Source organism: Zingiber officinale, chromosome 1A (assembly GCF_018446385.1).
Source record: "Zingiber officinale cultivar Zhangliang chromosome 1A, Zo_v1.1, whole genome shotgun sequence".
Lineage (NCBI taxonomy): Eukaryota > Viridiplantae > Streptophyta > Magnoliopsida > Zingiberales > Zingiberaceae > Zingiber > Zingiber officinale.
In genome coordinates this window covers 169398016-169470104 of record NC_055987.1, presented here as the reverse complement: position 1 = coordinate 169470104, position 72089 = coordinate 169398016, and the positions used below count along the sequence as shown (strand labels likewise).

Here is a 72089-nt window from a genome sequence, read left to right as displayed (position 1 = left end):
AGCTCTGTCTAGGAAGATATGGCTTCGACCTGGTGTATTTGGTTTAGTGGAACTAAGTAAAGCTACCCTCTGCCAATCCTAGCTAGTTAAACCAAAGTTTTGTAATTAAGTCCAGTGGATAGGATTATTTAGAAAACCTCGAAGGCATGATTACTCTAATGATGTCTAAGTGACTTACCATAACCCAAAAGTTTATCCAAAGAATGTCTATTTGTTGAACCCAAAGCTAAACTTGAATCTAACATAAAGTTAAACCAAACCCTGAAATTCAATTTAACTCATCTCATAAAATCATAGGATCCCTCTTGTTTGAAAATTTAGACTGGTGAGATGAATAAGGATAATTTAAAAGTAAGTTAATAATTAAACTAAAATCAAAATAATTAATTCATTAATATTTTGTGAAAATAAGTATAAAGATATTGCTTGTGTTTGAAAATCTTAGATTAAGGGGAGGATATTTATTCGGATAATTTTTAAATTTTAGGAAAATTTATGTACTTATATTTTCTAAAAATTTCCTATTTCGTTAGTTTTCTAAAAATTTATTGTAACACCCCACCCTCCTCACTACTAGCCTGTGAGGGCAGAGCGCTACTGGACTACTAATTTTTCTTAACTAGGGTTGTTCACATGTAAAGATCAATACATAAACTCTCTAAACATGCAATTAACTAGCAGCGGAAAATTAAATGACTAATCTACACATCTAAACTACATATCAATCTCAAATGACATGGAATATAAGGTACAATCTCAAATGTCTAAATACAAAATATCTTAATAAAATCTTTAACTAAATCCCAAGGCTTCTATAGTCCAGGCATCACACATCCATCCGCACCTCCTTGTCGCCTTCCTTTATCTGCAGTAAGAGGAAATGCAAACTATAAGCGAATGCTTAGTAAGAGCTATCTAACTCACAAAACTCGAATATGCATGTAACTGGAAGAAATATAAAACTGAATGTTCAGAAAGAAATACTACTCATGCTCATCTAATAGCAACAGAAACATACTGAAAAGCAAATCTATACAATCATGCTAGCATAAAGAAATAACTTGCTGAATTTTTAAACTTATGTGAAGCTTATTTCTTTTGTTTAAAAACTTATACTTTAATACTTCAAAATAATAATCAACTTCTCTTGGGCCCAGGCATAGTATCATCTTATGCGCGTTCCCTAATAGGTTGGGGTAGCGAGCCACCAATCCTAAAAGAGCAGACCTTGGTCTACCAGTGCCAAGACCTTGGAATTGAACACCTGGATTTGTTTAACGACAACCTTGGAAGTCGGGTACTAGCCTCTTCAAAGTAAAATATCTTATTATCTTAATTATTTCTTCTTTAAATGCCTTGGCATTTTAACAAGCACCTTGTGTGCCAAAATCCCTAAAGTCTTGACTTTGGGATCTACTTAAGGCCTTGGCCTTTTTCTTTCTTTTCTTTATCTTGCTTATACTTGTTAATACCTCTATTAAAAAGATATCTCAAACAAAACTGCACTAAAATGCTTATTAACTCTGCACTGAAATGCTTAATAGAATTGCATGGAAATACTTAATAAAACTGTACTGAATTGCTTATTGAAACTGCACTAAAACTAAATCTGCATACAAGCTTAATCAAATCTGCCTACAAACTTAATCAAAATTCTGCACTATAAACTTAATCAAAGTTCTGCACTATAAGCTTAATCAAAATTCTGCACTATAAGCTTAATCAAATCTACCTACAAACTTAATCAAAATTCTGCACTATAAGCTTAATCAAAATTCTGGACTTAAGCTTAATCAAATCTGCACTATAACCTTAATTAAATCTGCCTACAAACTTAATCAAAATCTGCTCTACTTAATAAAAATCTACACTGCTCTACTTAATAAAAATCTGTACTTCTCTTCTTAATAAAAATCTAGATGCTACATTCAAGCTAAACAACTTTCGGCTGAATTCTCCTAAGACTAGGTTGTTCATGTCCGGTTAATTGCAAAAGAAACCAAAATCTGCAAGTCTAAATAAACTGTTGGAAGATCTAACTAAATACAAACTAAGGCTGTCCATAACTGTAAATTTAACCATATTATACATCTCATCTAAACTGTCAATTTATCATAAGTAAGCAATATATCCTTTTTAGAACTTCAAACTATGCATCAACATTGAAATTATCCTAAGGAAACAATGGACCACAACTACTCATCACATGCATTTCTCCATTTCCTTCAGTTCTATCCAAAGAAACCTGTAAAACTCCATATAAACTGATCATGCCCATTAAGATCCCAAACAAGAAGATCTACATCAAAAAGATTCCGAATTTCTACTACAAAGCCTGAAGAAACCAAACCACTATTCTTAAACTAATTGTTCATGCTATTAAACCACACGACTGAATCCTCTTTAAGCATGCTACAATAGAACACAAGGGAGCAAGCAAATCCTCTTTAAGCATGTTACAACAGAACTATAAAGCAACAAGCAAATCTCGACACAAATGCATTCTGAAACCTCAATCCACGGCGGAAAACTTCAAAGCTCCGTTCCTTACAACATACTTCGGAAAAACAAGAAACTAATAAGAAGAACAACTCCATAGCTACTCTTACCGCAGGTGAAGAGCAACTTACCTTGCTTCTTGGACTCACAACCGAACAAGAAGGGCTTCTAGGACCTTGGCCAGCCGCCGGAGATGATGTCCTAACTCCCTTTTGTTTTTTGTCTGAGCTCCGCCGTCGCACGCAGAAGAGAATGAGAGAATGGTTTAGGTCACGGGAAAACAGAGCATCAACTTATCCCTTTTTATAACTTAATATTTCTGTTAACTCCTTAAATAAATTTTTCTATCTTTTCTAAAAAGATTTGTCCGTTTGGATTCTTGGTCCGCCGGATTTGCCGAAACCTCAAGTCGCGGGTTTGATTCCGCAGCCGCCCCTTTTATTCCCATTTATTTTCTGTTTCCTATTAACTATTACTTAAATAAATTTCATTCCCCTTTTTAATCGGCAACGTTCGTTGGGACACTTGGTCAGCCGCGCTTTGCTAAATCTTGACCGGGTTAGAGGTCGCGGGTTCGATTCCTCAGCCGCCCCTTTTTATTTCAATTTATTTCCTATTCCTCAACTACTGCTTAAACAAATTTTTGCTCCTTCTTTAATCAGCAATGCCCGCTGGTACACATGGTCAGCCGGATTCACTTAAGAGTTGGCTTAGCCGAAGGTCTCCAGTTCGAATCTCGGCTTGGACATTATTTTTGTCGAAACTTCTTTCGTTTAGTAAAAATAACAAACGACCTCCAAAAATTGCATAACAATACTCTAAAAATTTCTAAAAATTTCTAGAATTTTTCTAAAGCATTTCTAAATATTTTTACGTACTATTAGGACTCGTAATGAGGAATTTTGGGTCGTTACATTTATTTTGTCCTTAGTCTAGATCAAATCCCTAGAAAGCATTATCCTATAGATCTAGGAATTGAGCATCTCACAAATATACTAGATTACCCTGATTGTGTATGTATAAACATAGAATGGTGTGAGATGCATAGGTATTTTTACCTGGATTTCAGATGCTTATATCAGTGCATCAACATAAGTTTGGGCAAAAAATACAATAAAATATTAATCAAATCAAGTAGTCTTTTTTCAGTAAATATCTAATTAGATATAAATAATTGGTTTGACCAACCAGGTAAACACTGCTATCTTCTAATAGTTAGGTCGTAATTAAGGGTTAGACAGTTAAGGACTAGTGATAGATAAATAGTTTTAACTAAGTTTTTATTACTAGTACTCTTCTTAAATTTTTATCTCAATTAAGTCTTCTAACCTATGTTAACTTAATCTTTGACTTAATTACTAACTTAAATTAATCTTCAATTAATTAATTAATAAAATTAACTCAAAATAACCTTTAAATTTGAATTAATTAATCCTCAAGTTAATCAATTTAATTAACCATTAATCAAATTCATACTTTTTGTTAAATCAATCTTTAATTAACTTCTTAAGCTAATTAATCATCAAAATTAATCTACATTAATTAACTTAAGTTTCAACTTAATTTACAACTTGAAATTAACTTATAACTTACATAACTTATTTAATTTAATCAATTTTATAAATCTACTTAATTCTTAACCTAAATTAAAGAATTGACTTAACCTAATTATCTCTTAACTTATTTAACAAATTAATTAATCTATTAAAACTGTCAATTAAAATCCTTAACCTTAACAACTAAATTAACCATTTTAACTTAATCATCTTCTTTACTTAATTTTCCAAGTTCACCCAATAAAAATTAATTAAACAATTTAACTTAAATCAATTTGTCACTTAAATTAATCTTTAACTTAATAAATTTTAAATTAAATATATTCTTAAACTTAACCCCTAACTAATTAATTTAAAATATTATATATATAAATATATATATAATAAATAACGACGAATGGGAGCCTAAAACTAGGGGCACCCACCCCTGGTATATGGATCCGAGCACCCGGATGAGGGTCTAGGCACCTCGCACCGCGCCCGGAACGCCCTATAAAAAGGGGAGGGGGTAGGGGTCCCCCAACCTTTGCCCCTCATCCTTTTATTCTTTTGCAAAAAGCCCCTCATCGAGTTTTATGAGCAAAAGCAAGAAAAGGGAAAAAAAATTTTCCTAAAACTTTCTTACTTCGATTATCAAGCCGTGCGTTACGGATCAACCGTTGTCGTCAGTTCTTTTATAAATATTCCTGATGCCTCGGTAAATTATTTTTAACCTTAAATTTTAATTTATTTATTTATTTTTGCTTAGAATTTCATTTTTAGGTTGTTATTTGTTAATTAGGAAATGATCTCATTCTGGTGCTGGCCCCTCGACAGCTAGTACAGGCCCTAGGTTCTCCACTAATGCACTTAGTATTGGTACTCCAAGGTAGTTTTGAAGTGATCAAGCAAGCTAGGTTAGGTCATGTTGTGTTTAACCCTATGTTTAAGTGTGCAGGAATTTAGAAGTAAAGGAAGTCGAGCAAAAGACGCAGTTAGCGAGAAGGATGGCATGGGAGAAAGTATATGGGCTCGGTGCGTCTGAGGGACGAAGTGCTGCGGAAGAGTACACTGGCAGATGAGAAGGGAGCGTGCAGTGTTTTCGAGGGATGAGAAGCCGAAGCGGAAGATTGCTTAAGGAGCAAAAGACGCAGCTGTCCGGGACGAAAAGTTATGAAAGGTGAGCCTTAATCCAGATGGCCGAAATCACCCAAGCGAGCGTAGTCGGAGCGGAAGACCCAGACCGAGGCGAGCGGAACCGAAGAAGGAGGCCCAGACCAAAAGTTAGCAAAAGGCAAACTTCCCCTGCCTGGGGCGCCCCGAACCAAGTCAGGGTGCCCGGAGCAGTCCGAGGCACCTAGAACCTGAATTTTATCTAGATTGACGTGGCATTTTACCGTTACATCGGGGATAGATTTTTATCCTATTTTAGGTGCCTGGAACCCTTCCAGGTGCCCCAAGTAGGGATATATAAATAGACATGACCCCATAAGTTAACAACAACAAAAAAAAAAAAAAACAACAACACTTGTACTCGTTCAGTTTTCTATTTAGCTTTCTGTTTCTATGCGTTCATTGCTATAAAGAGGCTTCTCCACCTGAAGGAGAAATTAGTGTGATTTCATCTTTCTTGGATTAACAACCTCCCCTGTTGTAACCAAGTAAATTCTCGTTGCCTCTTTCCTTTTAGTTTCTTTATTATACTTATGCAAGTGTTAGATTTATAAAGCTATAAATCCGAGAAAGGTTTTCATTTGCTTGATTTGTGTAGAGGCTATTCACCCCCCCCCTAGCCAGCCGCCAAGGGTCCTAACAATTAGTATTAGAGCCAGAATGCTTCAAAAGAACTAACCGTCGAATGAAGCACACCAAAGTTCGAAAAGGAGTTCGCGAGCTGGAAAAAGTGAATAGAGGTATTTTTCAAAATAAACTTTGATTTATTGTTAATAATGAAATTTGGTTTTGAAGCACCTGAGGGTAAGGAAAAGTATCAATGGATAAAAAAGAAACAAGCTGACTTCGTGGCAAACGACAAAGCAGAATTTCATCTGTTGAGCATCCTACTGCCACAAGAAGTCAACCAGATTGGAGCTTACGAGTCTGCCAAGCAGCTCTGAGAAAAATTCTGGGAACTTCACGAAGAAACCTCGGAGGTGAAACTTGCGAGACGAGACTTACTTCGCAACTAGATCAGTAAACTCAGATTAGAAGAAGATGAAACCATAGCACATCTTCACTCGAGGATTAAGGAGCTCATCACCGGACTTTTTGAATCTCAGAGAAAAGGTAAGCAACTGAGATTTGCTAATATACACTCTTAATGCATTCCCTAGAAATACGAAATAGGCATCATTAGTAGATGCTTACTATATCTCTAAGGATTTAGAATCTGTTACCTTAGAAGAGTTATTTTCAACTTTTGAAATCCATGAAATGAGATGTGCAGATTTGAAGAAGGAACCGAAACACAATGTTGCGTTTAAGGCAATGATGGACGAACAAGATTCAGAATCCTCTCTCAATAATGAAGAAACGACAAACATGGTAAGGCGATTTAAAAATTTCTTTAAATCTAGAAAAACTAACCATCTACAGGGTAGAAAGAAAAGAAAAATCAAATGCTACCACTGCAATGAAGAAGGGAACGTTAAAGACAACTGCCCTAAGTTGAAGAACAAGGACAAGGGCAAGAACAAGAAGCCTGCCCAATCTAACAAATACAAGACGCTAAAGGCGACGTGGGACGAAACGTCGTCTGAATCTGAAATTGAGGCTTTCTCCGGACTTGCGTTAATGGCAAATCATCAAGAAAACGAATACGAAGCAAACTCGTCCGAAATGAGCATCAAGAGCATCGATGAAGGGGGAGCTACATCGGAAGAAAGTAGCAGTTCAGGGGGAGCTATGGATAACAAGATTGACAAGGTAAGTCAGGTACAATCTCTGTCTCCTAATAAACTATTTAAGTTTGTTAAATTATTATCAAAAGATTATTGTAAGCTAGAAAAAGAAACCCAAGAGTTAAAATTAATTCCAGCTAAATCTTGTCCATTATAAGAATTTGACAAAATAAAATTAGAAAATGACAAATTGAAAATAGAAATGAAATACTTTAAAAATTATGCATGTTCGTATAATCAAAACAATAAGAGATATAATAATTTGAAGTGGTATTTTAATTACCATAAGAGAAAAATTAGGAAAATTTCTCAGAAATAATTCTTAAAAGATTTTTAATTAATCCAGTGGGAAAGAATCTATATTGGGTTCCAAAATCTTTGTGTAAATTAAACTTTAATTAGACTTAGGGCTTTCAACAAGTAGATTAAATGTTTGATTTCCTTAAGAGGTTTTGTCTAGAAAGTTATTGTTGCTCCAATAACCAAGAAGGTCTAGTGCCTCGCCACAGCCTGGAAGTCAATTAATGAAATAAAATATTTAATTGATGAACTGATAAAGCAATTAATTGTAATTAATGCTTTAAAGAGTCGCTCAAACATTTTGTTTTAACTTAGAATTTTTTTGCAAAATTTAAAGTTTCTAAAATTATTTATATTGTAATTTTTTTAAGAGATATCAAAATTATTTTCATTTAATTCAAAGTTTTCAAAAACTTAATAAGTTTTTCAAAATTATTAGAAAATCTGAGTCTATTTTAACTAAAAATTTAAAGTTTCTTTTAAAACTAACTTTCTTATTTTTTTGAAAAGTTACCCTCAGACTTTTGAGGTACCCCATTTTTTATGTGATCAAAGGGGGAGAAAGGAAGATTAAGTCTAGGGTGAGGTAGTTTAAACTTTTTTAACTTTTTTAATTTTTGTACTTTAATTGCAAATCCTTTGCTTTTACTTTATGTTGATTTACCCTAACTTAACTTGTGTTGTTCACATCAAAAAGGGGAAGATTGTTGGTACACCAAGGTAGTTTTGATGTGATCAAACAAGTTAGGTTAGGTCATGTTGTGTTTAACCCTGTGTCTAAGTGTGCAGGAACTTAGGAGCACAAGAAGTTGAGAACAAGACACAACTACCGAGAAGGATGGCACGAGAGAGAGCCGATGGGCTCGGTGCGTTTAAGGGACAAAGTACTATAGAAGAATACATCGACAGACAAGAAGAGAACGTGCGGTGTTTTCAAGGGATGAGAAGCCGAAGTGAAAGATTGCTCGAGGAGCAAAAGATGTAGCTATCGGAGGGATGAAAAGCTGTGAAAGAGTACGTTAGCGGACGAGAAGGAAGCATGCGGCGATTCCGAGGGACGAGAAGCTGGAGCGGAAGCTTGCTCGAGGAGAAGGCTGGAAGTTGGGTTCGGGTGAGCCCTATTTTGGATGGCCAAAATCACCCAAGCGAGTAGAGCCAGAGCGGAAAACCTGGACCGAGGCGAGCGGAACCGAAGAAGGAGGCCAGGACCAAAAGTTAGCAAAAGGCTGACTTCTGCTGCCTGGGACGCCCGGACCAGTCCAGGGCGCCCAGAGCAGGTCAGCACGCTCGGACCAGTACAGGGCGCTCGGACTAGTCCACGGTGCCCGAAACCATTCCGGGCGCCCGGAACTCGATTTTTATCCAGATCGACGTGACATTTAACCGTTGCATCGTGGATAGATTTCTATCCCATTCTAGGCACCTGGAACCCTTCCAGACACCCTGAGAAGGGCTATATAAACAACCCTGCTCCCAGAAGCTAACAACAACAAGAAAAAGAGAAACAACAGTTGTACTTGTTCAGTTTTCTGTTTAGCTTTTTGTTTTTGTATGTTCATTGCTGTAAAGAGGCTTCTCCGCCTGAAGGAGAAATTAGTGCGACTTCATCTGTCTTGAATTAACAACCTCCCTAGTTGTAACCAAGTAAATTCTCGATGCCTCTTTCCTTTTAGTTTCTTTATTATACTTATGCAAGTGTTAGATTTATAAAGTTGTAAATCCGAGAAAGGTTTTCGTTTGCTTGATTTGTGCAGGGACTATTCACCCCTCCTCTAGTCGGCCGCCAAGGGTCCTAACACTTAGGGTTAGATTTTCCTCTACCATTTATGTTCCTATACCTTCTAGACTTTTGGATAGACAATTTTTCATGCGATCATGCATTCCTACTGTAGAAATTATTGATTATTACACCTTGCATCGATTAGTTTATTGTTCCAGTTCAATTAACATAGGCCTGTGCGCTGAGCTATATAACAACCTAGTTAGCGTCGATGATTTTACCTACACTACTAGGATTTTCGGTACATATATGACCTTATCTCCCACTATTATTCGTGACTTTTTGGGATTGCATCCATCCGCATGTCCCTTGCAGTGCTACCCTCCTCAGGATCGACCATTTGGTGATCCCTACTCACATATCACACTTGATACGATCTATTCATATTTTTTTGGGGCTCAGCGTGTATCAACTATAACCCTATTTAGATCAATTACCCTTAGAGTCCAGGACTATGTCCTCTATCGAGCCCTAGTTACATGCATTTTCCCCTGACCACTCGTGACATAGCAATGATGCATCCTTTTCATTCCTTTCTCCTTTATGCATTATGTCATAGATTTGATATAGACATTAGTTTGAATATATTTCAGACCATCCTCTATTCGGCTAGTATTACCACTAGTTGGCGAGTCAACGTGCCTTATTGCCATATTTTGATTGCATACATTGCCTCATTGGACGTTGATGTCATCGTAGGTGATGTTAGAGTCCTAAATGAGTTTGACATGGTAGGTCCTAGTAACTGCTCCTTAGGGGGTGTGCATATAGATGATGAGGGTGTCTTGTCCTGGAGGAGAGTGGCCCAGCACTAGCCCGATCCAGCTGCCTTGCCCCAACCTAATCCTGAGCCCTAGGATTAGCCTGATACAGCTCTAGACGAGGAGGCAGAGCTAGATGCATATGTTGCTGATCTCTTTAGGGCACTGACACCTCCAGTCCCTCGTACATTAGATGACCAAGTTACCGGACTTGAGGCTGCCATGACGAGTCTTCGACAGGACATCTCTGATCTTTGATGGGACATGTCCAGTTCTTGAGAGGAGAACCAGACTCATCATACTGAGTTGATGGACTTCTTGCACTCCTAGGGTTCCAGCCCATCTTCCTCGACTTTGTAGTAGTATAGTCCTTGATTGTTTTTTTTCTTATACTTATTGACTTGATGTGACTTTACTTTCATTTCAGTTACTAGTACTTCATTTTTCTTTAGCCAATTCCACTTTATTGATTTGACTTGCTATTTCTTATTACATAATGATTGATCTCACTATGTTATCAGACTAAGGGGGAGAATTTGTTAGAACTCCAAGGTTATTTTGATGTGATCAAACAAGTTAAATTACGTTCTATTGGTTTTGATCCCTGTGTTTAAGTGTGCAGGAGCTTAGGAGCACAGGAAGTCGAGCGGAAGACGTGGCTAGTGAAAAAGATGGCACAGGAGAGAGCCAACGGGCTCAATGCGTCTGAAGGATGAGGTACCGTGGAAGAGTACACAGGTGGACGAGAAGAACGTATGCGATGTTCGAGGGACGAGAAGCCAGAGAGGAAGTTTGCTCGAGGAGAATGCTGAAATTAGGTTCGCGTGAGCCTTATTTTGGTTGGTTGAAATCACCCAAGCGAGCGGAGTCTAAGTGTAAGATCAAGACCGAGGTGAGCTGCACCGGAGCAGAAGGCTCGAATTGAAAAAGTCGGGTGCCTAGACTCCGGGCGCCCGGAGCCCAACTTTTATCATCATCGATGTGGACGTTGACCGTTGCGTCGGGGATAGAAATCTATCCCACTCTAGGTGCCTGGAACCTTTACAGGCGCCCCGACCAAGGCTATAAATATAGCCTTGGTCTAAAAGCTTAATAACTTGTGTGCTTCACTTTGTTAGTTTAGCTTCATCTTTTTGTACTTTCACTGCTGTAAGAGGCTTCTCCGCCTGAAGGAGATACTTAGTACAATTCATTTTCTCGGATTAACAACCTCCTCAGTTGTAACCAAGTAAAAACTGGGAGCCTCGTCTTTTAGTTTATTTCTTTATTTTATTTTATGCAAGTGTTCCTTTAAGTTTGAGAATGATTTGTTTTTTATTTTGCGCAGGGCTATTCAACCCCCCTTCTAGCCGGCCAACGAGTCCCGACAAGTGGTATCAAAGTTAGGACACTTCAAGAGGACTAACCGTCAATCGAAGCACCAAATCAATGGCCGAACTGAGCATATATCCACTGAAGTTCGAGAGGGAGTTCACTAGCTAGAAAAAATGAATGTAGGTATTCTTTAAAATTGACTTTGAATTACTATTAATAATGAAGTTTGGTTTTGTAGCACCTGAGGGTAAGGAAGAATACCAGTGGACGAAGAAGGAGCAAGCCGACTACGTGGCAAATGGAAAAGTAGAATTCCATCTGCTGAGTGTCCTTCTGTCACAAGAAGTCAACCAAATCGACACCTACAACTCAACAAAGGAGCTTTGGGAGAAGTTCCTTGAGCTACACGAAGGGACGCCCGAAGCCAAGCTCACGAGATGGGACTTACTTCGCAACCAGCTCACCAACCTACAATTTGAAGAAGATGAAATGATTGCGCAACTTCACTCGAGGATCAAGGAGCTCATCACCGAACTTTCAAATCTCAGAGAAAAGGTAAGAAACCGTGATTTGCTAAGGTATGCTCTTAATGCCTTCCCTAGAAATACAAAATGGGCATTACTAGTAGATGTCTTCTATATCTCTAAGGACTTAGAATCTATTACCTTAGAAGAATTATTTTCAACTTTTGAAGTGCATGAGTCGAGATGTGCAGGTATGAAGGAGCTGAAGCACAACATCACCTTCAAGCCAACGAGAGACGAACATGAGTCAGAATCCTCTCTCGACGATGAGGAAATGGTAATGATGGTAAGACATTTTAAAAAATTATTTAAATCAAGAAAAGCTAACCATCCGCAAGGTAGAAAGAAAAGGATAATCAGATGCTACCACTGCAACAAAGAAGAGCACATTAAGGACAACTGCCCTAAGCTAAGGAACAAGGATAAGGATAAAGGAAAGAAGCCTGTCCAAATGAACAAGTATAAGACTTTAAAGGCGACATGGGATGAAATGTCATCCAAATCTAAAGTTGAGGCTTTCTTCGGGCTTGCATTGATGGCAAGTCATCAAGATGAATACGAAGAAAGCTCTTCCAAAATGAGCATCGAAAGCATCGATGAAGGGGGAGCAACATGAAAAGAAAGTAACAGTTAAGGGGGAGCCACGGACAAGGAAATCGATAAGATAAGTCAGATACGATCTCTTCCTCCCGATAAAATATTTATATTCATAAAATTATTATCTAAAGATTGTTTTAAATTAGAAAAATAAATTAAAGAATTAAAAGTAATTCTAGCAAAATCTTGTCCATTAGAAAATTTTGATAAATTAAATCTAGAAAATGATCATTTACAAAAAGAAATAAAAAACTTGAAAAATCATACATGCAAATATAGTACAAGTTTTAGAAGATATAATTTGAACTGGTACCTTAAATATCACAAAGGACAAATTAAGAAAATTTTAAAGAAATATGTTCCTAAAAAATATTTAATTAATCTAGTTGACTGGAACCTATATTGGGTTCCAAAGTCTTATTTAGCTTAAACTTTAATTTGACTTAGCGCTTTCAGCGAGAAAATTAGACGTTTAATTTTCTTATGTGATTTTGTCTAGAAGTGGTTGATGATCCAATAACTAAGAAAGTTTAGTGCCTCGCCACAGCTTGGAAGCCAAATATTGAAATAAAATGTTTAACTGACTAACTGATAAAGTATTAAAATTGAAATTAGATAATGCTTTGAATAGTTATTCACTTTTTTTTTAGAAAATTCTAAATTTTTCTATGCAAAAATATTTTAACTTCTTATTTTTTTTAACTTAAAGTTTTTTCTTGTGTTTTACCAAAAACATGTTAAAAACTTAGAAAATTTTCCTTAGAATTTTTTTTTCTCTTAGAATTTTTTTTTCAAATTTACTTTACCAAACTTTCTACAAAAATTAATTCTTCAAAATTTGTTTAACTCAAGAAATTTTTTATTTTTTTACTTAGAAAATGTTTCTAAAATTATCATATTATTAGCGCTATCAAAATTGTTATCAATATTTTCAAAATCAGAGTTTACTTAGAAATTCTTTACTTGAAATTTTTTTTGGAAATTCAAAATTTTATAAAATATACCCTTAGATTTTTTCTGGTACCCCATTTTTTATGTGATCAAAGGGGGAGATGAAAAAGATTAAGTCTAGGGGGAGGTAACTTAAATTAAATTTCCTACTTTTTGTGCTTTATTGCAAAATTTACTTTTGCTTTAACTTTGTTTGTTTACCCTAGCTTAACTTGGGTTGCTTACAACAAAAAGGGGAAGATTGTTGGAACCCTAAGGTTGTTTTGATGTGATTAAACAAGTTAAGTTAGGTCATGTTGATTTTGATCCCTGTGTCTAAGTGTGCATGAGCTTCGGAGCACAGAAAGTCGATTGGAAGACGTGGCTAGTGAGAAGGATGACATGGGAGAGAGTTGATGGGGCTCGGTGCATCTGAGGGACGAGGTGCCGCAGAAGAGTACACCGGTGGATGAGAAGAATGTATGCGACGTTTGAGGGACGAGAAGCCGGAGTGGAAGTCTGCTCGAGGAGAAGGCCGAAATTGGGTCGGGTGAGCGTTATTTCGGTTGGCTGAAATCACCCAAGTGAGCGGAGTCGGAGCATAAGATTTGGATTGAGGCGAGCGACACCGGAGCAGAAGGCCTGAATCAAAAAAGTCAACAGGGTTGACTTTGAGGTTCCGGGCACCCGGAACCCAACTTTTATCATCATCGATGTGGGTGTTCACTGTTGCATCAGGGATAGAAATCTATCCCACTCCAGGCGCCTGAAACCCTTCCAGGTGCCTCGACCAAGGCTATAAATACATTCTTGGTCCAAAAGCTTAATAACAACAAGAAATTTGAGTTCCAACACTTCTGCGCTTCACTTTGTTAGTTTGGCTTCATCTTTTTGTACTTTCATTGCTGTAAGAGGCTTCTCCGCTTGAAGAAGATATTTAATGCGATTCATTTCTTTAGAGTAACAATCTCCCCAGTTGTAACCAAGTAAAAACTGTAAGCCTCATCTTTTAGTTTATTTCTTTATTTTATTTTATGCAAGTGTTCCTTTAAGTCTGAGAAAGGTTGGTTTTTGATTTTGTGCAGAGATATTCAACTCCCCTTCTAGTCGACCAACGGGTCCCAATAGAATTTACTTATATAAGTTAAAAATAATTTCTAAAAATGATTTCTCTAGGTTTTTTCTTTAAAACATCTATTTTTAAAAAATATTTTGAAAAATACTTTTAGAATATTTTGAAAAGTTATTCCACTTTGAATTTTATTTTTTTTAATTTTTTTTTGTAAAAACCTTTATTTCAACAATGCTCTTATATACATACCACCTCAGAAGTTTTACTTTAACTTCCTTTTACTTAAACATTTCTTTCCAAAATTTTTTACTTAGAAAACTTTGAATTTTTTAAAATCATTTTGACAAACAACTTTAAATTTTTTTTTGAAAAGTTATTACTTTTGAAAATCTTACTTGCAAATTTTTTAAAATATTTATTCCTCCTTCCAATTAAATCCTAATTATTTAAAGTAATTAGTGCTCAAAATTTCTTACATTGCCATAATTCTTTGAAACTTGCTTCAAGATCTCTACTTGCAATATTTTCCTACTTTTTATGCATTATGCCTTAATTTTTTTTATGTATGTCAAAGGGGGAGGATAGTGGGTTAAGTTAGGAAAATTGAACTCACTTTTAAAACACTTTATGCTTTATTACTTTATTATATTTTTTTCTCTAACTTTAACTCAGGTTTTCATTACATCAAAAAGGGGGAGATTATTGGTGCAAGTTGCACTAACAGTCTGGTTTTGATGTATGACAAATAGGTTAAAGTTTGATGGATTGTTTTTCAAACGCTTCTACCAAGTGTGCAGGAGTTGATTGGTCTGAAGGACCTGACGCTATGTTGAAATCCAACTAGGTCCGCGAGACCCGATAGCTAGTGTGAAGTCCAGATAGGTCCACGGGGCACGATATCTAGCGAAAAGTCGGTTGGGTCCGCCGGACCTAGCAAACTGTTTAACAAAATCTTTTTAAAGCTAAGTATTTCTTAAAATCATTTTTTAAGCTAAGTGTTTATCAAAATCATTGGTTCAAAATCATTTTTAAGCTAAGTGTTTATCAAAAATCTTTTTAAAAGCTAAGTTCTCTTTAATATCTTCTTAAAGCTAAGTGCTTATCAAAATCTTTATCTTAACTAACAATCTTTATGAAATTTTCTCCATATTCTGTAAGGCTAAAGTATTCATTTTTAATATATGTCAAAAGGGGAGAAAAGCTAGAAAATTCTAAAGTTAAGGAAAAGATTAAGTTAAGTGATTAAGGAGGAGCTATAACAAGTTGTTCTAACTATTGCATCTTTTTAATTGCACTTATGCACATTTATGCTACAAGTTGCATTTCTATTCTTTATGTTTTTTTTTACTTAACTTTGAATTTTGTTGTCATAATCAAAAAGGGGAAGATTGTTGGTGTGGGAAATATCAGATGATTGAACCTGGGTTTTGATAATGACAAAGGGTTCAAAGTTAAGGTTATTTGTTGTCTAACAAGTTTGAATGAGAATGTAGGAAAGTCCTAAGTGTTCTTAGGCAAAAGCCCTAACTGCGGTTAGGCATGTAGAAAACCCTAGGAGGTGGTAACCCTAAGTCTTAGGGGGTGGTAACCCTAGGCGGAAAGTCTTGACAGGTCGAGCACTTCAGGCAAAATCCTAGAGTCAGGGACTCTAGGTTGAAATCCTGGTGGTCGCGGACCAGGTGGAAGTCTGGACGGGTCATGGAGCAGACGTCCAGCATGAAGACCAGAAGCCTCGGGCGCTGAGAAAAAGTCTAGTCGGTCTAGAGGATCAGTCTAACAACAGGTAAACTATCCTGAGAGGAGTAGGCCAGGACGCCTTCCCTGGAGAGGGAACAGTAGGCTTCGGTTCGACCTAGGATTTCCAGAAAACAAATTCGTAGTCAGAACCAGACAGTCTGGAGACTATCAAAATAACTTATTATTTCATATTTTATTGTGCTAACTCTATTTTGCAAGATATGTTTGGTATTTTGGACTAACGGATCTTGCAGGGAGTGAAAAGGACTTAAAAGCCTCAGATGAACAATTCCTGAGGCGTCCTCCATGGAGCTTGGAGGCGCCTTGGGTGCCTTGGTCGAAAGCCTCATGCAGCAAGGTGTGAAGACGCCTTCCAAGGAGATGGAAGGCGCCTTAAATACTGGATGGAGGGTGCCCTCCGTGGAGCTTGAAGGCGCCTTAGGGTGGATAAGCTGCGCAGGCAGCGGAGCTTATCGGCACCACGGAAATGGGGATAGAACCTTGGCTGAAGGCGCCTCCTATGGAGGTTGGAGGTGCCCTCAATGGCTTACTTAAGCCTAGTTCGAGTAGAGGCAAATTAACAATCAAAGCTAGTAATCTTTCTTCTATGTGCTGCTAACAAAATGATCCGAGAAAGTCATAACACTACTCCGATGACCATAAGCTCTCAATTTCAAACATCATTGTTATCGGTATAATATTTGGTAGCACTTTAATTCTTGTACTCTTTTTGTAATATTTTGGACTATAGTGGATTGCCCAAAGTAAATATTCAACGAGTGTGGGCCTTGGAATAGGAGTCGTCACAGGCTCTGAACTAAGTAAAACCAACTTGTGTCATTATTTTCTTTAATTATTCTTATTCCGCTGCAATTTACTCGATTCTTTTAAAACAAACGAATTAGCCACGAGCACTATTTACCCCCCCCCCCCCCCAGCACTTTATGATCATACAGTTGCCCTTAGATTTTGATGCTTCTTCTGAACTGGTCTTTTGTCTTCTTTGCTCTTCAATTTAGGGCAGTTGTCTTTCACGTGTCCTTTTTCATTGCAGTGGTAGCATCTTATCTTTCTTTTTCTTCTTTAATTCTGCACTTGATTAAACTTGTTAGATTTAAGCAACTTTTTAAATCTACTTACCAGTAGTATTGTTTCATTGCCATCAAGAGAAGATTCAGAATCTCGTTTGTCTGATTTTGCCTTTAAGGCAATGTTATACATTTGCTCCTTCTTCTGACCTGCGCATCTCGTTTCATGGACTTCAAAAGTTAAAAATAATTCTTCTAAAGTAGTTGAATATAGATCTTTAGATATATAATAAGCATCTACTAATTATGTCCATTCAGTATTTCTAGGGAATGCGTTAAGAGCATACCTTAACGAATCTCGATTACTTACCTTTTTTCCGAGATTCGTGAGTCCAGTAATGAGCTCCTTGATCCTTGAGTGAAGGTGTGCAACGATTTCACCTTCTTCCAGTTTGATGTTGCTGATATGATTTCTGAGCATATCCCGTCTTGCGAGTTTTGCCTCCAAGGTTCGTTCATGTAGTTCCAAGAATTTCTCCCAGAGTTCCTTCACAGGCTCTAGGCTCTAATTCGGTTGACTTCTTGTGGCGGTAAGATGCTTAGCAAATGGAACTCTGCTTTGTCGTTTGCCACGAAATCGGCCTGCTCCTTTTTGGTCCAGTGGTGTTTTTCTTTGCCTTCAGGTGCCACAAAACCAAATTCCATTATTAAAATCAAATCAAAATTAGTTTTGAAAAATACCTCCTTCTTCTTTTTCCAGTTGGTGAAATCCCCCTTGAACTTCAGTGGGTAGATGCTTAATCCGGCCATCTTGTATACTTCATTCAGTGGTTAGTCCTCCTGAAGCAAACCTTGCTCTGATACCACTTGTTGGTCCCGATAGCGGCCGACTAGAAGGGGAGTTGATGTAACGACCCAATTTTCCCTATTTTGAGTTCTAAATGTCCTTAAAAATATTTGGAAATACTTTTAAAATATTCTAGAGATTTTTAGGAATTTTTAGAGTATTTTTATGTAATTTTTGGAGGTCGTTTGATATTTTTACTAAACGAAAGAAGTTTTGACAAAAAAATATCCGAGCCGAGGTTCGAGACCTTCGGCCGAACCCGATCTTAACCGAATCCAGCCAACCAACTGTTCTGCGACTTTTTCGTGAACATATAGAGAACAAAATTTATATAAGTAGTAGAAGTTAATAACAGGAAATAATAGGAAGAAAAGGGTTGCAACCGAGATTTGAACCCACGAGTCGAGCTTTAAGCAGAACGCAGCCAACCAAGTGTTCACGCGGCCATTGCTGAATAAGGAAAGAGCGACAAATATTTAAGGTATAGTATTTAATAAAAACCCTAGTTATAAGAAAAGGTTTAGGTTTTCTTTTTCCCAAACCCTAAATCCCGTTTTCCCTTCTCTCGAGTTCGACGGCGCTTCTCTTCTCGGGCGGAACCGCGGCAGAGAGCTAGGGTATTTCCGGCGGCCGGCGAGCACTCTTTTCCGAGAGGTCATCACACCATCGAGCTCCTCTCGTCAAGAAGGGACGCGGACACAAAGGAATCGCCGAGGTTTCAAGCTCCACCCAAAACCCTAGAACCATACCGTGGGTTGTAAGTGTAAGAACAAGTGTAAGTACTACTCACCTGCGGTAGGAGTGGTTTTCGGTTTTCGCTTCTCCTTGTTTTTGATTCGTGTAGTAAAGGTTGTTGTTTGGAACTTGCTGCTGTGTACTTCCAAGAAGGGAAATAAATAGTATGGGTTAAGCATGTGGTTTAGATCTCTTTAGTTTCAAATAGAGCAAAGGATTTTGTGTTTTGAATTAGCAACCATGAATCACAAAGGAAGAAAGTAGTAATTCAGTTTTTATTGGTTGCTGCCATGAACTCAATTCCGAATTTAAAGTGTTGTTTTATTTGTTTCCTTGCTTCAATTAATATGAACGGTGCATGTTTGCAATTATGGAAGTGCCTTAGTTTAGTCTATGTAGCCTTGTATTGTTCGGATTAATGTAGCTGGTAAGGTTCAGATTTGTTCTTGCTATGCTATCATGTTCTTCTATATCTTGTATAGTTCTGGATCTTGTATTGTTCGGATTAATGTAGCTGGTAAGGTTCAGATTTGTTCTTGCTATACTATCATGTTCTTCTATATCTTGTATAGTTCTGGATCTTGTATTGTTCGGATTAATGCAGCTGGTAAGGTTCAGATTTGTTCTTGCTATGCTATCATGTTCTTCTATATCTTGTATAGTTCTGGATTCTTATGATTGGTAAGTTAGGTGTGTTTTCTCAGTTTTATTTGCATTTCTGTAACCACGAACAGCTTTATTAGGGCTTAGAACAACCCCCCTGGAGCTTGTTGCAGTCCGGATTTTAATGGCTTTGTTTCCATGCTTCATATTTTCTGTACAGCTAGTGTATCATTGTTTTCTTACAGCATTAGGATAGCTTGAAGTTTAAAGGGCAGCAAGTATTTCATTGTTTCCTTGGTTCGGATTTTCATAGCATTTTCCTTGCTACTCAAAGGGCAAGAACAGCCCATTATTTAGTTAGAATTGACATTTTTCTTGCTACTCAAAAAGGTAAGAACAACCTTTATTTAAAGTATGTAGTGTTAGTTTCTTGGTTTTCTTGAACATGAACAGCTATTAAGCTTACCTTGTAGTTTGATTGCCTTTGCTTTATTTTATAGCATGCTTAGTTAGTTGCAATTCTCTACTTGTTAGATATACTTACAATGTTCTAGTAAGCTCTATTAAGGGATTATGAGAAGTTATGAGTAGAGAAAAGACCAAGGTCTAGTTAGAAAAGATAACAAGAAATTTAAAGTAAGAGGCTAGTACCCGACTTCCAAGGTTGTCGTTAAACAAATCCAGGTGACCAATTCCAAGGTCTTGGCCCTCATAAGACTGGAGGCTCGCTACCTCAGTCTCTATTAGAGAGCGCACATTTGGTACTAAGCCTGGCCCAAGAAAGAAAAGAAGAAAGTTAAATATTAATTTCAAGTATAAGGCTATAAGTAAATGAAACAAGTATCACCTGTATTTAGAACTAGTAAAGTTTAGCTCTTATAATTCTAAGCATACAGTATTGGTTTTCATTTGCTTTCCTTATGAGTTTATTGAGCATGATTAGCTTTATTTCCAGCATGCAGATTTATTCTTGTATATCATGAGTATACAGTTTATTTTTAGTACTTTGCTATTGGATAAGCATGTGTAGCTTTTCTTTTTGGCATTTCAATTTTAGCATCCTTTGTATCTTATGCACTTTCGAATTTTTGTGAGATAATTTAGTACTTACTAAGTGTTTCGCTTATAGATTTATTTTCCTCCTACTGCAGATAAAGAAAAAGCTAAAGTATAAAGAGGAAGGCGACAAGGAGGATGCGTGATGGATGGTGTGTGATGTTGAACTATGGAAGCCTCGGGACTTGGCTAAAAGTTGTTTAGAGTTCTTCTTTAATGTTATTAGAGAAGTTGAGATTGTTAAGGGTTGTTTCATTTTTCTTATGTTGCTAATTGAGTCTATTCCGCATTGTTAGTTTGGTTGTTTTCCCACTGTTGGAGCTTTATTCATTTGCTATTGCTAGAATAGTTTTCTTTAAGTTGTTGTGTCTTATTACTGCGTGGTTGTGAAATATATATACCAGCCGCATGTGGCTGATGGTTTATTTTGCATGTATTGATGATTATTATCACCGGTACAGGGGAGACTTTGTCGAAATTTTTCGGTAGGAACTTCTCCTGGGGCCGTGATAAATTTAAGTGTTGCTAATAATAGCATAAGTAACACTAGTAAGTAGAGTAATAGATAAGTAACGGTCGCCCTTAGAGAGTAGTAGTAGTAAGAAGGGTGGTCGTTACAGTTGAATAGCCCTGCAAAAATTTAGATGAACCTTCCTCGAACTTTATAGTGTAATTAAATCGAACACTTGCATAAACAAAGTAAATAAACTAAAAGGAAGAGGCACAATGAATTACTTGGTTACAATCAGGGAGGTTGTTAATCTAAAGAAGATAAAAGCTCAGTAAACACTTCTTTAGGTGGAGAAGCCTCTTACAGCAGTTGACGCACTCAATTATAGCTTAGAACTCAAGATGAATCAATCACAAGTGTTGTGCTCTATTTCTAGATCTAGGAGTCATTTTATAAACCCTAGAAAATCTTTTCCTCAGCTAGAAGGCGCCTTCCATAAGGCTGGAAGGCACCTCTAGCAAGGCGCCAGTGGATAAAAGTTTATCCACTACCAACGACAAAATCTGCCTACTTGAAGGCGCCTTCCATAAGGCTGAAAGGCGCCTTCCATGGTGGGTTGAAGGCGCCTTCAACCCTATTGAAGGTGCCTTCCCACTGAAAGGCGCGGAGGCACCTTTAACTCTAATGAAGGCACCTCCAGTAGCTCCACAACTCCTTTTTGACTCTTCTGTTGCTTCGTTTGCTTAGGTGATTTTGGTTAACCGAAATAGGGCTCACCCAAACCCATTTTCCAGCCTTCTCCTCGAGCAAGCTTCCACTCTGGCTTCTCATCCCTCGGACCGCTGCACGTGTCCTTCTCATCTGCCGGTGTACTCTTCCGTAGCACCTCGTCCCTCAGACGCACCAAGCCCATCGTCTCTCTCCCGTGTTGTCCTTCTCGTTAGTTGTGTCTTCCGCTCGACTTCCTGTGCTCCTAAGCTCTTGCACACTTAGACACAGGGTTAAACACCAATAGGACCTAACCTGACTTGGTTGATCATATCAAAACTACCACGGGGTACCAACACAAAGTCCTAGTGATTGTTACGCTAGAGGGGGGCGAATAACACTCGTGACTTTCAAGTTCATTTAAAACATAGCGGAATAAAGATATAAATGAAAAAACAAACAATGTTAACACGACCAAGATTTACTTGGTTCGGAGCCTGTGGCGACTCCCACTCCATGGCCTGCATGTAAGAGTGCTTTCAATGGACAATCACTAATCAATCATAAAGATTACAAGTACAATTTGAAATAATTATAAGTAATTAGAAAACTAAAAATACCGATCACTTGGTAGGATGACTTGTAGAGGCTTTATTGGAGCAACGTGCAAGTGCAGAAGTCGTTCTGAATGTCGTTGTCAAGCTCCTGGTCGAATGATGCTTATATAGGTTGTTTCGGGCACCTAGACCCCTCTAAGCGCATGGACCACGTGTCCCGGCCAATCGACGCTCCCCATGTAGGCTTATGGATGATTTTTTGGGTCCAGGCACCTAGACCGAGTCTGGGTGCCTGGACCGCCTGGACTGCCTGGATGCCCCCTACCTGCCTAAGGCGAGCCTGGTTTGGGCGCCCGGACCCCTTCTGACCTCCCGGACCAGCCTTTTTAGCCTCCCTTTTTTCTATAAAACAAAGTTTGTAACGCCCCGGCCCAGGCGGGCCCCACCTGGACCTAACCGAGAACGCCGCCAAAATTGAACCGGGGTATTACAATAACTTGGCTCTGATACCATCTGTAACACCCCGGCCTGGGCGACCCCCACCCGGATCGAACCGAGAATGCCACCAAAATTGCCCATCGAGTTGACGACTAGCTCCGCAGACCACTGGAGGTCCTTTCAGAATATTTTGTCCTCACTCGCACGCACCTTGGAAAACTTTCCAAGAGGTCACCCATCCTCAGATTTCTCCAAGCCAAGCATGTTTAACTTTGGAGTTCTTAAGTTTGGGCTTCCGAAAAGGAAGGTGCACCTTAGTGATATGGATAGTATCATCTAACCTTTTAAGCTATACTTAACCAGAATCTCAGAATCGGGGTATTACACCAGACTAGACATTTATCATATCTGATATGTGTACCTGGATCTTCTTATTTAAGCCATTTATTTTTGGTACATGTTTATTAGAGGCAGATATGGTCAGGATTTTCATGCTTAGTGTCATGCACCATCTCGCATGATTGCATGCTGAGCGATTGTCGGCTCCATTATTGTTGAGCACATCACCAGTTACATGGATCTACACACACAACCACTCATGGGTTAGTGGTTTTTATTCGGGCAGGGTGTGTTGCAGCAGATTGCTCTATCAGTGCTCTGCTGATCCACTCATGGATAGCGTGACGCAGCGTGGTAGCAGGACAAGGATTCCTCTTCTGGACTGGTTTAGGGAGATGAGAGCATTGAGCTCCCCCACTTATGATTTGGGGTAGGAGGATAGGTGTACTCCAATAACATCCTGTCCACCCGGTCACTTAAGAGCAGTGATGGCAGAGTGTACAGTTGTCACAACCCTACCCACTCAGTCTCACCATCGTGTGTGAGATGACTGACTGCGTCAGGGGTGACCAGTACATGTCATTTGCATCATATGCATGATTGCATTTATTAGTTATGTTTGCTGCATATTTGGTGGATGCATACAAAAGATATGATATTTTCGGTTTGATGACCTTATTATCCTGATAGGAGGCCCTGGTAAGTACAGCTTCTCCCATTCCTTTTAGTTTTGCATTTTCCATATTATTCCAAGAGACTATACACATAATTATTACTATTGGTTATTTCTTACTATGCATGTCAGCTTGGTATCTGCTGAGTGTTGGACTCACCCTGTTGATTATTACTATTTCAGGTCGATGCTGTCAGGAGGTTCCAGTCACTAGTCTCCTACCACTTGTCATGATGGGTTCACATATTTTGGGCTTTTTGGTTTACTTATTACATTTTATATACTTGTGACGTATAACTGTACTCGTGGATTTTTATCGAGTTTTGGTTTACTGCTTTTGTTTTCTGCTGTGTTGGATTTTTGTTGTGGGTTTAAGTTTTCCGTTGTATTAGTGGAGTAGGTTTTATTTAAATAAATTGCGTGGTTGTGTCAACCAGAGGCTGAGTTAATATAAAATGCGTGAATTGTTAGCTATTTTTATTGTTATTGTTCTGACCGTGTTGACCGAGATTTGTGTGGCCCTGAGGGCTTTGTAGTAAAGTTTCAGATTGTCACCGATACAGGGGAGATGCTGTCAAAATTTCTCAATAGGGACTCCCCCGGGACGTGACATTGGTTCTCGCTCTAACGCCCCCCCTTTGACTCTCTTTTTGGTGTACCTAGGGAGAAAAGTGATATCCGAAACTCCTTTTTGTCCTAATCTATCAGTCTCTTTGTCAATTCGAAGACTTCTCCCAGTCAATAATACAGCCACGTACCTAGCGTGTCATCTCCTTAACTTTCAAATAGGATCAGTAACGAAGGATAAATTGCAGACTTTTACTCACCTACTCATGCTGATGATCCCATTGTATGAATTGACTAACTAAATGGTGAGATGACTAACTAATTGTATGAAGGTACATTCCTCTTTTGAGGGAAGAAAATGAAAAGGTTGTATATGATTTCAAGAGGTGGCAAAAAAGCAAAATGTGGCAAAGGCGCCTCCGCCCGTTAGCCTCAGGACTAACAAGAAAAAAATAAATTATGATAACTAAGTGGTAAATAAAAGAAGGCGAAATATATATAGGTCGTATGGATTTACACTCCATCAATCCTCATGTAATAAATTAACAATTACTTACTGATTTGGCTAAGCTCGTGGCAAAAAAGCAAAATGAATGCGGTGAAGAAAGGCAAATTGATTCAGAGAGATTTATTTAAAAAAAAAAAAAATCCTGCGATTAAGCAAAAACCCTCGCGCTTTCGGTCATTTTTCAGGCCTCATTGTGTTGGCGGCGATGGCGATGCAGCGGGCGCTGAGGGCGTACCTGGAAGTGCTGCGGCTTGTGCGACACCTCCCTCCGGAGACCCGGCCTTACTACTGCAAGTACGCCCGCGAGAATTTCGTCAATTACCGCGACCTGGACGAGTCGGCCTCCCTCGACGAGCTGCTGCAGCGCGCCTACGCCCACAGCACCTGGGTCCTCGACAAGGTTTTCCTTCATCTTCAGTCGATTTAATCTGTCCTCTTCTTCGGCTCATCCTTTCCCCCCATGCTCTGTCTTTTAATTCACCCTTCCAGTACGCCGTGGATCAATTGGCCGCTAACAAGCTGAAGCAGATCTGCAGCAGTTGAGCAGATGAGCGGGCAGTCTCTTTGCCTTCCAGGTATTTGTTGTTATTCCCCACTCAGGATTATGCTATCCTTTTCGATCGCTTGTTACTGCCGCTGGTCGTGGAGTTGGTAGCTGTGCTGAATAATCTCTGTGAATTCTCTGATCGATTGTTTTGATTACTGGTTTTGTTCCTCTTCCTTAATGGATTCCTGTGTTGTGAAATGTGATACTTTTGTTGAGATAAATTAGAAAATTCGTCCAAATAGTAAAATTAACTGACATAAGTGAATTGATTTTTGTTTGATGATTCTTATGCTCATAAAGAAACTCATTTAGATATCCTATAGAACATGCTGGGTTATTTGATAATGAAGAAATAACAAGTTTACTGAACCAGTTTTTCCCCTGTCTGAGTGAAGCTTGTTCTTGAGCTTGTTTGTGAACATAAAAGAGACATGTTAATAAGCTTAAGCAAATCAAGCTTCACATTGGAAAGAATTGATCTGCCTAAATCTAGTGCTCAGGTTTTGGCTTCCAGCCGCATGCTAATATGATTCCAGTGACAAGAAGCATAAAAAATGAATAATTCTCCAGTATTTTATAATATTCCAGTTTATTTAGGGCTTAGATAGACCTGATTATAGGTTAATTAGGATTGAGAGCATTTAATCAGGAATTTTATAATTTAATACGGCTGTGTAAGTGTTGATGTAATGGCTTTTGGATTCAATTTAGGGTTAATTTAATGCTGGATAAGCTAGTTGAGGGCTAGTTTAGGTGGTTTCATTTAAGTCTTTCAAAAAAGGTAGATCCGCTATCTAAACGATCGCCCTAGTGTCGGCCCTACGGATATGGAGGCAAGTAAATGCAGCTAGTGTTAGATGCATGGTAGGGTAAATCTCAGTTCGTCAGATCCTGAGAATCGATCCCTGGCCATATGTCAGAGATGTCATGCGTCCACCATCTGCACTACACCTTGGGGCATTCGCTTAAGTCTTTCAAGATATTCTTTTGGTTCACCGAGAATGTAGCTTCGTCTTGGGGTTCATACACACCCTTCTCTATCACTTCCTCTTTATCTTGAGATCTGTAAAACCTTCATAATTTTTTACTTAGAAATTTTTTACTTGAAATTTTTTATCAATATTTCCAAAATTGTTATCAATATTTCCAAAATCAGAGTTTACTTAGAAATTTTTTACTTGAATTTTTTTTTGGAAATTCAGAATTTTATAAAAGATACTCTTAGATTTTTTTTGGTACCCCATTTTTTATGTGATCAAAGGGGGAGACGAAAAAGATTAAGTCTAGGGGGAGGTAGCTTAAAATTAAATTTCCTACTTTTTGTACTTTATTGTAAAATTTATTTTTGCTTTAACTTTATTTGTTTACCCTATCTTAACTTGGGTTGCTCACAACAAAAAGGGGGAGATTGTTGTAACCCTAAGGTTATTTTGATGTGATCAAACAAGTTAAGTTAGGTAATGTTGATTTTGATCCTTGTGTCTAAGTGTGCAGGAGCTTAGGAGTACAGAAAGTCGATCAGAAGACGCGGCTAGTGAGAAGGACGACACGGGAGAGAGCCGATGGACTTGGTGCATATGAGGGACGAGGTGTCGCAGAAGAGTACACCGATGGATGAGAAAAATATATTCGACGTTTGAGGGACGAGAAGCCGGAGAAGAAGTCTGCTCGAGGAGAAGGCCGAAATTGGGTCGGGTGAGCGTTATTTCGGTTGGCTGAAATCACCCAAGCGAGCGGAATCGGAGCATAAGATCCGGACCGAGGTGAGTGACACCGGAATAGAAGACCTGAACTGAAAAAGTCAACAGGGTTGACTTTGAGTATCCGGGCACCCGGAACCCAACTTTTATCATCATCGACGTGGGCGCTGACCGTTGCATCAGGGATAGAAATCTATACCACTCCAGGTGCCTGGAACCATTTCAGGTGCCCTAACCAAGGCTATAAATACATCCTTGGTCCAAAAGCTTAATAACAATAAGAAATTTGAGTTCCAACAGTTCTGCGCTTCACTTTGTTAGTTTGGCTTCATCTTTTTATACTTTCATTGTTGTAAGAGACTTCTCCGTTTGAAGAAGATATTTAATGCGATTCATTTCCTTAGATTAACAACATCCCCGGTTGTAACCAAGTAAAAACTGTAAGTCTCATCTTTCAGTTTATTTCTTTATTTTATTTTATGCAAGTGTTTCTTTAAGTCTGAGAAAGGTATGTTTTTGATTTTGTGCAGGGGTATTCAACTCCCCTTCTAGTCGGCCAACGGGTCCCAACAGAATTTACTTATATAAGTTAAAAATAATTTCTAAAAATGATCTCTCTATGTTTTTTCTTTAAAACATCTCTTTTTAAAAAATATCTTGAAAAATACTTTTAGAATATTTTGAAAAGTTATTCCACTTTGAATTTTATTTTTTTTAAAAAGTTTTTTTTTTTTTTTTGTAAAAACCTTTATTTCAACAATGCTCTTATATACATACCACCTCAGAAGTTTTACTTTAACTTCCTTTTACTTAAACATTTCTTTCCAAAAATTTTTACTTAGAAAACTTTGAATTTTTGAAAATCATTTTGACAAACAACTTTAAAATTATTTTTGAAAGTTATTACTTTTGAAAATCTTGCAAATTTTTTAAAATATTTATTCCTCCCTCCAATTAAATCATAATTATTTAAAGTAATTAGTGTTCAAAATTTCTTACATTGTCATAATTCTTTGAAACTTGCTTGAAGATCTCTACTTGCAATATTTTCCTACTTTTATGCATTATGCCTTAATTTTTTTTATGTATGTCAAAGGGGGAGGATAGTGGGTTAAGTTAGGAAAATTGAACTCACTTTTAAAACACTTTATACTTTATTACTTTATTATATTTTTTTCTCTAACTTTAACTCAGGTTGTCATTACATCAAAAAGGGAGAGATTATTGGTACAAGTTGCACTAACAGTCTGGTTTTGATATATGACAAATAGGTTAAAGTTTGATGGATTGTTTGTCAAACACTTCTACCAAGTGTGCAGAAGTTGATTAATATGAAGGATCTGACACTATGCTGAAATCCAACTAGGTCCGCAAGACCCGATAGCTAGTGTGAAGTCCAGATAGTTCCACGGGACCCGATATCTAGCGAAAAGTCCAGTTGGATCCGCTGGACCTAGCAAAGTGTTTAACAAAATCTTTTTAAAACAAGTGTTTCTTAAAATCATTTTTTAAACTAAGTGTTTATCAAAATCATTGGTTCAAAATCATTTTTAAGCTAAGCGTTTATCAAAAATCTTTTTAAAAGCTAAGTTCTCTTTAATATCTTCTTAAAGCTAAGTGTTTATCAAAATCTTTATCTTAACTAACAATCTTTATGAAATTTTCTCCATATTCTGTAAGGCTAAAGTATTCATTTTTGATATATGTCAAAAGGGTAGAAAAGCTAGAAAATTCTAAAGTTAAGGAAAAGATTAAGTTAAGTGATTAAGGAGGAGCTATAACAAATTGTGCTAACTGTTGCATCTTTTTAATTGCACTTATGTGCATTTATGCTACAAGTTGCATTTCTATTCTTTATGTTTTTTTTACTTAACTTTGAATTTTATTGTCATAATCAAAAAAGGGGAGATTGTTGGTGTGGGAAGCATCAGACGATTGAATCTGGGTTTTGATAATGACAAAGGGTTCAAAGTTAAGGTTATTTGTTGTCTAACAAGTTTGAATGAGAATGTAGGAAAGTCCTAAGTGTTCTTAGGCAAAAGCCCTAGCTGTGGTTAGGCAAGTGGAAAACCCTAGGAGGTGGTAACCCTAGGCGGAAAGTCTTGACGGGTCGAGCACTTCAGGCAAAATCCTAGAGTCGAGGACTCTAGGTTGAAATCTTGGTGGTCGCGGACCAGGTGAAAGTCTGGATGGGTCATGGAGCAGACGTCCAGCATGAAGACTAGAAGCCTCGCCCGTTGAGAAAAAGTCTAGTCGGTCTAGAGGATCAGTCTAACAACAGGTAAATTATCCTGAGAGGAGTAAGTCAGGATGCGTTCCCCGGTGAGGGAACAGTAGGCTTCGGTTCGACCTAGGGTTTCCGGAAAAGAAATCCGAAGCCAGAATCGGACAGTCTGGAGACTGTCAAAATAACTTATTATTTCATATTTTATTGTGCTAACTCTATTTTACAGGATATGTTTGGTATTTTAGACTAACGGAACTTGCAAGGAGTGAAAAGGACTTAAAAGCCTCAGATGAACAATTCCTGAGGCGCCCTCCATGGAGCTTGGAGGCGCCTCGGGTGCCTTGGTCGAAAGCCTCATGCAGCAAGGTGTGAAGGCACCTTCCAAGGAGATGGAAGACGCTTAAATGCTGGATGGAGGGCGCCCTCCGTGGAGCTTGAAGGCGCCTTAGGGTGGATAAGCTGCGCAGGCAGCGGAGCTTATCGGCACCACGGAAATGGGGATAGAACCTTGGCTGAAGGCGCCTCCTATGGAGGTTGGAGGTGCCCTCAATGGCTTACTTGAGCCTAGTTCGAGTAGAGGCAAATTAACAATCAAAGCTAGTAATCTTTCTTCTATGTGCTGCTAACAAAATGATTCGGGAAAGTCATAACACTACTCCGATGACCAGAAGCTCTCAATTTCAAACATCATTGTTATCGGTATAATATTTGGTAGCACTTTAATTCTTGTACTCTTTTTGTAATATTTTGGACTGTAGTGGATTGCCCAAAGTAAATACTCAATAAGTGTGGGCCTTGGAATAGGAGTCGTCACAGGCTCCGAACTAAGTAAAACCAACTTGTGTCATTGTTTTCTTTAATTGTTCTTATTCCGCTGCAATTTACTTGATTCTTTTAAAACGAACGAATTAGCCACGAGCACTATTTACCCCTCCCCCCCTCCTCTCCTCAGCACTTTATGATCCTACATACGTCTCGTCCCACGTTGCCCTTAGATTTTGATGCTTCTTCTGAACTGGTCTTTTGTCTTCCTTGCTCTTCAATTTAGGACAGTTGTCTTTCACGTGTCCTTTTTCATTGTAGTGATAGCATCTTATCTTTCTTTTTATTCTTTGATTTTGCACTTGATTAAACTTGTTAGATTTAAGCAACTTTTTAAATCTACTTAGCAGCAGTGTTGTTTCATCGTCATCAAGAGAAGATTCGGAATCTCGTTTCTTCGATTTGTTTCCTTTAAGGCAACGTTATACATTTGCTCCTTCTTCTGACCTGCACATCTCGTTTCATGGACTTCAAAAGTTGAAAATAATTCTTCTAAAGTAGTTGAATATATATCCTTAGATATATAATAAGCATCTACTAATGATGCACATTCAGTATTTCTAAGGAATGCGTTAAGAGCATATCTTAACGAATCTCGGTTACTTACCTTTTCTCTGAGATTCGTGAGTCCAGTGATGAGCTCCTTGATCCTTGAGTGAAGGTGTGCAACGATTTCACCTTCTTCCAGTTTGATGTTGCTAATCTGATTTCTGAGCATATCCCATCTCGCGAGTTTTGCCTCCAAGGTTCGTTCATGTAGTTCCAAGAATTTCTCCCAGAGTTCCTTCACAGACTCGTAGGCTCCAATTCGGTTGACTTCTTGTGGCGGTAAGATGCTTAGCAGATGGAACTCTGCTTTGTGCCATGAAATCGGTCTGCTCCTTTTTGGTCCAGTGGTATTTTTCTTTGCCTTCAGGTGCCACAAAACCAAATTCCATTATTAAAATCAAATCAAAATCAGTTTTTGAAAAATACCTCCTTCTTCTTTTTCCAGTTGGTGAAATCCTCCTTAAACTTCAGTGGGTAGATGCTTGATCCGGCCATCTTGTGTGCTTCATTCGGTGGTTAGTCCTCCTCAAGCAAATCTTGCTATGATATCACTTGTTGGTCCCGATAGCGATCGACTAGAAGGGAGTTGAATAGCCCTGCAAAAATATAGATGAACCTTCCTCGAACTTTATAGCGTAATTAAATCGAACACTTGCATAAACAAAGTAAATAAACTAAAAGGAAGAGGCACAATGAATTACTTGGTTACAATCCGGGAGGTTGTTAATCTAAAAGCTCAGTAAACTCTTCTTCAGGCGGAGAACCCTCTTACAATAGTTGACGCACTCAATTACAGCTTAGAACTCAAGATGAATCAATCACAAGTGTTGTGTTCTATTTCCTAAGTCTAGGGGTCATTTTATAGCCCCTGAAAAATCTTATCCTCAGCTAGAAGGCGTCTTTCATAAGGCTGGAAGGCGCCTCCAGTAAGGTGCCAGTGGATAAAAGTTTATCTACTACCAACGATAAAATCTGCCTACTTGAAGGCACCTTCCATAAGGCTGAAAGGTGCCTTCGATGGTGGGTTGAAGGCGCCTTCAACCCTGTTGAAGGTGCTTTCCCACTGAAAGGCGCGGAGGCACCTTTAACTCTAATGAAGGCACTTCCAGCAGCTCCGCAGCTCCGCAGCTCCTTTTCGGCTCTTCTGTTGCTCCGTTTGCTTAGGTGATTTTGGCTAACCGAAATAGGACTCACCAGAACCTATTTTCCGGCCTTCTCCTCAAGCAAGCTTCCACTCCGGCTTCTCGTCCCTCGGACCGGTTCACACTTCCTTCTTATCTGCGGGTGTACTCTTCCGTAGCACCTCGTCCCTCAGACGCACCAAGCCCGTCGTCTCTCTCCCGTGTCGTCCTTCTCGCTAGCCGTGCCTTCCGCTCGACTTCCTGTGCTCCTAAGCTCTTGCACACTTAGACACAGGGTTAAACACCAACAGGACATAACCTGACTTGGTTGATCACATCAAAACTACCGCAGGGTACCAACACAAAGTCCTAGTGATTGTTACGCTAGAGGGGGGTGAATAGCACTCGTGACTTTCAAGTTCATTTAAAACAAAGCGGAATAAAGATAGAAATAAAAAAACAAACAATGCTAACACGACCAAGATTTACTTAGTTCGGAGCCTGTGGCGACTCCTACTCTATGACCTGCATGTGAGAGTGCTTTCAATGGACAATCACTAATCAATCATAAAGATTACAAGTACAATTTGAAATAATTATAAGTAATTAGAAAACTAAAAATATCGATGACTTGGTAGGATGAAAACTTTAGCAGAGTCATCGTCGGAGATTTTAGACGTTATAGAGGCTTTATCGGAACAACGTGCAAGTGCAGAAGTCGTTCTGAATGTCCTTGTCAAGCTCCTGGTCGAATGCTGCTTATATAGGTTTCGAGCACCTGGACCCCTCCGGGCGCCTGGACCACGTGTCGCGACCAATCGACGCTCCCCATGTAGGCTTATGGATGATTTTTTGGGCCCAGGCGCCTAGACCGAGTCCGGGCGCCTGGACCACCTGGATGCCCCTTGCCTGTCTAAGGCGAGCTTGGTATGGGCGCCCGGACCCCTTCTGAGCTCCCGGACCAGCCTTTTTAGCCTCCCTTTTTTCTACAAAACAAAGTTTGTAACACCCCGACCTAGGCGGGCCCCAACCGGACCGAACCGGGAACGCCACCAAAATTGAACTGGGGTATTACAATAACTTGGCTCTGATATCATCTGTAACGCCCTGGCCTGGGCGACCCCCACCCGGACCGAACCGGGAACGCCACAAAAATTGCCCATCGGGTTGACGACTAGCTCTGTACACCACCGGAGGTCCTTTCAGCATGTTTTGTCCTCACTCGCACACACCCTGGAAACTTCCCAAGAGGTCACCCATCCTCAGATTTCTGCAAGCCAAGCACGTTTAACTTTAGAGTTCTTAAGTTTGAGCTTCCGAAAAGGAATGTGCACCTTGGTGATATGGATAGTATCATCTAACTTTTTAAGTCATACTTAACCAAAATCTCAGAATCAGGGTATTACACCGGATTAGACATTTATCATATTTGATATGTGTACCTAGATCTTCTTATTTGAGCCATTTATTTTTGGTACATGTTTATTGGAGGCAGATATGGTCAGGATTTTCATGCTTAGTGTCATGCACCATCTCGCATGATTGCATGTTGAGCGATTGTCGGCTCTATTATTGTTGAGCACATCACCAGTTACATGGATCTACACACACAACCACCATGGGTTAGTGGTTTTTATTCAGGCAGGGTGTGTGCAGCAGGTTGATCTATCAGTGCTCCGCTGGTCCACTCATGGATAGCGTGACGCAGCGTGGTAGCAGGACAAGGATTCCTCCTCTGGACTGGTTCAGGGAGATGAGAGCATTGAGCTCCCCCACTTATGATTTGGGGTAGAAGGATAGGTGTACTCCAATAGCATCCTGTCCACCCGGTCAGTTAAAAGCAGTGATGGCAGAGTGCACAGTTGTCACAACCCTACCCACTCAGTCTCACCATCGTGTGTGAGATGGCTGACTGACGTTAGGGGTGACCAGGACATGTCATTTGCATCATATGCATGATTGCATTTATTACTTATGTTTGTTGCATATTTGGTGGATGCATATGATTGACATGCATACAAAAGATATGATATTTTCGGTTTGATGACCTTATTATCCTGATAGGAGGTCCTGGTAAGTACAACTTCTCTCATTCCTTTCAGTTTTGCATTTTCCATATTATTCCAGGAGACTGTACGCATAATTATTACTATTGGTTATTTCTTACTATGTATGTCAGCTTGGTATCCGCTGAGTGTTAGACTCACCCTGTTGATTATTACTATTTCAGGTCGATGTTGTCAGGAGGTTCCAGTCGCTAGTCCCCCACCACTTGTCGTGACGGGTTCACATATTTTGGGCTTTTTGGTGTACTTGTTACATTTTATATACTTGTGACGTATAACTGTACTCGTGGATTTTTATCGAGTTTTGGTCTACTGCCTTTGTTTTCTGCTGTGTTGGATTTTTGTTGTGGGTTTAAGTTTTCCGTTGTATTAGTGGAGTAAATTTTATTTAAATAAATTGTGTGGTTGTGTCAGCCAGAGGCTGAGTTAATATAAACAGCGTGGATTGTTAACTATTTTTATTGTTATTGTTCCCGCCGTGTTGGTCGAGGTTTGTGTGGCTCTGAGAGCTTTGTAGTAAAGTTTCAGATTGTCACCGATACAGAGGAGATGTTGTCAAAATTTCTTCGATAGGGACTCCCCCGGGGTGTGACACTGGTTCTCGCTCTAACGTCCCTTTGACTCTCTTTTTGGTGTACATAGGGAGAAAAGTGATATCCGAAACTCTTTTTTGCCCTAATTTATCAGCTTCTCTGTCAATTCAAAGTCTTCTCCCAGTCAATACTGTAGCTTTCAAATAGGATCAGTAACGAAGGATAAATTGCAGACTTTTACTCACCTACTCATGCTGATGATCCCATTGTATGAATTGACTAACTAAATGGTGAGATGACTAACTAATTGTATGAAGGTACATTCCTCTTTTGAGGGAAGAAAATGAAAAGGTTGTATATGATTTCAAGAGGTGGCAAAAAAGCAAAATGTGGCAAAGGCGCCTCCGCCCGTTAGCCTGAGGACTAATAAGAAAAAGATAAATTATGATAACTAAGTGGTAAATAAAAGAAGGGCGAAATATAGGTCGTATGGATTTACACTCCATCAATCCTCATGTAATAAATTAACAATTACTTACTGATTTGGCTAAGCTCGTGGCAACAAAGCAAAATGAATGCGGTGAGGAAAGGCAAATTGATTCAGAGAGATATTTTTTTAAAAAAAAAATAAAAATCCTATTAAGCAAAAACCCTCGCGCTTTCGGTCATTTTTCAGGCCTCATTGTGTTGGCGGCGATGGCGATGCAGCGGGCGCTGAGAGCGTACCTGGAAGTGCTGCGGCTTGTGCGACACCTCCCTCCGGAGACCCGGCCTTACTACTGCAAGTACGCCCGCGAGAATTTCGTCAATTACCGCGACCTGGACGAGTCTACCTCCCTCGACGAGCTGCTGCAGCGCGCCTACGCCCACAGCACCTGGGTCCTCGACAAGGTTTTCCTTCATCTTCCGTCGATTTAATCTATCCTCTTCTTCGGCTCATCCTTTCCCCCCATGCTCTGTCTTTTAATTCACCCTTCCAGTACGCCGTGGATCAATTGGCCGCTAACAAGCTGAAGCAGATCTGCAGCAGTTGAGCAGATGAGCGGGCAGTCTCTTTGCCTTCCAGGTATTTGTTGTTATTCCCCACTCAGGATTATGCTATCCTTTTCGATCACTTGTTACTGCCGCTGGTCGTGGAGTTGCTAGCTGTGCTGAATAATCTCTGTGAATTCTCTGATCGATTGTTTTGATTACTGGTTTTGTTCCTCTTCCTTAATGGATTCTTGTGTTGTGAAATGTGATAATTTTGTAGAGATAAATTAGAAAATTCGTCCAAATAGTAAAATTAACTGACATAAGTGAATTGATTTTTGTTTGATGATTCTTATGCTCATAAAGAAACTCATTTAGATATCCTATAGAACATTCTGGGTTATTTGATAATGAAGAAATAACAAGTTTACTGGACCAGTTTTTCCCGTCTGAGAGAAGCTTGTTCTTGAGCTTGTTTGTGAACATAAAAGAGACATGTTAATAAGCTTAAGTAAATCAAGCTTCACATTTGAAAGAATTGATCTGCCTAAATCTAGTGCTCAGGTTTTGGCTTCCAGCCGCATGCTAATATGATTCCAGTGACAAGAAGCATAAAAAATGAATAATTCTCCAGTATTTTATAATATTCCAGTTTATTTAGGGCTTAGATAGACCTGATTATAGGTTAATTAGGATTGAGAGCATTTAATCAGGAATTTTATAATTTAATACGGCTGTGTAAGTGTTGATGTAATGGCTTTTGGATTCAATTTAGGGTTAATTTAAGGCTGGATAAGCTAGTTGAGGGCTAGTTTAGGTGGTTTCGCTTAAGTCTTTCAAAAAAGGTAGATCCGCTATCTTAACGATCGCCCTAGTGTCGGCCCTACGGATATGGAGGCAGGTAAATGCAGCTACACAGTGTTAGGTGCATGGTAGGGTAAACCTCAGTTCATCAGTTCTGAGAATCGATCCCTGGCCATATGTAGAAATGGGTATGGGTCGATTCCCGGTGAAGTCGGTGGAAATACCCTCTCATGTGGTAGCATACTCAGTTTTCTGATTTACCTCTTTATAAAAGTTGTGGGGTCGACCGTGTGGAGCGCTCGGGATCAGCGTATGACCCTTTGCAGGAATAATTATCGTGCAAGTGAAGAAAAGGTGGTTAGTTGTCTCGTCCTCCCGTTGGCACAACGGCCACGTCTTGCAATCTTCGTACACCAATCTATCCATGGTGTGTGTCTTGCCATTTGCTAGCAGCCACATGACGAATTGATGCTTTAGCATGATGTACGGCCTCCATATAGACGTTGCCCACGACTTCCTGTTGCTCCGTGGCTTGAAGAAATTGTAGGTGGCAACAGTCCCATGTCGTTCTAGAGCCAACCATGAGTCTAGTAGGCCTGTGCCGACACTAGGTGCCTCCACTCTACGCACTAGCCTTGGTTGCACTGCCTCTGCATTGGGTGTTTTCGTTGTCCACACCAGCATGGGTCACACCACCTCCACACTGGGTTCCTCCGTTCTACGCACTAGCATGGGTGCTTCCGCTCTGAGCATCGGCATGGGTCGCACGACCTCCGCACTGGGTGTCTTTGCTCTCCGCACTAACTTCTGTTGCACTGCCTCTGTAATGCCTCTGTATTAGGTACCTTCGCTGTCTGCACCAACCTGGGTTGCATCGCCTCAGCCTGGACAGAATCTGTTCTAGACAGCTTGACGGATCTGGATGAGCTTCTTGATTAGTGGACTGTTGGACATTTTGGCTTGCCACTCCCACATCTCGATTGTTAAACTTCAACTTGAGTTCTAGTGGCATTTACTATGGTAATATTATATCATTTTGACTTTCTCTTCTCACCATTGCTAGCAGTAGATGATGACCAAGAAGATGCCATTGGATTGATTGGAACGCACCCATTGGATTCGGGATTAGACTCACAATACAAGTTTTGGGTGTCTATGAGTTCACAAATGAACTAAAGTAATAAAGAGAGGTGAGGTTATCTTTCATGACTACGGAAAATTCGTCAACTAAATTTTTACCTGTCAGTGATGCTTTCTGTCATCGACGGCGATAAGTCTCGTTGGTGATGCTCTCACCTTCATTGATAGGAATTTTTCTAAACTTTCCTCATTTCCTGCAATGGCATGCACATTTACATTGGATCCAATTTGGGTCAAATCATATTTCTAATTAAGGTTAACCCATTTAAAATGATTCGACTTTCATTGGATTTAACGATCAAATCTATTTCAATCTATTTTGCTTTCTTAATCAATTATAAATTAGTTTCAATTGTTTTAAATAATTTAGGAAATTATCTTTAAATTTTTTATAAAATTTAAATTGACTCTGAAACCTCCAAATATTTTTGGGAAACATTTTGAAAGTTTCTATACACTTTTGGAATTTAAGTCATTTTAGAAATTGGTAAATATTTGTTAAGATATATTTTGTTTGTCAAATTTTTTTTTTTTTGGAATTTAAAGTGTTGAGGGTGAAAAATAATTTACCTTTTTCAAATAATTTTGAGAGATGCAAGGGATATGTGGAAGAAAGATAAACTTCTATAAGAAGCTATTGCAACTACGATAACATATCTCCTCAAATTTACAATTTGAGCAAAGAAAAAATTTTTAAAAAAAACTGATATACCAATTTTTATAAAAATTGTCACCTTAGCACTTAGGAGTCGGACAATACTAAAATGGTGAATGAACTTCAAAGGCTTCTTAGAATGTATCTATCCATTCAAATTCAACATTTGATCAAAATAAAATTCTCATGTAACTATTTTGATCAAAACTATTGTATGAGTTTTGGAGGAGTTTGACCATTCTGAAATCATGGCTGGACTTCAATGGTTCCATGGGCTGCAAATATACCTTTAAACTCATCGTGCAAGCAAACAAAAAAAATTATGTGTGCGCATCTTTAGAGGAGTTTAGTAGTACTAAAATTGAGAGTAGACTTCAAAAAATAAAATAAAATCTAATGTAGCAGTTCCACGAGTACGTTGGATGAGTTTGACAATTTTTCTATGTCCATCAAAACTTATCAAGTAACATCCAAATAATCAATACAATTGAAATGAATTTAGTATTTTGCAAATAACATCCCTATTACTTTGTTCGTATAATATGGTACATCTATAATAAAACCTCATGATACAAAATAGTATTGTTCTTGCATCTCCATTCAAGTAGCAAAGGGCAACCTATAAGAATGATGTTTTTACCCAAGTCAAGTGGACCTTAAACACCTTTGTTGGATTTTCTTATTGGCTGTCTTGGCTAATTAAACTTTGGCAAAATTGAAAAAAAAATAATAATAAAATAAAGGCATAAAAAGATCTAAATAGGTTCCAAGGAGAAAAAGAGCTATGAAGTTTGGGCAGTTTAGGTCTATATAGTAATTTTGTCAAAACTATTAAACTAGGCTAAAATTGTAAAAATGAATGTGTATAATTATTGAATCAGCTCCAAAAAGCATGACAGTTCATCTATTGAATGTGAATCCATATAGTAGTTTTGAAAACTATTATATGAATCTAAACTTTATCCAACATCTTAACATGAAAGCATAAAACGGCTTAATAGGTTCCAAGGAGCAAATAAAGGGTTTATTTGCGAAGTTTGGGCAATTTAGATTAATGCAGTGATATGAACTTACGCTGCTCAAACTTGAAAAATAAAGACAGAATGAATGAACAAAGTTTTAAGGAGCACAAAAGAGTGTTTGTTTGTAGAATTTGACTAGTTCAAAGTTATGTATCAATTTGATCAAAATTATTATATGGATCAAAATTCTCCAAAATTAGAAAATGAACAATAGAATGACATAATAAGTTTTAAGGAGCACAAAGGAGTTCTTATTTGTAAAATTTGGCCACTATATGCACAAGAAGCATTAGGGGATCTAGAAAGGTCTAGATAATGAATCTCTCTCCTAACTCTAAAATGTATTATTTAATATTTTAACTTTGTAATTAGCTGAGTTCAAAAAAGATCAATGCCTTGGGGGGAAAACTCCATGCAGCAGTTTTGGATAAAACTACTGCATTGGTACTTTGGAGGAGTTTGACAACCTTGAAATATATTGAACTCCAATATATGGGTTCCTAGGATGTATATATCTCCTCATATTTGAGTAAAAAAGAAATTCATCTAACAACTTTGGCTAAAATTGATATATGAACACCTTGAAGAAGTTTGGTAGTTATTGAAATAATGAGTGGACCTAAGCTTCTTCAAACACATTTGTGCACTTAGATTTACCATTTAAAAAAAAACTCATATAAGTTTTTTCTAAAACTTCTACATGGGGGAGGGGCACCTTGGAAGAGTTCATCTATTCAAGGCTGGTTCAGTTGATAAGTGCATAGAATAATGACTGTAGTAGTCAAGGGTCAAAACTTGATAGGAATTTCATCATCGGACCCCGTCCATGCGCTTACCAATTTGGGTTCTTGTTGAACTCTAGATCACTCAATGGTCTGAGGTAGTCGTGAGGGGGCAGCTAACGTGGTGGCAACCATGTTTTTTTTTAATGAGTGGACTATAGTAGCTCCTTAGAATACAAATCTCCTCAAATTTACCATTGGAGCTAAAAATAATTCATGTAGCAATTTTTTTTTTTTTTGTAAAAATTGCCACCTTGGCACTTAAGAGGAGTTTGTTTGACAATTACTGAAATGGTGAGTGGACTTCAAAAACTTCTTAGAATGCATCTATCCACTCAAGTTCATTATTTTAGGGGAAAAAAATTCTCATATAACAATTTTGGTCAAAACTAGTATATGGATATTAGAGGAGTTTGATAGTTCTGAAATCATGGATGAACTTCAATGATTCTTGGACTACGTCTATATGCTTAAATTTGTCATGTGAGCACATCTTGGAGGAGTTTAGCAATACCAAAAGTGTGAGTAGACTTCAAAGGCTCTCTAGATGCCTCTATCGACTCATAGAGAGCCTCTATCGACTCAGTTTCATCATTCTGAGTTAGAAAAAAAAAATCCAATGTACTAGTTTTATGAGTTTGATAGTTTTCCAATTACTAGTTACATCAAAACTTATCAAATAATTTCCAAACAAGCAATACAATTGAAATGAATTTAGTATTTTGTAAATAACATCCATATTACTTTGTTCATATAATATTGTACACCTACACTACAAAATAAAATATCATACCATAATATTGTTCTTACATCTACATTCAAGGAGGAAAGGCAACCTATAAGAATTGATTTTACCCAACTCAAGTGGACCTTAAATATCTTTTTTGGATTTTTCTCGTTGCCTTGATTGAATGCCTGCCTAAACTATGGAAAGAAACTACACTTAGGCAAAATTGAAGAAAAATTAAGGAATAAAATGATCTAAGTAGGTTCAAAGGAGAACAACAGAGGTTTCATCTATGGAGTTTGGGCAGTTTAGGTCCATGTAGTAGTATTTGTCAAAACTATTAAACTAGTTCGAAATTTTGAATAAGCGAAAAAAGCTCAACAAAGGATTCATCTATTCAACATGGATCCCCATATAGTGGTTTTGGAAAACTACTATATGGATCTAAACTTATCTAAAATTGTAAAATGAAAACATAAAACAACTTAATAAGTCCCAGGGAATAAAACACGGTTTATTTGTGAAGTTTGGGTAGTTTGGATTAATGTAGTAGTTTTAAGGAATATAAAGGAGTGTTTATTGGTAAATTTTAACTAGTATAGATTTATATAGTAATTTTGGTCAAAAGTGTTATACGGATCAAAACTATCTAAAATTAGTAAATGAAATCATAGAATGATGGAATGAATTTTAAGGGCTACAAAGGAATACTTATTTGTGAAATTTAACCGGTATATACTCATGTAGCTTTTAGCAAAATAACTAAGTAGTTTTAGAAACTAAAAACAAAAAGGAGCCTCACTGATAGCTTAAAATGGTGACAAACAATACAACCCCGTGTAGAATGAACTCAAAACTTCTTTTACATGAATGCTAGACAACACAACACAAATACACTAACATAAAGAAGAAAGAGACACGAACAATAGTGTAAACTAGAGAAGCACGTGGGGAAGTTTGCCGGTAGGGAAAGATTAAATGACATGTATAACAAGATGAAACAATAACATTTGTAGATTAGCTAAGGATGAAGGATCGGGATAATAATATTGTAAGGTGGAATAATAGTATTTCTTTTATTGGGATTCACATGGATTTGTGCAAAAGAGTTGGATTGAAAAAGGCTAACCAACGAGATTGAACGAAAGAGGCTTAGTTGGTTTTTTTTTTTTGGATGGGTGGATAAGGTAGGTGAAAATTTGGCGAGAAACACTAGGTAGGGCGTTTTTTGATGACAAATCAGAAGTTTCACATCTTTGATGATTTGGATCAACCTTTGGTGATTTGAAACCAAAAAAAAAAAAAATCGTTTATTGTTTGATACTATGAAATGTGACACTTGATAATTACTGGTTCACTAAAAATAGGCTATTTATCTGTTTAGTAAAGGTAGGATATTATTGACTGAATTCTTTGATTCTACGTGACCCTAACTAAAACGACCAAATTAAAATTTGACTTTGAATAGTTCATTTTACAATCAATGAAAAATGAATAACCATAGATGGTGTAAGAGCACGACTAGTCAACAACTACTATTTACATATGATCTCATTAACATTGCTTTATTCACATATGGATCTTACTAAATTATTATTAAGGTGTCACCAATTTAAATTTAAAATTTTTTTTTTTATATTCACAATACCGTATCCTCTAAAAGTTACCAAATTAATGGTTGTTTAAGTGTCACTAAAATAATTTTTTCAACTATAGAAATATGTATTGAAGTACCACTAAATAGTTGTTAATATGAAACCAATCTAAAATAGAGAAATTTTAAATTTATGTTCACAACTTATAGATGTGATAAAATGATTCTCAAAGTATCTCAGAATATAAATTATATAATAACAATTTGATAGCACTTAAATAACCATTTGATAGCGATAATAGAGAAAAAGGTGATATCATTCATTTTAAATGGTCTAATATCGTTGATCTCACAACATGATATAGATAGGTAAATCACAAAAGATATTTTACCTTAACACAACGAAACTATTTTATTTCAAATTTAAAAAAAAAGAATATAAAATTTACAAACAAATATATCGTCAAATTCATGTTCATGTAAGTCACCCTCTCAAATTGGCAAAAGCGATTGCACTCATCCCAGCACCCCCGCCAATTATCCTAAGGTCAACATGAAAAAAATAAATCATAAATACTTACTAATCCTTAAAATAGTGATTGACATCTCAAGATCGCACAGAAAAAATAAATTATAAATAACTACTAATCCTTAAGATAGTAATTAACATAAACAATATTTATCTCACTAATATTAAGATTCACCTTAAATTAATAGTACTAACCATTAGCAGACCATGTAAGCCACCCTCTCGGTATAATTCGTGGAGGTTGTGTGTCAGTCTTATCTGCGGTGGAACTTATGATTACAAAAGAAAAACACGCTTCTTTTCCGTGCACATAACAATCACCAAGTTTACTCAGAAATAAATATTTACAATTTTCTACTAAATTATTATTATTTTTCCATTAACTGGAAAGTATAAGTTGGAGATGGGAATACAAAAGATCAAACCATTAGTACATTGGCTTGATCCGTCCTTCAGCAAGGAATTAGCATAATTTGTTTACAGGTAACAATATTGATAATAATTTACAAAGAATTAACGAAAGGAAAAAAAAATCCAGCACACTGCAGCATGTTAAGCAGGTCGATGTTAGGCTGATCTTTGAGGAATGGTGTTGGAACAAGGTTTTATTTGTGTGACCCTTCAGAGAATCTGCCATTCATCTTCTTGGGTCTGATCATTAATGAGATTTTCTGAGTAGAAATCATCCGAATTGTTGATATCAGCACCAAGCGCACTACAATCATTGTGCGAAATTGGTTTCGAGTGTGGAAGATTTTGGGCAACAGTGAACAACGGCGCTCCACCTGATTTATCTGCAAGCTGAGTGGCACGGGAACAAAAGTCTTCAAAATCTCCTGTAGAATGGGGAAAAAAGAGAGAAATAATGATAAATTTGGCATCGGTGAAAGAGATTTCAGAAAAACCATCTGAAGATAAATTTAACCTTTATCTCTGCAGTAAAAACCAATGGCTAATGATGGGTCAATCATGTCTAGTGATAGGTGACGCACAGTGCTGAAATCAATGTTATTCGATAAGAGAAGGAATTATATATACAATAATTTTTTTAAAAAAAATCTGCTTAAGAGGATAAAAAGTTTCATGTATGTGGGAATTTTTTGTGGGTTTAAAAACATACCTGCAGTGATATGAAGTGCAATCACTTTCCAAATCATCCTTCTTGATATCAACAGCCTATTATAGATAATTATTTAGCATGGCTCAGAGAGAATTGAATAGGAGCATAACACAGATGGAATAATGAGTGCAAGAAAAAGGGTGAAAACTAGAAGATCAACTGCATTTTTGTCAGAAGCCATATCGAACATACAGGTAGCATCATCTCAACTCAACTATTTGGGGAGTTATACCCAGATAGATTAAATCTCTTTAGACAAAACGTTCAAAATTTCATGAAGAAGAAGAACTATTGAGATGGAAGACACGAGCGCATGCCCTCGCTAAGGCTCTTATGGTTTCAAAATATAGCTTGGGGATGATTATTTTGAGTGAACTGCATTAACACCACTTATATTGCATCCTAATTCCACCTGCACCAAGTTCCAAATTTGCAATACTATTCTAACAAGTTCAAAATTTTGCAATAACGTCTTATATCAGGTCAGTCAGTAAAGAAGGCATTAATTCAATTTTTAGCTTTTTTAGCTTGTTAATCAATAATTTTGGTTTGGTTAAACCCCTTGCCAATGCTTAGTTCAAGCATGCCGATGTAGCAAGAACTTGAATCACTGTTGGATCATCATCAAGGTGTGTTCAAGTTAAATTAGATTAAGTTCAAGTGAAACAAACCCAACTAATACCAAAAATAGGATGACTAGGCAAGACTAAATCTAGAAAATGGAGTCAAAGAAACTCGTCAATTGAACATGTTGAAGGATACCTTGGTCTTAGTGGGTATCATGTGTATTTGCTATGGTAAGGGTGGTGCTAATGCTCTCTACCTTAATATTCTTTGAGTATACTCACATGGCAATCTCAACATTCATCACCTCTATTGCATTAAAATTTTCAAATATCTTTTAACCAAAATACCCTACATTCAGAACCACAATACATAACCTACCATTACAGAAACAACACTATCTAGGAGGCAGACACACAAATATCATAAGTTCCTCCCAATTTCAATCAACCATTTCTTATTTTCAGAACAATATTTCCACCAATATGTCGTTGATAGTAGATCTGAAATAGGTAAATTCCTAAAAAAAATAATCAAGGGAATAATTAAACCTGAAGGCGTGACAAGTAGCATAGAAGACATTGAAATCTCATGGGAATTTAACAGCAGGCACCACTGAACAAAGAGCTAAACATTTCACTTAAACTTTAAAGAAAAGAAGATTAAAACAATTTATATATTTTGCTATTCTTCTTTGCTTTAAAATTTATAGCATGGTTTTCATCACAAATCATATCTGAAGTTGTTAGCTCTTTATAAATTAACAAAAATGGTGGAGTAATAAGAATAACAAGTTAATGTCTTCCCTGATCACAATGTATAACTATGCAGCTAAATTCCTAATTTTTTAAAAAAATTGGATTCCTGATTTTGAACTAGCAAAAATTGTCTATTATAGTGACCATAAAGGTGTGAAGTGTTAAGGGAATAAATATACAATGCAAATCTTGAACTTCAATATGTATATCATCATCATTATCCCAACTATCTGAAGTTGAAGTATGTCACATGACTAATAATATCTAAAAATCTTTTAATCATTTTTATGATTATGTAAAATATAGCTTTATTTTTTTCTAACTCAATGTCTAACTATGGAATCTACTAACCACTTTGAATTATGTACATTTCCATCTTAATCCATGTTCCATTTATGTGTGCAACCAAATTTTAGTCCCAGTGAAGGAAAAGGAATAATAAGATCATTCCACCAGAATTAAACTTAAGCAAGTATGTCAGCAAAAATCAGGTGTCAAAATCAGACAAACTATTCTTAAGGATCTACTATTTACTAACAAATAACAAGTGAACATAAGATAAATTTTTGACCTATAAAATCACTTTTCATCTACCATCTTCATTGAAAACAATGGAAGTGCAAAATAATTCTATCTCCATAATAATAAAAAAATAGAAACTGCTGACAGATCAACAAATTGAATACCGTTTGAACTTCATGAGGATCCAAATACAATGCCTTCTCATCCTGTACACCAACAATGTACGTGGAAGCTCCAGGTTTACCACCTAAAATGCCTAGGCTTTGTGGAAATGTAAATGTTTCACGTAACAAAGGAATATATCTGCAAGAATCGGGCATACATTAAGAGCTTTTGGAAGAAAATCAAGATCCCATGATGTACAATGCCACTGCACGCACATGAACACCCTAACCACAACTAATGAGAAAAAAGAAGTTTGTATAATTCATCAAAAATCAAATAATCTAATGGAAACACAGGTTTTCAATTTTTTTGACTATTCGAGCTACTACAAGATAAAGCAACTGAAGGTTCTTTTAGTTTTCCTATTAAAATAAAACAGTGCAATTGCCACCTTGGGCTTGCATAGTTCAAACCCAAAATAGGTCAATTTTCCTGCTGGGCTCCCTACTGGAAATCAAGTTACTAAAATGAAAAACATATCAAACTCAGATAAACTGATGAAGTATACTTCCAGAATTCTCTCACACGGGAAACAGTAGAAACAAGTTTTATATATCACATCTTTAATTAAACAAAAATGTGTTACAAATTATAATTGAGATCAGTGTCACTCCTTAAGCTTAGTAGGAAAATAGTTCTGCATCTTAAACTTAGAGGAACCAAGCTGACCTTCACAGACAGACAAACTTGAAAAGGAAAGTTAATATACTATGGGAAATCCATATGACTTTTCATTCAGAACACTCTAGCTTCAAAGCAACAATTTGATAATTTCCAAATATTTAGTGAACATATTGGAGATATATTGAACCAAGGTTTAAAGTTTTGAGTTTTGCCAAAGTTTCAATCTGTGATTGAAATTATAGGGTTTCAGTATTGTTTCGTTTCAGTAACTTTTTCTATTTTGAATATATGTTAGATATGGAATTTTATCACATTTAAATTTTCACATTTTAAATTAATTTTTTAAAATTTTAGATGACGAAATAAGTTGAGCTAAATTAACAATTCAGATTTTGGAGGTGAGGTTGAAGCCGAGTTGGGTTTGAAGGAAATCCATCATGTAGGCAAAATAATTAGAGTCATTGGGGTTAAAATTGGAATTGATTTGAATTTGTTTTGGCCAGTTTAGAAATGAGCCAAATTTATATTAAGGGTATCTGAATTTAATCACACTGGTTTGAATTAGTAGAATCTACAATTAAAAGTTGCATAATCCTACTCTCTCTCTCTCCTCATGTAATTCTCTCTCTCATCGATCACCTGACCACCTTCTCTCTCAATCTCTCTTATATTCCTCTTTGTGCGACCGCCGCCCATATCGTCCCTGCCCCATGCATGCCCTAACCCCACCCAACTAACCACCTACCCTCCTCAGACCTCTCTTTCTTTTTCTCAGTCTCTCTCCTTGTCAATCTCTTTCTTCCTCCCCCTCTTGTCTATGGTCACCTACCCCTAGAGAAATCAATGTTAGCCATCCCTCTTTTTTTCCCTTTCTTTTTTTTTCCTCTTTTCTCATTCCCTACACCTGCCGCCCTACTTACTGGCCACCACAGCACACCCTAGCATCACCGCCATGACCAAACTCTACTGATCACGAAAATACTGTAAACAAGAAATTTCAACAGTTTCGAGTGGCATGGCTTGGAATCACAAATCTTGCATCGAACTATACAAATAACTTCTAGAAACTTGCATAAAAATCATTTTCAACAGAAAATTTACTTGTAGTGATTTGACAACTATTTTTCTCTTCACCGTCATTCCTTCTGTAAGATATGCTCATGGTTAAACTATGTAAACTATGAAGGGTGCTAAGTCCAGAATAATACCAATTTGATAAATGATTGAGACGGTGAGTATAAATGTATCTAACAATTTCACTTCAATATAATTCAAACTACATACTGAGAAAATAAAATCTGGTTGATATGTAGGCATGCACCAAGCAGAATAAGCAATTCATCAGACCCACAAATGATGGAAGTATTTGTTTATTAGGTCTCTTTGACAAACCAAACCTTAAAAGCATGCATGTTTAGAACAATGCCAACTTTTGTGCCATTTCATGAGGAAGATTGCTACATTTAACTTACCTGGGGTTGATTTTTTCCAGTCCAAGAACCAAAGGAACCAAAAAGAGTATAGGTGCCCAGTCTAGTTGCTCCTTGTCAAAATCATGACAACGTCTAGATACAACCTCAATGCAGATAACTGGAGCTCCACCTTGTTCCCCATCTTTGTCACCTGAAACAACATATAGAACCATAGGCAACCTTTGTTTATGTTCACCATGTTCATCTTGCTCTCCGTGAGCATGAGCAATGGTTTCCCAAGTTCGACACATAGCATAAGGACCCAACCATGATCCAGCAGCCAAACCAAAAGCCTTCCCAGCTTTAAGAAGATTGTGTATTGAAAAGGTACATAAGCTTGAGTCACCAAAAAGATGTAGAATTTCGATATACTGAACATCGTATGGCTGCAAACCAACAACCAGACACAATGCTCACTAGACATTTTTCAATATTTACCGAACATCAAAGTGAATCACATGGATAACTAGTATGAATCATCACCTTTTGTGAGGGTTTCCTCCAAGATCCCCCCATATAGTGAAGAATCAATGCCTGTTGGCAATTTTAAAGTACACCTCACTGATAGCTTCATCTGCACAAGTATGAGCTAGAAGGAAAGAGCTGAATAAGATAATTACCTGAGCAATAAGCATCTGGCTACTTCTGATCATACACCCCCAGTTGACATCACATGTGAATTTTGAGTCCCCAATAGGTTCAAAACCTGTAGAGGATCTGGGTCAAAGATATGGCATTCATGACCATGAGTGCTTCAGTAAACTAACCTTTCCGGTAAGTGATCCATATTCTTGATGAGAAATCTTCTAGAAAAGATGTAAAACTATTGCCCGGATCAGGATTATGTGACTCCTCGAATGACAGATTGTAGCACTTGCCAAGAAACCATATTTCACTGGTTGAGCTCAAAGTGACAGCACTGCTTGATCCTAATACACGATCTTGGAGCCTCCTCATTGAGCCACTATTAATAATGTTCTTTACAGCTGTTGTCCAGCCATAACTACTAGATTTGCTAGAGTTGTTTTCTACTGAAAATGAGCTGGGGTTTCTTTCAAAAAGTGAGAAATTGGATGTGAAAAAACTTGAAAATAAAGAAACCTTTGCTGACGTATCAGGTAGATTCTTATGTTCTGAATTAGATGTAGTTTCTTTATCTACTGATTCATCTAAATTTTGCTTAAGGAATTTTGAATCCACAACTGCCTCAGGCAAGTCCTTCATTACCTAGATAAGTATATAGCAAATGTTATGTAAAAGGAGTTCTCCACAGTAGGCTATAATAGAAATGCATTCCAATTAATGTAAACACTGCCAATCGCATTACAATAGACAGCAAGCAAACCATGATTGAACAACATAGAAACAAATATACCTCAATAAGAAAAGCAATTGCTGAATATGTTATCGGAATTAAAACCTAATTAGAGGAAGGAACTACACGATAGGAGAAATAATATGATAAGCATTGAGTTACCAAAAATTATGCATACAATAAACATCAAAATTTAACAGAAACTGCCATAGGTGAGAAGAGAGGATAGGGGAGAAGAAGAGACAAGAAAGAGAGGGAGAGGGGAGGAGAGAGGAGTACCAGGCAGACAAGAGCTCGTGATAGTAGCTAGGGGTGAGTATTCGGTTAAAATCGAACCGAACCGAACCGAATTAACCGAACCGAACCGAACCGATTTGTTTTCGAATAAACCGAACCGAACCGATTTTTGATAAAAACCGAACCGAACCGAACCGAATTTTCAATAAAACCGAACAAACCGAACCGAAAAAACCGAATAAACCGATTTTTTCTAAAAATTTGGTTTAGCTTAATAAAATTTGGTTTGGTCTAAAATTAATGGTCTAAAAACCCGATTTGGTTTAAAAATTCGGTCTATTCGGTTTATTCGGTTTAACCAAATAAAAAAAATCAAAACCGAACCCGAACCGAATTAACCGATTTTTTAGAAATAAAAAACCGAATTTCCGAATAAACCGAACTGAATTTTTAAATTCGATCGATTTAATCGGTTTATTCGGTTTAACCGAACTTTTGCTCACCCCTATTAGTAGCAAGCAATGATAGTAGCTAGATGGTGCAACATAGGTGGGCACATTGAGATAAGAACAACATCAACAACCAAACCTTGTCCCACTAGGTGGAGTCGGCTATATGAATTCTTCTACGTTATTGGACTCTATCACGTACTATATCATCATTTATGTTTAAATATATTTATCTTATTTCATTATTGTTAACCAAGTCTTATTTGATCTTCTTCTTCGTCGTTTAATTTGTGTATTTATTATAGTTTTACATCACCTAACTAGAATATTTATTGGTCATCCCCAACTTTTTTCTAATATTTTCACTTCTTATCATGTTCATTCTTGTATGTCCACACATCCACTTTAGCATCCTTATCTCTACGACTCTTTTCTTCTACCCATGTGTTCGAGTTATAGTTCAATATTCAACTTCATATGACATAGCAAGTCTAACTGTCATTTTATAAAACTTCCCTTTAAATTTTAAAGGTATTTTACGATCACAAAGAACACCTATCGCTCTCTTCCATTTCAATCATCTTGCTTGCATTCTATGTATAACATCTCTCTCAATCCCTCCATCCTTGTCATCTTGTATCTTAACAATTATCTTATTACATCTAATATTACTAAACTTAAATTTTATATATTATATCTTTACTCTCCTGGAAACAACCTCTTACAAAAAGTAGGGTAAGGCTACGTACAATGAATCCTTCCCTGGACCCCGCATGGCAAGAGCTTCGTGCACCGAGCGGCCTTTGTTTTCTATCTTTACTCTACTAAATCTAAAATACCAAGATTCGAGTTTAGCATTTACCTTCACGCATCTCATCTACCAAAATAATTTCATCTACAAACAACATACATCGTGGCAATGTGTCTTGTATATGTTCAGTGAGTTCATCCATGATTGGTATAAAAAGATAGGGATTTAAGGTTGATCCTTGATATAAACCTATCTTTAGAAGAAATATTTCGGTTAATCATCACACATATCTTTAATTATTTTAGCATATGCTATGCTAACACATTTTCTAGTTCTTCACCTAATTTCTCTCAGAAATTGTCATAATTTTTTTCTAAATCGATAAATATCATGTGTATTAGATACTTTTCAATTAGTTTTTTAAGATGTATAATTTTATTGTCGACCTTCCACGCATGAATCTAAATTGATTTTCAATTATTGTGGTCTCCTTTAGTTCTATTATTTTTTTCCCAAAGTTTCATGGTACGACTCATTAGCTTAATACCCTTATAATTTGTATAATTTTGTAAATTTCCTTTGTTTTAATAGAAGGGGACTAAAGTACTTATCCTCACTTTTTTTTTATTTTTGAGATCAAGTTGAATAACTTTGTTAGTCATTCAATACCTTACTTCCCTATGTACTTCTATGCCTCTATAGGAGTATCATCTGGTTCAACTACTTTTTCATATTACATCTCATTTAAAGCCTGTACTAATTCTGAAGTTTTGTATTCTACGATAAAAATTTAAATTTATATACTCCTTTAATCTACTTAAATCACTTAAGTTGATCACCTAAACTTTCATTAAAAAATTAATAAAAATATGAATTCCATCACTCTTTTATTTCCTCATCATTCACTAGTACCCTATTTATTCATCTTTAATGCATCTTATTTAGATATGATCTCTCTTTCTTTAACTATTCTATAGATGTTCATTTTCCTTTCTTTTGTATCCCGCTATCAATATAAGTATTTAATAGTTTGATTCTTAGCTTTACTCGCTACTTTCTTAGACTCTTTCTTAGCTATTACACACTTTTGTAAGTTTTTATTATTCTACCAAGTGTATAATAACTTATAGGTTGTTCATTTTTTTCCTTCACTTTCTCTTGTACTTTCTCGTTCTACCATCCAGATTCTTTACTTAGTGGTGTACGTCCTTTTGACTCACTGAGTACGCTCTTGGCTATCATTTTCAACTTTAATATCATATTATCCCATGTCTATTCGAATTGTCATATATTTCTCGTAATACTTGTGCTTCTATCCTCTCCTGAAATATGTTTTGCTTCCTAGATTTAACTTCTACCACTTAATTTTTGGGATTGTGCACATTTTCCTTCTATCGATACTATAATTGAGGAGCATATCCGACACTACTAACGGTGGTTAAGTTTTCTCTAACGATGACTTGTAATCTTAATAAATCTTTCTATTCTTCTTCCTAATTATAAAAAGTCAATTTACAATTTATCGTTCTCACTTTTAAACGTAATCAAGTGTTCTCTTTTTTAAAAAAACGTATTAGCTAGTATAATGTCAAATAAAGGGCAGCCCGGTGCACGAAGCTCCCGTCATGCGGGGTCCCGGTGAAGGATCCATTGTACACAGCCTTACCCTGCTTTTTGCAAGAGACTGTTTCCAGGATTCGAGCCCGTGATCTTTTGGTCACATGACAACAACTTTACTGTTGCGCCAAAGGCTCCCCTTCAGCTAGTATAATGTCAAATGCTATCGTAAAATTCAATATAGTTTTTCCTTCTTTATTTCCTATTCCAAAATCATAACCCCCATGCACCCTATCATATTCCTCATTTTTCGTCCCCTCGGGACGGTCTAGTGGCTAGCACATGAGGTGTTGCCACCATGAGGTTTGGGGTTCAAATCTCGGCAAAGTCAAGGTAAATGTCTCCCTTATGTGCTAGTCACTATTCCAAAGGCTAGTAACCGCCCGTGATTTACCTCTCCCGTGTTGGCCCTGGGACGGGTTGGCCGGGGCGCTGGGGGCGAGTGTATTCGCCTTTTGCCACCATATTTCTCATTTCTCACTCCTACATGCTCATTTAAATTTCCTCCTATTAAAATCATTTCGTCTTCCCAAAACTTAAATTTAGTGTCCTTATCTAATCCTACTTGAAGTTCACATATGTTAATTATATTAATAGTTTTTTCGTCACCACTATCGTAAGATTTATAATCATATCTCTCTAACTACTATTACTACTTCATCCTTCAACGAACTATCTACAAACTTACTCCATGTCTTGTTTTACTTTCTCGTATGTACCAAAACTTAAAACCCAAATTTTCTATCATCTTTACCTTCTCTCGTGGCCATTTTATCTCTTATAAACATAAAATATTAATTCTTCTCCTAATCATTGTATCTACTACCTCCATTAGTAAGTGTTCTTATGTTTCGTGTTCCAACTCTAAGACAATCAGTATTCCTATAATGTTTGTTCTTATTCAACTTATAGTGCGAGAACTTTGGCATATTTAACACTACACCTAAGTTCTCATGTCAGTCTTTACCGAGATGTTACGGTTGGACCTTACAATGCATTTCTTCTAAGAAATAACCTATCGTCGGCATAATAGTTTGATAGATCCATTAATAGAATATTCGTCATAATTTAACACTGCCAACCTAACATAACCCTGAACTTTTTTCATCCAAGCTTAAGAAAAGAAATACTTATGATTTGAGGTTTATTTTAAAAATAATTCCTAACATTTTAAATAATACTATAACCTAATTAGATATCAACACATCAACCCATCCTTTATATAAATTTAGTTCAATTTTAAATTGATCTAATAAACCTAAACTGAGACCAATTTGAACTTATTGGATTGTAATTACTTTTTTTTCTCTTTTTTTATAATCCAAGTGTCCAAGCATCACCTAACTAATCCCAGAGGTAGACGACCTCCCCCCTTGGTTTGCCTACTAGATAAATTCGGAGCACATCTTAAATGCACTCAGAAGCCGACCTCCAAAATCGTCCCCGTTAGGATTCAAAATATGATCTTCTTATTTGATATATGAATGTTTTACCACTGCACTACACCCATGAGGCTGTAATTATTATGTTTGCCCAATATACTACTTCAATCAACCCTAAAATATTAGATTTACCTTAATTAGTTATTTAAAAGCTTTTAAAAAAATAATTTAAAATAAAAAAAATATTATAGTAAAATTTAGTATTCAACTTCAACGAAGATTTTTTTTAGTGTTATAACTTTTAAAATGTGTGACATAATATTTTGATTGAATAAAATTTTAATTTATGAAGTTAAAAAATTATATATTTATTTTTCATTATTTTTTATTTATTCAAATGAAATATGATTACAACACCAACAAATTTAAATCCAAAAATTTTTAATTTTGATTAAGTAAAACAAGTCAAATTTCATATTCTTATTTTTTTAGAAATTTCATACTTGTAAAATTAAATAAATTAAAGTATAAAATTTAAAATCTAATAATATTTTACATTTAAAATTTAGAAAATCCTATATCCCTTTATTTTTCATCTACTTTAATAATTATAGTTAAAGGAAAACCAAATTAAAACTAAAACAGTCGAATTTGAATTATTTCACTTCATCCAAAAGTTTTATATAGGCTTTATCAAAGTTAAAAACATATATATTTAATATCAAATTTCTTATCAATTGCTCACCAAAAAATTTCAAACACAATTATATAAAAATTTACATCCTTAACAATTAAAAGTCTCTTGTGTCTTCAAACTCCAATATAGCAAAATTTGGTAGCAAAATATGTTAAAATAATTAGTATTATAAAATTTTAATTATTTTAATTAATAATTCAATTAAATAAATATCAAAATCTTAACAATGCAACATGATACGAATGACCAAAACTTTGACACGACTTGAAATTTTAAATCTTGATACTCCCTACAAAAGTGAACACAATGCTGGAATTTTTCAAAATAAAACTTGTTTTTGAGAGAGTTTAGAAAGAAGAAAAAGAAAACTCTTGGAGATCTTGGATTCTTGTAGGCAACTTTATTCTCACATCTAAAATTAAAAGAAAATTAAGGCAATTAAATTTAGATTCTTAATAATGTTATATTTTGGCAAAAAAAAAGGTGGACTTAGTTGGGGCACCATGTGCAAAGTAGATAATATGTGAAGCACATGACACTTTTGGGTGAAGTACAATAAATGTGCCATTAAATGCACTACACTGCACAAATGTGCAACCATGCACAAATGTAAATGAGGTGTAACATAACACTCATGTGGCACACATGACAAAGACAGCTTACAGGTGAAGCCCTATGAACTACTTCTTGTATTTTGAAGAGGGTTCACACAAAAGGAAAGACCCAATGCTAATATAAAGCTTGATGAAAAGGAAACCTCCTCATCTGCTTAAAAGTACGGATGTAGGGCGATAGTTAGACTATTGACCCTAAAAGAACTAAGCTCGGCGAAAACAATAGAGGTTTCTTTTAAATGCACAAGATAATAAGATAGTGAGGCTTATGATTTTATATAAGTTAATAAAATTGTTAAATCACTACCAACTTTGAAGAGAAAATCAACCTCTTTTAAATCTATGGAATATATTGAAAATCAATCTTCTTCTTGAAGACTTGAAGAAATTTCTGTAAATTAGGAGAAGCAAATGTCCTAGAATATGCACAACATTCAGAATGAAATTTTATATGTTCTTAGAAGCAGGGCTTTGTGAAGAGGTTATTTCACATATTTCAATTCTTGTTGGATCTTCAGATGCAAGTATTTGGAAGGAAGCAATTAATAGTGAGACATTTAATCATGGCAAACAAGACATGAGTCCTTATTAACCTATCACTGGGAAGCAAATCAATTGGTTACAAATGGGTATTCAATTGAAAAAAGAAAAGGTGGATGAAAGTGCTGAAAAATACAGTGTTAAATTAATAGCTAAGGTTTACACACAGAAAGAAGATATTAACTGCTTTGATACTTATGTTCCAGAAGCTAGAATCCTACAACTGCTTCAATTATAATTTTTTTTGCATTAGCTTCCATCAGCAAGATTGAGATCCACCAAATGGATGTGAAAACATCGTAATTCTTAAATGATTTAGAAGTTAAATGGATGAATAGGGATTTGTAGTGTATAACTAGTAAGATCTCTTTATGGTCTTAATCAAGCTTCTAAACAATAGCAGGAGAAGCTTAAAAATATTGTTTTATCATAAATCAATCTGGTAATATGTTTATAGTACAATTTGGGATAGCATTGTGTATGTGTTGATAGATACTTATTTTTGGTACTACAAGATAAAATTAATGAAACTAAATCTCCCTTGCCTATTAACTCTAACATGAAAGATAAATGAGAAACTAGTGTTCCATTTGGCATTAAGATCTTAAGAAAGCAACATAACCTTACGTTGATTCAACATACACTTCGGTTAGTCTTCAATGGATCTGGTTTGAAAACCACTTCTTAACTATGGTAAGGTGGTATGTCAAGAAGAATATACCAAAGTGATTAGTGTTTGATGTTTGTCATGACGTGTATTGTAAGAAAGCAATGTAACCTTATGTTGATTTAATGTACACTTCAGTTAGTCTTCAATGGATCTGGTATGATAACCACTTCTTAACTGTGGTAAAGTGGAATATGTCAAGAAGAATCTACCAAGGTGATTAGTGCTTGATGTTTGTCATGATGTGTATCAAATTAGATATCATATTTGTGATAGTGAAGCTTAATGGATATACTAGAAATCCCAACTATGCACATCCGAATGTTAACAAAAGAACAATGAAATAACTAAAGGGAACAACATACTAGATAGTAGGTTTCTGACAGGACTACAAGGGTTACTCAATTGCAAGTTGGGCAACCAATCTAGAGGATCACTCATGCACTAGTTGGAGGATTTTCAACCTTGATGGGAGAGCTTTTTGTAGGGGCTGTAAGAAGCAGACATGCTTTACAAATTCAACCATAGCATCAAAATTTGTGAAATTGTCAACCACAAGAAAGGAAGAAAAAGGGATTTACTAGTGGAAATTCCAATGTAGCCTAATCTCATGCCTCTAATATGACTTTGATAAAAGTCAAGCTACAATGGCTAGGGCATATAGCAAAGTCTATAATCAAGTCTATGCATATTAGGTAAATACATAACTATGTAAGAATCTAACTCAAGATGGTAAAATTACCATTGACTTTGTTAGTAAGGCCACAATTTGATGAGTCTACTAATATATGGGCTTGCAAGAAAACGATCCAAAGAACTCACGGTGGGATGGGCCTAAAGCTCAATAATAGAATTTTCAAATGAAGGAACTTCAACTTGATACATGAAAACTTTAGGTTCTAAGTGCAATGAGTGTTAATAAATCTAATGAACATCTGCATGCATCAAACAATTATTATCCATTGAAATATGTGTTTGGATATTCAACAACAACAACCAAGCATTTTCCCACTAGGTGGGGTCGGCTGTATGAATCCTTTTACGCTATTGAGCTCTATCTCCTATTATATCATCATCTATATTTAAATAAATTTTATCTTATTTTATTATTGCTAACCAAGTCTTTTTTGGTCTTCCTCTTCCTCGTTTGATATGCATGTTTATCATAGTTTCACATCGCCTAACCGGAGTATTTATTGGTCGTCTAAGTACATGTCCGTACCATCTTAAACGTGTCTCTCGGAGTTTGTCCTCAATAGATGCAACTCTGACTTTCTCTCTAATGCTCTCATTCCTTATTTTGTCCATCTTCGTATGTCTACACATCCACCTTAGCATCCTCATCTCTGCAACTCTCATCTTATGCTCATGTGCTCGAGTCATAGCCCAACATTCAGCTCCATATAGAACTTACTTTTAAGTTTAAGAGGTAGTTTACGGTCACATAAAACACCCGACACTCCCCTCCATTTCACCCATCCTGCTTGTATTCTATGTAAGACGTCTCTCTCAATCCCACCATCATTTTGTAAAAATGATCCTAAATATTTAAATCTCTCGGTTCCGGGCAACTCGTCCTCTCCTATCTTAACAATTGTTTCATTACTTCTAATATTGCTAAACTTAAATTCTATATATTCTGTCTTTAATCTACTAAGCTTAAAACCTTTTCCTTCTAGTGTTTCCCTCCAAGATTCTAGCTTAGCATTTACTCCTTCACGTGTCTCATCTATCAAAATAATATCATCTGCAAACAACATGCACCACGGTACTGTGTCTTGAATGTGCGCAGTGAGTTCGTCCATAATTAGTGTAAAAAGATAGGGACTTAGGTTTATCCTTGATGTAACCCTATCTTTATTGGAAATGCTTCAGTTACTCCGCCTGAAGTCTTTACTCTAGTCGTTACATCCTCATACATATCCTTAATTAGTTCAATATATGTTACGCTAACACCTCTCTTTTCTAAAATTCTTCATATAATTTCTCTTGGGACTCTATCATAAGTTTTTTCTAAGTCAATAAATACCATGTGTAGATCTTGTTTTTGCTCCCGATATTTTTCAATTAATTGTCTAAGGAGATGTATAGCTTCTATTGTCGACCTTTGGTCTCCTTCCTTAATCTTTTTTCTATTACTTTTTTCCCAAAGTTTCATAGTATGACTCATTAGTTTAATACCCCTATAGTTTGCACAATTTTGTATGTCTCCCTTGTTCTTATATAAGGGAACTAGAGTACTTATCCTCCATTGATAAAACATTCTTTTCGTTTTCAATATCATGTTAAATAATTTTGTAAGTCATTCAATAGCTTGTTTCCCTAAGCACTTCCATACCTCTATCGGAATATCATCTGGTCCAACGGCTTTTCCATTGTGCATCTCATTTAAAGTTTGTTTTACTTCTGAAGTTTGAATTCTACGATAAAAATTAAAATTTCTATGCTCATTTGACCTAATTAAATTACCTAAGTTAAGTTGGTCACCTAAATTTTCATTAAAAAGTTGATGAAAATACCTCTTCCACCGCTCTTTTATTTCTCCATCATTTACTAATACCCTATTACATTCATCTTTAATACATTTTATTTAGCTAAGATCTCTTGTTTTCCTTTCTCTCACTTTAACTATTCTATAAATGTCTCTTTCCCCTTCTTTTGTATCCAATTTTTGATATAACCGTTCAAAAGTTTCATTTTTTGCTTCACTCACTACTTTCTTAGCTTCTTTCTTGGTTATTGTATATTTTTTTAAGTTTTCCTCGTTCTTACAAATATATAATTCCTTATAAGCTATTCGTTTTTCCTTTACTTTCTCTTGTACTTTCTCATTCCACCACCGAGATTCTTTACTTAGTGGTGCATGTCCCTTTGACTCACCGAGTACACTCTTAGTTACTATTTTCAACTTTGATACCATCTTATCCCATGTTGTATTAGAGTCATCGTATATTTCACCTAATGTTTGTACTTCTACCTTCTCCTTAAATATATTTTGTTTCTCATCCTTTAACTTCCACCACTTAATTCTAGGAATTGTATATATTTTCTTTCTATTGATACTATGTTTGAGGCGTATATCCAACACTACTACCCTATGTTAGGTAGTTAAGCTTTCTCCATAGATGACTTTGCAATCTTTACAAATCTTTCTATTCTTCTTCCTAACCATAAGAAAGTCAATTTGCGATTTATTATTCCCACTTTTGAATGTGACTAAGTGTTCTTCTCTTTTCTTAAAAAAACGTATTAGCTAATATAAGGTCATATGCTATCGCAAAATCTAATATAGTTTTCCCTTCCTCATTCCTCGTTCCAAACCCATAACTCCCATGTACTCTCTCATATTCCTCATTTTTCACTCCGACATGCTCATTTAGATCACTTCTTATTAAAATCATTTCATTTGGTGAAATATTTTGTAATATTTCATCTAAGTCCTCCCAAAACCTTCATTTGGTAACTTCATCTAATCCTACTTGTGGTGCATATACGTTAATTATGTTCATAGTTTCTTTCGCCACTATTATCTTAAGAGCTATAATTCTATCCTATTGTGTTTGGATACTCATAGGATAAAAATAGGATGAGTTATTGATTATAATAAATTAACAACCAAATGTCAAATACTAGTATCTATGGGGATACTTGGTAGCATTTTAATCAACTAATTTGGAGGACCATTCTTTGCCCAAGTTATCTCTAGTTATCTAGTTATACAAATTAAATAGCTAATTCAAGGCTAGTTCACTATGCAATTTCGTCATAAATTCCTGAGCACTTGCAAAAACATAGATTCAAGTAGCAAGATGTATGCTACGTGAAGGACAAAGAAGCTCACCAAATGTCTAAAACCATGTTTTCGAACTTCCTTATTTCAAAAATAGTTGGAGATTGTTGGAATTTTTTAAATATAAAAATGTTTTCAAAAGACATAAAGAAGAAGATAAAGAAAGAATTTCCATGGGGAAGTTTCATACATCTAGAAGTTGGAGGGAGATCAAGTTATTTATTTGCATTCATTCATAAAGTTATATCTTGGCAAAAAAGTAGACCTAGTAAGAGGCATCATGTGCGCAAAATAGAGTCATGTGCAATGCACATGAATAAGGGCAATGCACTGCAAAGCAAAGCGCAGACACATTATTGCAAGCTCATGTACATTAGGTGTGACGTGGATTTCACATGGCACAAGTGGACACACAACAAACAAGGCTTATGTGGTGCACATGCAGCGCAAGGTGGCGTATTTTGCACTTGAAATGTTCACATCGTTGCAAGTTGTCTCACATATATAGGATTTATTGTCATATAGGAAATTTTCCTCCACCTCGTCTGACAAGGGGGATAGTTGTTCACTAACTGGCCAAGCGCATCACGAGGTCCAATTTTGGCTCAAGTGGTTCAAACAATTGACCCAAGATGTCTAGGTGGCCCAGTGCTTTAAGATGGTGTGAACTAGAGCATCCAAGCAATCCAATACCTAAGACAAACCTAGATGGCTGCAGTTTAAGAGACATTACCAACCAAAGGGTGTTTATTTATCAGAAGTGGGTTGGGAAGAATCACTAGCAAAAAGTCTCTTCTCTCCCTCCATGCAACATTCCTCTTGCTCTCAGCAAATGGAGCATCATCCATTGGATTTGAACACTTTGATGGACAAATAGCTACAACCATGTCTCCAGTCGAGTGGGTTGTAGGCTCTTTCTTAAGTGTAAGTCAGAGAAAAGTGGACAATCTTGTTTATTGCTAGAATAAATTTGCCCGGATGCATAGAAGTGGTAGAGCCTTAAAGAAAACAATTACGTACTCCATGATCATTGATTGCAACAAGCTAACAAGTCACCGTCCCAAACCACCCGACAACAAAAATTTACATCTTCTGATTGTATCCAACAACCAGTAGCATTTTAAACTTTTCATCCGAAGAAATATACTAACACAAAAAAGAAGTCGAAGATCATTTATTCATCACAACCGTACTGTCGAAGAAAGCTTATCTCCTAATTTAACGAAAGACGCAAGCAAGCAGAAGATAATATCCCCCATCAGTACGAAGGTAACGCCCTCGTAATTAATTAGCAAGCTCAATCTTGCGCATCAAATGCCCAAATGGTCAAATGGCAAGGGGATTGCTTGCCGATCAAACAGATCAGAACGACCACTTTGCCTCGAAACAGATCACAAAACAAACACTACGTGCATCAATCGATCAAAGCACGAAGCTCAAACTACTCCCGATCAAACATTCGCAGGTTCACTAATCCATCGAGAACAAGCGATCAGAACCTAGAGGGACGAGGTTCGGAAACAGAATCAGCCATAGCAAAGGAGTTACCTGAAAGCAAGCAGGATCAGGACGCCAGATCTGGCATCGATTGCCGAGGCGAATCGAAGAGATTCTCGTCCTCGAAGGTATCTCTAATTTAGGGCCGCTTAAACCGCGAGATCGTATTATGACCTGGTTCGAGTAGGCGAGCAGTATTTTTAGATCCACACCGGTTAAGAGTTTTCAATTATTTACCAGCGAAGCTGCAAAGGGCGCTTGGCAACAGGGGTATTTATCCGATTTATATATTAAAAAGATCGACCGATTCAAATTCTCAATAATAATTTACTAATCTAGCAGTTCGACTACGGTGTAAATTTATCCAAGCCGTTAAAATTAAAATTAACCGTATTATTAGGGATGTCAATGAATCGGATTCAAATCAGATTTTATATCTTTTGTTTTTATACCTATCGAGTATAAGATCTCCGATGAATATATTTATACCCATTAAATGATTGGATATCTTATATAATTATAATTTTTCTTTTTTCTGTCCAACTATTATCTTTTAACAAAAATATATTAAAATTAACAACCTATTAAAATATATATATATAAAATTAAAAAATAGATTAAACATTTATATAGTCTCCTCCTAATATCAACAAAAAAAAAAGTTAATTTTAGAAAAAGAAAATTTTTTTAAATATATGTATATATATTATTTAATCGGGTATTCGAGTTGGGTATCGGATATTGATAATCCTTTCATATCCTCCTTTATTCGGGTCGGATATCGGATCCTCCATCAAATTCGGATGAAATTATCATCCCTACATACTATTGAAACTTTTATAATATTTATATATGTATTATTAATGAATACGTTAATTATTGTATTAGTATGACCATAAATTATACTAATTTTTATTATTAATCTTAAAAGGTTATTGTCTAAAAATAGCTTTTTTAATTATTTTAAATCAAAATATGTAGTTTGGTGTTAAGATGAGGAAACGATTTTAGTTCAATTTTGATTTAAATGTTTATATTTAAACATTTTGATTTAATTTTTATTTTCATTACTTAATAAGTAAATTAAAAGTGTGTTCCAAGTAGTCAGTATCATCAGACCTAGGAGTGAATCGAGCTGAATAATATAAATATATTGATATTTGAGTTTGAACTCGAAAAATATATATAATATTCAAAATTTGATTTGAAATTCAAAAATACAAATAATTTTGACTCGAGTTTGATTCGAAATAAAATTCGAGCTCGAATTCGATTCAAATTATTTGAACCTTTATTTGAGCATATTCGAATTATAGTTCTAAATGACTTAAATTCAAATTATGTTTGAATATGTTTAAATTAAAATTATACAAAAATAATTAGAATCCAATTCAAGTTTAGCTCTCAAGCGGCTCGTGAACAATCGAACAAAATAGTATAGGTTCGAATTCAACCCAAAAAAAATATTCGAACATGTTCGAGTTCGTATCGAATTCGATAATTTTGAATACGAATCAAATATTTTTCAAACAAGCTTGAAAAACTCACGAATCGACTTGTTTCATTTACACCCCTAGCTAGCCCCTAGCAAGTCACAGACGGATAGATCACATTTTATCCTATCACAGATTCACAGCGGCCCTTTGCATGGAAGATCAGCCACCCAATAAGATATTTTATATCTACTAGAAATTGATCCCAAAATTTATTGAAATAAATATCCATATAAATATCAATTATGACAATATATGAGATTTAAGATTTAGGATTTAAAGACATCAAATGAATATCTCCACCATCAGAAGAATCAAAAATCACCAAGAACAGAGAGGATGCGACTAGTTATGCCAAATAGCCTGATTCATAAGATTTTCTAAGAGTCAGTGAGTCTTAAGATCTTCTAAAACCTTGACCTATCACCACTATCCGGATAAGAATTCGTTTTTAAATCTGAGATGATTACAGGAATTACATCTTGCATGAATTTCTTACAAACAGAAAGGATCTCCTTACTCAGTGTTGCTGAGAACAACATCACTTGTTGCCATGGGAAGCCATCTTGAATATCTCCTAAACATCTCTCCGCATATCTAAGATAACATGAACAGATATGAAAAGAGGTTCCATAACGAAACAGGAGCATGAAAGAAAGATCCATGGGATATGTTGTGCGATTCAATGATCAAAGACTCGAGTTAAAAAGCTCCAATATCCAGTTCACCAAGAGACTCGAGCATCTCATCACATTCATCATGAGTAAAATGCCTCACATTCTTGAAAGAAACATCTTTGTCTCGAGTGAAAGCTGATGATACTCTTTCAGACGTGCCAACCACAATATGTGGGCAGTCATTTTCAAAATGTCTGTGCTTCAAGATGTGAACCCCTCCATAGAAAATGGCAACAACCTTGACATCCGACAAGTATGTGCTGAATCTCTCAAATTCGTGGCAAACCTGCAAATCATTATCAATATAAAATTCATTGTTCTCAATAAATTAAGCAGGTTTATATTCTCAAAGAGAATTTTAATAATAAAAAAAACATGATAGGTCAAATCTCTTGTATGATATATATAGCACAAGAGCAGCAACTTGGTAAAAAATAACCTGTTTGATCTGTTTAAGAAAGCCTCACTGCCTCAACTTAAGAAGATAGTAGCACTATTTACCTGCAAATACGAAAAGGAAAAAAGTTATATATCCATCTACAATAAAAATCCATCCAATACAAATCATACACCAGAAACATGCAATCAGATTACCTATCACTCGAAAAATTTATATATCACTCCGGAACAAAAGAGTGGAATATAATAAGGCAATAGAATCAAATGCTGACCTTTCTCAAAGATATACATCTGAATGTCACCAAGCAATTAAGGTCCCTTCTTTTCATTCATTGTATTCTTTTTTCATGTCAGACAGATGCTAATCAAACTTTTTGTTTTGCCTGGAAAGGATTAGGCTCCTGATTGTTGATCTGATTCTGCCGCATTGAAATTTGAAGATGGCCTTAATTCACTTGTCTGGCAGCTTTGTTTGTTCTACATGCTAAGCTGAATCTGATATCAAGCTTCTGCTTTTTCTCCTAGGATTCTGTTAACTGCGTTAAGTTGGTTCTCACACTTCTCAATGCACCTTCTTGATATGTATTGTGTTTTCTGTTGTCAGCTGAACTTTCCCTTGATTTTGACTTTGTGAATAAAGTTGGTGACGTTTAGGATATCCCAAGTCCCTTTTTGGGTCCTTTTATGTAGCAGTCCCATCACTCAAAGTGTGCAATAGAGGAATGTTTGATCAAAAAGGACAGTGACAGCTAGGAAATGGAGTCATTGCACACAGAATAACATGAAGGAGACAAGGAATATACATTTTGGTGTGAGTGATATTGCAATATGAGTTTCCTGTTGCTGTTTAAGAGGATTCATCTGTTGTAGAACTCTAACTAATGGCATGTTAAAACAAACTAATTAATATGCACGCTGCACTACGTTTTGCATTTTAGAAACTAGATATCCACCACACATTAATTAAATCATAAAAGCTATTAATGGTAATATTCTCGTAAACAATCATATTTGACTTATAATGTTGATCTTCTCGAATATAAGTATGTCTTTGAAGACTACAGAGTCATTTATGTTCCTGGGCATTGTAATACTTTAGATTCTCAATGAGTGCATTAATTCCAACACTCCCCCGAAATACACTTTCTTCGTGACTCTAATTTATTGTCAGAAAATAAAATTTTTCTTAGGAAAGAACATTAGTCAAAATGATAAATCTATTTAGCCAGAATCCGACTGACCAGAATTGAATTATAATACATGCATATAATAATATATAGAAATGATATTCTTAAAATATCCTTAATAATAACTTACAAAGTGGATTCTGACTGACCAGATTTTAGTCATTTAACATTGTCCTAATCAAAATATGTAAATTATTTTTGAATTTTACAAAACTCCAATTGAATTTCTCCATTCTAAATTGATTCTCTAATAAAATGATACTTAATTGCAATATGTTTTGTATGATCACGACTAACTGAATTTTTGCTTATAGCAATGGCTAACTTGGTATCACAATACAAGATGGTCTTTTGGGTTTTTCTCCTATATCACAAAGAATTATTGAAGTCATATAGCTTGGTATGTTGCTTTTGCAGCAACAATATGTAGGATTGGATTTAGTGATGGTGAATATCATGCTTTATAACCTTTTCTTTTCTTTTTTAAAATAAAGACAGAGATGCATAGTAGAAAACTAAAACGAGATAAAGACTCAAGCAGTTATGTGATTTATAGTCCAGCGACTACTACTTCAAGACTCACGATCCCTCAGACCGTTTCTGAATGGGCAATTCACTAATATTCTCCTCTCCAAAAAACTTTTGGAGGAGGAAAGCATACAAAAAATGAAGAAGATAGTAACAATCTACTATCCCTTTTAATGTAAATACAAGTAAAGTATATTGATAACTTAAAGATAGAGCTTCGTCATAGGTTGTAAAAGAGTCTCTTAGCGTAGTAGTAGTAGTAGTAGTAATACTCGCATGAACAAAATAGTAGAGAAGCTGAGATCATTAAGAGAATTCAATATTGAGCCTCGGATCTTGAGGTTCTTTTATAGGCTTCATCCGGTCGACTAAAAATTGATCAATCAACTGAATCCTTCCAGTCGACTGAACCTTCTATCAAGTGACTGGTCCCTCTTCTTTCCTTGCTTGCTCTAATCTGATCGTATCAATCCTATGGGATCCACTTTTTCGGTCGACTAAATGTCTTTCCAGGCGACTGGACCCCATAATTTCCTTTATTATTTGATTTGATATATCTTATCTGTGCTTTCCATACTATTTCGGTCGATTGATCCTCCTAATCAATCGATTGGACCTTTGTTTCCATTTTGGGCTTGATCGTAATTTGGTTGTGCTTATCTTCTTATGATTGGTTGACTAAACCTCCCTATTTGATAGACCAAATCCCTTGTTCAACCTAAACTTTGACTTTCTATAAAACAAAGTTAGTACAATAAGAATAACAATAATAGACTTGCAAAACAAAGTTAGACATATTTAAGTATGTATGAATCAATCTTGACAATTACGATCGAAAGTCTGATCTCAACTTAGAAACATTCATTAGTTTCTTTAGTCGGATCAACGTCTAAGCTTGTCCTAACTAGGACACATCATCACTACCTTCCAAAATGAAATGTCTTTCCATGACTTATCTTACTTACCTACCAAACATCTGGTATAATATGTTTGGACTTCTTCTTCTGTTTAGTGTTTGATCGATCTACCAGGACTTTCCTTCCTTGATGTCTAGTTCAGCTGACCCATCAAGTGCTCTGTCGGATCAACTTATCTGGTCTTTTTCCTAGTGTCGATCCTTTTGATTCACTAAAACTTCCTTGTCTAGTGTCCAGTCCTCCTGATCTACTAGGTCTTTTTGATGCTTAATGCCCAGTCTTCCTAACCCATTAAGACTTTCCATGTTAAGTGACATGCACAATTAACTAACATATTAAACATATAATATCTAACTTTAAATCCTTTGTCAAATATCAAAATATAATATATTTTTGATTATTGATGTGCAGTACACCAACACAATGTACTCTATTTCAGTCATGGACTGAGCTACAACTTTTTGTTTCTTTGAAGCCCATTAACATATTCCAGAACTAAAAGTAAAAATATAACCTGACGTGTTTTTCATATCATCAAATATGATCAACCCAATGACTTAGAATAGTCATTTAATCTTGCATTTTCAACAGTCTTGTATACAATTCTATAGTCAATGGTATCTTACAAATACCTCAGAACTCTTTTTACTACTGTATATTGGATCGACTTGGGCTTTACATAAATCTGGATAGTAAACTTGTTGCAAACATTATATCAGGTCTAGTAGTTGTTCAATACAAAAAGACTTTCAATAAGACTTCTATATTTTGTAGCATCAACCTTTTGGGCTGTCTTATTTCTTTAACTTCTCATTCACCATTAATGTAGTATCAACAACTTTTTACATCCCAATAAATTAAGCTTCTTGAGAACATTTTATGTATACTTTCTTGGAGAAATGAAAATCTCATTTTTCATTTGAAATACTTTAATTCCCCAAAAGTAATTTAGTAGCCACAAATCAGTCATCTCATAAATACTCATTATATTCTTTTTGAAATGATGAATCATGTTTTCATCGTTGCCTGTGAAGATTATGTTAGTTAGAGCCCTAGAGCCAATCATTTGATGATTGTATGGACTCATGTATATCATATTCTTGTATATTAATAAAGGCATTTGTTTGGTTATTATACTTATTTATATTAGTGCCAAATAGACTAAGTATAATAGCGTCCTTGAGTAGAAGGTTCATACCTATATCAATCGATTAGTTGAATCGATAGTGAGATGATATAGGGAATACTACTCTAAATCATTCCTAGTCGAGTATTAGCATTCAGGGACAATGTTAATACAATAAGACTAGCATGTAGGTCAGCTCGATGACTTGATCTCATAAGTCATGGATATAGAGATATCAAGCTGACACATGGGTATGCATTAGAGAATGTATACTGAATGACCCGCCATGAGAAAGTATCATGGATCGTTATATGAGTGTCATATACTTTCTCATGTGGCTATTAGTATGACTATTAGTCCTTAGACCTGAAGTCACCATGGATCCCTACATAAGGAGTTATGTACTTTGGTTTCGTCAAACGTCACCCGTAACTGGGTGGACTATAAAGGCGATTACTGGGTATATAACGAATTATGTAGAGGGATGTGAGTGATGTAGATGGGATCTATCCCTCCCATATGACGGGAGCGACATCGGTATTCTTGATAGAGTGAGACCACTAAGTGCATGGACATGCCCAAATGAGTCAACATTAGATGTTGAGCTCATTTGATCGAGTGAGTCTACTTGGAGTTCAAGATTTAGATTGATTAGAGGATGACACGGTCTATGCCTCACATTGATCAATCTAGATGTCTAGGATAGAAGGACACTTGTCATTATTTTGTGAGGAGTCACAATTGGTAGTCACAAGGTGATGTCGGATCTCGACATTCTTGTAACTTGGGTAGTAATGATGTGTTGCTAGATACCGCTCATTACTTATGCTCCTAAATGGGTTTAGGGCATTGCCAACGTTACAAGAACCTATAGGGTCACACACTTAGGACAAATAGATGGAGATTAGGTTCATATGATGAACCAAGAGGATTAGATTTATTTGATAAATCAAATTGGATTAAGAGTAATCCTAATTGGGCTAACTTGAATTCGACTCAAGTTGATTCATGTATTTAATGAGTCTAATTTAGATTATGACTTATTAAATCAATTTAATTTAATGAATTAGATTCATTATATTAAATTGGCTTGAATCAAATGGTTGGATTAGATCAACCATGGTAGAGATTGAGTCAAGTTTGACTTGACTAGAGAAGGAAGACCAAAGGTCAATTTTGACTTGACCTTTTGCCACCTCATTGGTGAGTTGGCATTAGGTGGACCAATAATGATGTTCTACATCATCATGGGTGCCACCTCATGGAAGTTACAAAGCCACTCTCTTAATGGTTTCATATTAATTGCAATTAATGCAATTAATTTGTGAGTTTTTTTTAGAGTGGCCGGCCACTTTGTTTATTGGTGTGAATTCATTTTCATTCAAGTGTGGTGATTCTTCCTCCTTCTTCCTTTCAAGCTCTCCCTCTCCCTCTCCTCCTTGCTTGGCCGAATCTCACCAAGGTGCTAGCACACCTTTGTGTGAGGTTTTCTCCACCTACGTGTCCGTGTGGATACTTCTAGAGGACCGGCACTTGACGGTCTAGAGATCCGGCAACTCCCTTGGACGAGCGGGATAAGCGAAAGGCACGCTTCGAAGGTATAATCCTTATCTAGTGTAGATCTAAGGTTATACAAACTCGTACAAGAAAAGGTTTTTCGAAAAGTTTTGTTTACGAATCTTTGCACGGATCTACGGCTTTGGGTGACTCGGGGTTTCCGCGACGCGGCCGACGAACCCAACAGTGGTATCAGAGCCACGTGCAAAGACTTGTACGAGTTCGTTTGTATTTTTATGAAAAATATACCTTCTGTAATTTTCTGTAAAAATTGTGTTTTTAGAGTTTTTATGAGTAATTTTTCGGTAGAAGCGAAGCACAAGTGTCTCGGCACTTGTAGGCTTCGTCTACCGGAAAGTTTTCTTTTAAACGGCTTCGTTTTGTCCCAAATCCGTTTGGGACAGCGGGGTCGGGTGTCATTAGATCGCAAAGGAGCAACTCACGATGGTTAAATTGTGGGTAGGGGTACTGCCCCTAACCCCGCAAGGGGATTTGCTCCGCGGTTGCACCCGAAATCGCTAAAAACGAACCCGCCGGGAAGATTTTTCCGAAACGGCAATGTCTCAGCCCAAATCGTTTTGGGACAGCGGGTTTAGGCGCTGTTGGATCGCAAAGGAACCCTCGCGATGGTTAGATCGCGGGTAGGGGCGCTGCCCCTGGGCCCCGCAAGGGGATCCGTTCCGCGATTGCGCCTGAAACCGCTAAACGGGACCGCCGGGAAATTTTACTCGTAAAAATTTTAAAAATTAATTTTAAAATTATAGAAAATTATGAAAATATATAATTTTGAATTATATATAAATTTTGTGATAGTCATGGCCCAAAAATCCAATATGATTGGTTGTGTTGTAATTCATAATACGGCCTGCGTGCCGTTATGTGTTTGTGCGTGTTGTATGTTTTATTTATTCGCGACCTGCGCGTCGTGCCTTCTCTTATATTCTTGTTGTAAATTAGATTTAGACTAGAATGTAACTCGAGTTTCAAATTGTAATGTACAAATTGGAGCGGTGGAGGGTCCACACGAGACGGAGTTCCGAGGCGGGCACGAGCAACACAAGGTGGTCAAAGGGAGGCGCTTGGAGAAGCTGTAGACCCTAGGTTGACCAATCGATCTTCTCATTGGCTTGAGAAGATCGTAGTAGGGTCATGACTAAATCACAAATAGATTAATTAATTAATTGTTATGTATTTGATGCATGTTTAATAATTAATTAATTAATTAGTGCCTTAACGATTAGATTAGATCTAAGTCGTGCACATGATGCACCCTTGCGATTAGATTAGATCTAAGTCGTGCACAAGATGCATCCTTCTCGATTAGATTAGATCTAGATCGAACCAACTCTAAAATGCCTAACCGTGCCGTGATACCTATCACTACCTCGATCACATGTATTGTTGAATCTGCCAAAGCAGAGCAATACATGTTATCTTGGTAGGGTACGGAGGGACAATCTTGGTCCCGCCTATCAACGCATGGGTGAATACAAACTCAATTAGATTGAGTATTCCTAGTTACTCGGTTGGATCGAGTCAACTATAGGCATTCTTCCGATGGTTGGAAAGGTAGGACAAAATCACGTTTATATTAATTCTCGGGCGTATTAGCCAAAGCTAACTCGAGTTTTAATATAAATGCGGATATTGATTTTATAAACAAGAGTTGCATAGAGATGTAATTGGTAATCGTTACCTACCGATCATACTAAGCCTTGGGCGTATTAGCCAAAGCTAACTCAAGGGTTAGTATGATGTGGATCTTGTCCCACAAGAATTATAGTATTCAGTGGGAGCATCATTTAATTAAAGGCCTAATTAAATGATTTTTAAGAATATGATATTTATTTCTGTAAATTCTCTGTTGTAGATAACCATGACGTCAAACACGAATTCCTTCTCCCTGCGATCTGTCCTTGAGAAGGACAAGCTCAACGGAGCGAATTTCCTGGACTGGTACAGGAACTTGAGAATAGTTCTCACCCAGGAGCGTAAGTTGTACGTTCTGGAGCAGCCCATTCCGGAGGCTCCTCCTGCCAATGCCCCGCGAGCCGACAAAGATGCTTACAAGAAGCATCAAGACGACGCATTAGATGTGTCCTGTCTAATGCTCGCGACCATGAACTCAGAGCTTCAGAAGCAACATGAGTTGATGGGCGCTTTTGATATGGTTGAGCATCTTCGCCAACTATATCAGGGACAAGCGAGGCATGAGAGATTTGAGATCTCTAAGGCACTGTTTCAATGCAAGATGTCAGACGGGGCTCCCGTAGGTCCTTATGTACTCAAGATGATTGGGTACATAGAGAACCTACAAAGACTGGGGTTCCCACTTGGCCAAGAGCTGGCCACTGACTTAATCTTGCAATCCTTGCCGGATGGCTATAGTCAATTCGTTCTGAACTATAACATGAGCAAGATTGACAAGCCACTGCCCGAGCTACTTAGTATGTTACGAACTGCTGAGATTAACCTTAAGAAGGTTAAGCCCATTCTGATGGTCCATAAACATAAGGGCAAAGGCAAAGGAAAGTCCCAAGCCAAGGGCAAAGGCAAGGCACTGAAGCCTAAAGGAGGGGTCGCCAAGGATGCTACCTGCTTCCACTGCGGTCAGACCGGGCACTGGAAGAGGAACTGCAAGGTATACTTGGAGGATCTTAAGAAGAAGCGAAGTGAGACTTCCACTTCAGGTATATATGTTATAGAAGTCAATCTATCTATTTCTACATCATGGGTATTAGATACTGGATGTGCTTCTCACATTTGTACTGATGTGCAGGCGCTGAGAAATAGCAGAGCATTGGCAAAGGGCGAGGTGGACCTACGAGTAGGCAATGGAGCACGGGTTGCTGCTATTGCTGTAGGAACTTATCAGCTATCTCTGCCCTCTGGGCTTGTACTAGATTTAGATGATTGTTGTTATGTGCCTGCTCTTACTAAGAACATAGTTTCAGTTTCTTGTTTAGACAAGAAAGGATACTCTTTTATAATAAAAGACAAATGTTGTTCTGTTTATTTAAAAGATATGTTCTATTGTAGTGCACCACTAATAAACGGACTCTATATTCTAGACCTTAAGAGCCCTATCTATAACATTAGTACCAAGAGGTTCAAGTCAAATGACATGAACCAAACTTATCTCTGGCACTGTCGCTTAGGTCATATAAATAACAAG

The 72089-nt window shown here is 36.6% G+C and overlaps 3 protein-coding genes across 5 annotated transcripts; 2 read left to right on the top strand and 1 right to left on the bottom strand.

The window, feature by feature from the left end:
• Nucleotides 1-24595: 24595 nt before the first annotated feature.
• LOC122038380 (LYR motif-containing protein At3g19508-like) lies at nt 24596-33946 on the top strand. Its single transcript, XM_042598111.1, has 3 exons — nt 24596-24859; nt 24949-25034; nt 33656-33946. The coding sequence occupies exons 1-2, from the start codon at nt 24665-24667 to the stop codon at nt 25000-25002; spliced, it is 249 nt and encodes an 82-aa protein (XP_042454045.1). The 5' UTR covers nt 24596-24664; the 3' UTR covers nt 25003-25034; nt 33656-33946.
• Nucleotides 33947-34671: 725 nt separating this feature from the next.
• Nucleotides 34672-35260, top strand: LOC122012327 (LYR motif-containing protein At3g19508-like). The gene is made up of 2 exons (XM_042568827.1): nt 34672-34915; nt 35005-35260. Exons 1-2 carry the CDS (start codon nt 34721-34723, stop codon nt 35056-35058), a joined length of 249 nt encoding a protein of 82 aa, XP_042424761.1. The 5' UTR covers nt 34672-34720; the 3' UTR covers nt 35059-35260.
• A 7322-nt stretch (nt 35261-42582) lies between these two features.
• LOC122038379 (cysteine protease ATG4B-like) lies at nt 42583-61239 on the bottom strand. Of its 3 annotated transcripts, none has more exons than XM_042598110.1 (9): nt 61082-61239; nt 48242-48701; nt 48095-48180; nt 47958-48008; nt 47475-47860; nt 45378-45516; nt 43370-43425; nt 43175-43245; nt 42583-43085 (listed from the first exon to the last, which is right to left on the bottom strand). In XM_042598110.1, the coding sequence occupies exons 2-9, from the start codon at nt 48696-48698 to the stop codon at nt 42871-42873; spliced, it is 1461 nt and encodes a 486-aa protein (XP_042454044.1). In that variant the 5' UTR covers nt 48699-48701; nt 61082-61239; the 3' UTR covers nt 42583-42870. The 3 variants fall into 3 exon arrangements, with proteins under 3 accessions (XP_042454044.1, XP_042454042.1, XP_042454043.1); XM_042598108.1 differs by lacking the exon at nt 61082-61239 and having other exon boundaries at nt 48242-48505; nt 48576-48703; XM_042598109.1 differs by lacking the exon at nt 61082-61239 and having other exon boundaries at nt 48242-48489; nt 48576-48703.
• Between the last annotated feature and the right edge of the window lie 10850 nt (nt 61240-72089).

What these genes read in the sequence shown, in the direction of transcription:
- LOC122012327 (XM_042568827.1), top strand. Translation starts at nt 34,721, where the DNA reads ATGGCGATGCAGCGGGCGCTGAGAGCGTACCTGGAAGTGCTGCGGCTT. An exon ending in GCACCTGGGTCCTCGACAAG is followed by an intron (nt 34,916 to 35,004) that starts GTTTTCCTTCAT and finishes TCACCCTTCCAG; the next exon opens with TACGCCGTGGATCAATTGGC.
- LOC122038380 (XM_042598111.1), top strand. Translation starts at nt 24,665, where the DNA reads ATGGCGATGCAGCGGGCGCTGAGGGCGTACCTGGAAGTGCTGCGGCTT. An exon ending in GCACCTGGGTCCTCGACAAG is followed by an intron (nt 24,860 to 24,948) that starts GTTTTCCTTCAT and finishes TCACCCTTCCAG; the next exon opens with TACGCCGTGGATCAATTGGC.
- LOC122038379 (XM_042598110.1), bottom strand. Translation starts at nt 48,698, where the DNA reads ATGAAGGACTTGCCTGAGGCAGTTGTGGATTCAAAATTCCTTAAGCAA. An exon ending in CTGGAAAAAATCAACCCCAG is followed by an intron (nt 45,517 to 47,474) that starts GTAAGTTAAATG and finishes CGATTCTTGCAG; the next exon opens with ATATATTCCTTTGTTACGTG. An exon ending in ATCCTCATGAAGTTCAAACG is followed by an intron (nt 43,426 to 45,377) that starts GTATTCAATTTG and finishes TATCTATAATAG; the next exon opens with GCTGTTGATATCAAGAAGGA.